Here is a 60948-nt window from a genome sequence, read left to right as displayed (position 1 = left end):
GGGCCTTTCCATTTTGTTTCCTCGTCTGCCACATTTAGTTTCGTCGGGACGTAATGACGTTTCCACGTAATGACGTCGGTGATCCGAATGAAGCCATCTCTCGAGCCTGCCCTGAATTGATTTTTTGTACCTAAATCTAGAGAAATTCTAGAATCGTGTCCGCCAGTTTCACTCCGATGACAGCTGCTTGTTGTTCGGAGTGGGCTAAAGATAGCAATTTCAGCGGTGCAACCCTAGTAGTTGCAGCAACTAGTGCGCATTCTACTGTGCTGCCTTCTTTGAAGTGTTGGTAGACAACGACCGCAAATCTTTTGTCGCTTCTGTCCATTGATTAAGTCAGTTGAGGAGTACCGAATTTAATGAAACTCCGCACCATGCGACATATTTATCCCTTGTAAGTGTAGGGTTTTATTTCTATTTTTTCCGTGGACGAGATGAAGAAAGTATCTCTTGATTTAACCCTAGAACGTTGCACTGGGATACAAATGTACCCCACGTCTTCTTTGGAGCCGTGTGAAAATGAGAATTCGGCATTTACCAACCTAGGACCCTAACCATAATTCAATTTAGAGTTCCTAGTAATAGTAGGAAAAGATGGTATAGTTTACTTATAGCCTTTGTGGAACAAAGTATCAAAGTTGGCGTGGGGTACATTTGTACCCCAGTGTACGGTTGCCGTTACCGTTTCATTAGGTTTCGTACTGTCAGTGGAAATATGATTCGTGACAATAACAGTTTAAATACTGGTTGTTTTACTACGTAAGTAACAATTAGTATCATATAATTGTTTTTAATCATTTATTTCATTAATTCAATTTGATTTTGAAGCGGAACAAAAAATCGTTTACATTTTTGCTGATTTTTATTGTTTTATTGTTTAATTTTATAGTTTTTCAAAGCAATGGCTCGCAAGTATAATTTGCGCACAATAACTGCTGTAACAGTAACATTGCGTGTTACCACCCGAGCAAAGTCCAACATCAAAATTACTGCAAATAGACAACATATTTTGATATCAAGCATCAAATTGAAATCTTGTTTTGATATCAGTTTAAACTTTTTCAGATATGACATCATATTTTGGTCTCATTTTGATGTTCTTACATTTTTAGAAAAAAATGTTTGTTTCTATTTCTTTGACAAACATCAAATTGATTACTTATTTTGTTTTCAATGAAATATTTCACCATCTCAATGAGTTTTCAATTTGCTTTCACTGATAGCATAAATAGTTTTCTGTTTGATGTCATAGTGCAATTTTTCTGCTTTCGATTTTGATCTTTTAACCGTTAAAACGACCAAAATGATAATAACCTGAGAAATCATTCCATACTACATCACAACATCAAGTTTAGTTCTCAATTTGTTATCAGACTCTGCTCGGGCAATGTATTAATGGTCAGAAATATTTTTTTCATTTCAATTTCCACTCCATTTCGTGGTATTTTCCAAAACCCGATTTTTAAACTTTCGTTCTTCAAAATAATTGCACTTTTTCAAAAATATCGAAATTCCATTTTATACCCTTTCAAAACCATTCTTTCAACTTTTAGAATCATTTGATTTTTTTCAAATCGATTGAAAATTCGCAAAGTTATAGTAATTTTTGTAAGAAAAGTCAAAACCGCGATTTTTTCACTTTTTATTTTGTTCAAACCAATTTATGTATCATCGATTCAATAAATTCCGTACTTTCGCTTACACAGCTGCTTTCGCAATTAAGAAAACGAAGAAAATGATGTTTCATACATTTCTTTTGTTTGCATTTTTACCTGCGAAAATTGCGATCAAACGCGTGGGGTACATTTGTACCCCAATGCAACGCTTTAGGATGGAAAACGCAAGTGCAACCTTGTAGGGTTAAGTCGACAGTTTGGTACAAGCATGTTTCAAACCTATTGTATGCATTACCAATACAGTTGGATCCAAATATTTAACCAAAATGATGAAAAAACCTTAAGTTTTGGAGCCTATGGAAACTTGCAATGTTCTACAGATTTTACGTTTGTGACGATACCCTTTTCGTTTCGGTACCTCGTCACAGTACACAAATAAACTCTCCCTAGTATCAGACAGTTTCCGTAGTTCTATTTTGATAGCCTCTAGACTACAATAATTGATCTTAATAATATAGGAGATAATCAATATTGAAGCAGCAATATTCTTATATTCGTTGAATAAATAATGAAATGCATCATTCTTTCTTTCATGAGCTGTTCTTCAAGAGCACATATTTTCTTCTTGGACAATTGCACCATACATGTATGTAAGAGCTAATCAAATTTGATGTGCGTTATTCTTACATTAAGGGGTTATATACAAAGTTGTGGCGATAAAATGAGCTAAGTTCGTGATTTTTTTAGAGGGTTTTCTGCAAATTTAGTTGAAAATACAAAAGACAGTTCGTTACGAGTACTATCAAAGATAGAAAAAACAAGATGAATTACAACTTTTTTACAAAATTCAAAACTTTTTGAGCAACTTGGCGGAATGGTACAATTAATTTTCTTAACACAGATGTCTTCCGTTTAATTCCACTATACTAATAATAATGAAAATCAATTGCTTTTCAACATCAATCAGTTACTAGTTTTTCAAGTATTACTCTTCTTCAGTGTTCATATCAGTCTAAAGAAAATTTCTATTTTAGTCATTTGCAAACCATAGGTTTTACGTAGAGAAATTAACGCAAGCTGAATTCCCGCATACCACGCAATCAGTTTGCTTCTTTTATTTGAGTTCAGATTTATTCAAGTATATACAGTAGAAATGTTGATCGAGTTTGATAAGCTTCCAGAGTAATTCTACCATATCTAAAAAGAACACAAATTTACGCTCTTTTCATTCTAGACCATCACCGCTAAAAATTTATTTTCTTGAAGTGATAATTTATGCCTAACGTCCATTATGCCAATCGTCCATTATGCCTAACGTCCATTATGCCTATTGTACGTATGCCAAACGTCCGTATGCCTAACGTATTTATGTCTAATGGGGTACACCCGCATGAGATAAGTTGTGATACGTGACCATTCGTTGATCGAGACATTCCAAACGCCTTAGTGCCATCTGATTTCGGCCTGAAAGCCTAACGTTGTCGTATCGCCATAAAAGGCTAGATTCGTATCGACCGCTCGTGCGTTTGGTCAAGCACCGCAGAAGCTCATTCGCTCTTTGATTGACGTTGGATAGAAGCAGTTTGTTCGGCTTACTAATTCCAAGACATTCCAATGAGAAGTACTGCTTTATGGCCTCGTGTTGACTTCGCTGGTCACTATGATGATTTAATTGGCTGTATCAATTCACCTCCCTGGAACAACATCCATACACCATTCATCCAATTCGAGTTTTAACTCACTCGCTCAGCTTACCTTCGCGACATTCCATTACGTTGCCCAGAGTAGCATAATTCAACCCGATCAGAAGACGCGGGCTTACTTCTTCGTATGACTCCAGCGGGAGGCCTGCCAGGTAACGATATTTTTCCTGCATCTAGAGAACTAGAGTTTTTTAGAGGGATTACACCGAAGACCCGTTTTCATCAACCCCATTGGTGCATTTTTGGTTGACAAAATGGGGACAACGACAACACATATTTACTTATTTCCTCTAATAAACCGATGCTGTTAAAATATGCAACATTCTTCCGTAGACATAGCCTCATAACCCTGGGTGGCTGACGAAATCGCGTTGAAAATCCGACAAAATTGTGGGCCGATAAAAACGGGTTTTCACTGTAGTTAGGGATTAGAGGGATTAGGATTAGACTACGCTTGAAATTTGAAAGCTAACTTTTTGAGAAAGATCCTGAACTCTTGTAATACACCCTGTCCATCACAGGCATAGGGAATTGAAGGATTCTTGCACCCCTAACTCATCGGCCAAACTTAAATAAGTTCGAAGCGTCTTCGATGGACCGTGAAGAAAGACTGGAACTATTCCTAAGTGAAATTTCAAGCTGCCCCAGATGGACGTTGCAGCAAGTTTTATTACATTCAACCTTCGCAGACCCGTAACGTGCTGGTGGCCGTGTTCGCTCCCGCCAGTGACATATGCCGAAAGAGAGTTCTGAAATCTTAATTTAAATTATTGCTCGAAAGTCGAACAGAACAAGAAAGCCAAAGTACACACCAAAGGGGAGCAGAACTGTGTCCCCACCAAGGGTGCCAGAAGACGACGCTACGAGCCTGTGTATAGCAAACAGGGACAGAAACAAAAGAATAGTGAACAGGGGTCGCCATGGCACAGTTTCCCGTACCAGGAAATAACAGATTATTTGGGTATCTTTAACGTTAGGTTTGTCATCCGAGATAATAATTCGCAATCAATTCAGTACTCAGTTAATATTTTATTACGATCTTACATAGAATCTACACACAAAGCTTACGAGTATATTGGAGAATAATTCACATCTTACTGCCACAATGTTTTACACTACAAGAATAACGCTCCTAGTATAGAGCGAAGAGTTCAGCACTCAGATCAAACTTATAAATTGGATATGTACAAACCATTGTCGGGTCTTTGCACTGACATTTGCCATGCGAAAGTAATAATCATGAAAAGTTTATATTTTCACAATAGTTAATAAATAATTTACAACTAGAAATATTTGTGTGTGCGCTATTTTCCTTTATATACAAAAAAGTGCGTTCTTTAAAGTGTCCTATAACTAAATAATTAAAGCTTATACTTGCGCGTACTGTTCCCTTACTGCAACTTAACCAACTATATGTTCAGGACAAATAAATAAACTTTCTAATCCTAGACATGACACGGCTTAACAGTAATCTGCAACTTCACGATGTCATTATAAGCAACCTAATCCTAGCGAATCCTCACATCGAGGAAAAATCTAAGCGTTTTGTGTTTTCGTTTTTCCTTCAAACTTGGACAAACCTTCAAATTGACCTGTGTTTTTACTACAGCTTACAGGGAGATGCTATCAAGTCAGTTACCAGATGGGAGTTTAGCCGTAACATAGACCAACTCTATACCAGTTTATCGCACTTTAAGTACATTATATGATCAATCTTTTCCCTTTCAGATAACCTATACCTAACCACAATTTGCTCAGTGGAAAAATTTTATGTGTAATCCGGTTCTGATTAGGATAAAAATTGCGTAGGATTCTCAGGAACTCTAAACCTATTTATCGATCTGTTTGTAACTGTATGCTCTCCACTCAAACTGTACTCAGTCATTCTTTTTATCGTGCCGCGTAAAGTAATCTACAAGTAATACGAAATGCTTCGTTTAGTGTTTTGTGTTGGCAACCTTTACTGGGATTAGAGAATATCTAAGCTATCAATATTGTTAAAAATAAAAAAAAATACCGGGAAGAAATACATAACTGATGAAGGAACTCGAAATTATTTACTTTGTATACACCTGCCATTTCAGAAATATTCTTTTTTCAATTTATCGGTTTGATCATTTCTGCCCTTTTTTTGGCTGCTGTTGTGAATGACTGTCGAAGTCGTAATCAGTTAGGCCGCTCAAAATTTGTGCCATATGTTTGGCATTTTCATTTCAACGATCAACTCAGCTCTAGTTTATGGCATACCGAATTTACTAGACGATATTCTCGTGTGAGTTGATTGGAATATTTCCATCCGATGAACGTTCTGATAGCTCTGAATCATACCGGCTTCGATGATCACCCTCAGTAACAGCCATGACCTCAACGTGTCGCTCTCAACAAGCGAAATATAAAAAAAATCGAACAATAACCGTTTACCCAACTCCCTCGCACTACTACTACTGCTACTACTACTACTACTACTAACCGGCGCACCTCGATGGTGGGTGGTGGTGATCACTGCTTACAACCGCCCGCCGATTCAGAGCTTTCGTTCCTCCAGGGATGCCGACAGAGAGTAATCCTCCTCACTTTCCGCCGAATTGACGAGTGCGTGACGATGATGATTCAGGTGGCGTTTCTTGTGCGGCTTGGTCAACGAGTGTTGTGAGTGGACCGACGGGTGCTGCTTGATTTCGACTTCTTCCGTTTCGTACGAGTTGCCGGATGCGGTAGACGAAGAGGAGGAACCGGTAGGTGCACCATCCAACCGGTAGCGGACATTGTAGCTGGCTCCACCGTAGTGGTGTTTCGGGCGGAATAGACGATGGTGCGGGTGGTGGCTGCTGGTGAAGTAGTGGTGCTGTGTGTAGGTTTTGTGCATGGCGACGTCTATGCGGGGGACGCTGGTGGGTAGAAAACGAGAAAAATTAGCGAACATTCGGGAGTCACTTGATTAATGGTGCACTTACTGTGGCACATCGTCCATTTCATCAGAGGACCATGCGAGTGAGTTTCGGAAAAAGTTCCATGGAAGTACGGCTGCTGTTGCTGAAAAAGAGGAACACCAGAAAAAGCAAGTCAGTATCCAGTATGGGGCGGCTCGGAATTATTCTAAGATATACATTAATAATAGGCACAAAAAACGAATGCAGCAGATCTTGAAGCGAAATTTTCGTAATTGCATTCTTGTGTATCTGATGAAGGATGCAATTACGAGTTAAATAATGTATGGTGGCAAAATTCGCCTCAAGCAAACTATACTTTTCGTGCAATGCTTTTTAAAATCAGTTAGTTTTTTAGTTAGCCGAAAATAAAAACAAAGAACACATTTTAGCTTTGACTTAGATTGAATCAACGATTCACGAATAACACCAAACAACGCAACTAAAAAGTGAAATTTCTGATATTTTTGCTTTCTTTACCTCGTTGATCCCTTGGAATACCTTTCAATTTCATAGATAGAAATAATTATAATTCAACGATCAGTAAAAGATTCTACTAACCAACACGGCGTGACAACTGCAGCCGGTAACCATCCATGGTTATCCGCATTTCGAACATTTTAATGTTCACCTGTCCTCCCTTCGCCCAGTCAGCACTTTACGAGCCGACGAGAGCTTCATTGGCTGACTGGACCAGAGGTAAAGTGAATGAAAATTCCACACCGATAGCGTAAACAAAGTCGAAAATATCGTTTCCTGCCGAATGCGCTTGAATGTAAAATTGCACTAGGAGTAAAAAATTGCAGCGAATTGCAGTCGCAGCAATGCACTTGCTGCCTTCAGACATTGACAATTAAAAATAAGCACTTTTCTGTAGTAAATTTTCTGTTTGTTGCCGGTTGGCACTTCCCACTACGAGACTTTCGGTCTTCATGTTTTGGTTTGGATTATGGTTTTTGTTATGGGTCGGAAAAATTGCGTCTGTTATTGTTTGATACGCACAACACCTATTAACAATGTACATGTGAGCGAGGGAATTTTTCCACAAATTCCTTGAAATTGGAAATCCCACTGATGAATTGTTGTCCTATAATTCAGACCAACATCTCCATGTAGTGAAATTCTTATTAATCAAGATAAACATAATTGGTCTGTGTTAAGTCAAACCGGTCTAAGCACATTTGAATAATCATCATTATCATTTCAAATTAATTTAAGCTGTAACTCTTATAACGTTTTTTTTTAAATCTATCACAAGAGAAATATAGCTGAAGGAATTCTTTCAATGCCAACATTCAGGGCTGTAGAGAGAAACTACGGGGGGTCCGCATAAGGGCCCCCTCCATCATTGTAGATTTTACGAACACAGAAACGGTTGGACTAGAAATCTATTGGAAATAATAGTTCTCTGCTATTATGTACTAGCTAATACCCATCGCGCGTTGCTGCGATTTGCAACGAAATAGGAGAGAAACACAATTTGTTCCGTAGCGCCATCTGGCGGGCAGATAATCTCCAACCAATAGTACACAAACATGCTCCATAACAAATGCCTACTGTGTATATTTTTTTACGGAAATCGGTTAAGCCGTTTGGGAGTCTATAAATCATATACATACAAACTTTGACTTATATATATATATATATATATATATATATATATATATATATATATATATATATATATATATATATATATATATATATATATATATATATATATATATATATATATATATATATATATATATATATATATATATATATATATATATATATATATATATATATATATATATATATATATATATAGATATAGATAGTGCATAGACACTTTCGTGGAGAATTATAGTAGAAGCTGTTAATTCAAATGATTTTTCTATTTCAAAGAGTGCTACGGTCAATTCTTCTTTTCCACAATTTTCCGTCGGTCTCTGTCCGCACTGAGTAACAATGACTGGCGCCAAAGACCAGAGACAACCAGATATCGGTTTATCGATACATGTCCTTTTTTTCGTAAGGGTATTTTCATGCACTTTTTCACGTTAATTTCCTGGTTGACGGTCTCGGTTGCAATAAACCACATCTGGTTTGTTCAATAGTGTAGCTAACCTTCTTCGGTTTCGGGAATAACTGATGCAACTGATATTTGCGAGGTTTTCTTCTATATATTTGATGTAACATTATTTAAAAAATTATAATTAAAACTTCGTACAAATTACGAAAATAGCAGCAAAATAGAAGGTCATTAAAAAAAACAAAAAGAACATTCAATGGAGGTAGAATTTCAAGAGAAAAAAAAACAAAAAAAAATGAACAAACTAAGAAACAATAATAAATATAACAAAAAGACAAAGCTGAAAAAATATCATTTAAAATAATGGAAAAAGATTAATAATATACAAACAGTCAAAAACTCACCAATATAAAATAAAAATAGAAAACAAATCCAAAGCGAAGAAAAAATACAAAATTGACAAAACAAAGACAATGGAAAAGTTAAAATTTGAAAGTTTGTAAACAATTTGAAAATATGACAAAATGAAACAGATTGAATAATTGAAACAATCAAATTTAATGAAGAAAATGAAAAAGGAAAAATTAAAGAAATTTTATGTAAAATGTTTAAAATGGGTAAAACCTTGTAAAACTGAAAAACAACAAAAGGAAGAAATATGAATGCAACAAAAAATATAAAAACGAAGCTGCAAAAAAATAAACGAATATAGAAATAAACAAAATGGACCCAGTGAATTAGACGTAGAAATAACAATAATCCCCAATGTTTGACTTTTTGAAGTTTCTAACAAAATACAAAAATGAATGAATAAAAACTGGAAAATTCGAAATATCTTAAAACTGTTTCAAAATAAAGGAAAGACAAAGAATAGGAATGTAATAAATAGATAGAAATAAAATAACCATTAAAAATGAAAAAAATTCGGACCATTTTTTGAAATGAACTTATTAGGAGTTGAATTAAGTCAATTGAAAAAAAAAATGGAAATAAATTGACTCAATTGGACGCAAAATAAATTGACTCAATTGGACGCAAAACAAATGGTCCAAAAACGATTAAAAGTGAAATTATAGAAAACATGTAAAATCAAAATGGTTTAAATGGGTGAAAATTAATATACTAGATTAAATGGGAAAAATTAGGAATATTAAAAAAAGAAAAAATGAGAAATATGAAGAAAATATAAAGCTGCAAAAGCGCAAAAAAATAAAATTTTATGAAATGGAAAACAGAAAACATGCAAAAAATTCAAAACGATCAAAATAAAGTTTTGGAAAAATATTCAAATTAAAAATGAACAAAATAGAAAACATGAAATTCAAAATTGTTTAAATGGGTAGAAAAGTAAAATGTTTAAGGTAAGAAGAAAATAATAAAGAAAAGATGGGTAGGTAATGTCAGAGACATAACCGAAGTGAAATAGAATACACTTAGGCTGTTAATTCAAATGCTGCAATTTTTACTATTTTCTGCATGGTTGCATTAAAATCAGCTATTTCGATATTTGCGCTATCCCTTAAGGGGAAACTGAAACTAAATAATCAGAATAGGTTATGAGGCCATATCTAGACACTAAAGAAGAATCTTTTAAGAGCTGCGGTTTATTAAAAAGAAAGAAAAATACATGCCCCGATTTTGTCAATGTCCCTGTTTTATCATCCTAAAATTCACCAAGGGGCTGATAAAAACGGGTCTTTACTGTACCTCGAAAATTTCAAACGTGTACACCGAGACACATGCGTGGTAATATCCAAATGTTTGGTTTTTTTTTCAAAGTTTTAAGTGTATAATACCCAACTCGATTATTTTCAAGTGGATAGTACTACTTTACTACCCACATTACCCACCGGCCCTGATTATTGTATATTTCATTACACATATATCTAGTGGGATCAAAATGCATTCGTCTAGCTGTATAGTTTTAGAAATAGGGCACTTTAAAGTATGGCATGTAAAAATGAAGTAAATTAAGGCGAAATTCAATAGCAAATAGTTTTTGAACTTACTGTAAGTTGAACTCACTCTACAGTTACTAGCCAGCAGAAGGTCATTTAAGCGTGGAACATCAGCATTAGAGAGTTAAGGCGAATACCCTACAAATAATATGTTCAAACCTTCACCACGTAGGTTTCTTAGTGTGTAGTCTTCGCAATAACCCTGCAATTGCCACATGTGATAATAACCGATAACAATGAATGTAATACCAGGACATTACTTTTAACCCTCCGGTACTCGCGCCGTTGTACACCTTCAGAAACTCTAGCGAAATCTTCTTTCAGCAACAGCGGCTGCTCATTCGGGGAGCCATCCGCGCGAGTGCCGGAGGGTTAACGGAGCATTTCACTTGTAGAGTAGCGAAATTCGAAAACAAAATAAGTAAAATAAATATTGAGTCATTTAAGGGAACATAAAATAAACCGGTCTTAATGTGGATGTACAAATCTCGTCATGCATGCAGCAGTTATACAATTAATCTGGTTCTAAGGATCATTAAAAAACTGTGTTTGTAGCAGCATATACGATTATATGTAAAAACTTGTCCCAGTTTTCCCCGAGTATCAAATCATCAGCAGAAACATATTATATCAGTATCCAATAAGCCAACATCATCTCCTTCAGACAACACCACTCCAATGCTAATCAAATCGTTAATCGCACTATCGCTTGTCAGAAGAAATTTCTGCAGAAAATTTAGAATGGGACGTAAGTAACATTCAGAGCCTCTCTTTGTTTACTTTCTCTTTAGATTATTACAACGTCACTATAACACTTCGGACTAATTTTCCGGTATACATCGAAAACGGATGGTTTTTCCTACAATATTATGCAAAGAGTTGAGAGCTAAATGTCGAAACGACCGAGTAATGAACAGAAGAGAAAAACCCCAAAGAGAATCTCTCATTGTTACTTACGCCTTATCCGAAAATTTCTCCAGAATTAACCAAAGAGCACACTCCAGTGTATACACCCACCGCAGTGCACTCTGGAGCGCACGCCGTGATGAATTTATCTGAGCACGCCACACATCATTCCTCTCGCACCCAACCACCCCTTCACATGCGCACACTTGTAATCCGTTTATTGAACTCCGAAAAAAGAGCGTTCTGCTTTTTCTGTGATGTGTGCTGATCATTGTATGCATGAAACTGGCACGCCTGTACATCATTGGATGGAATGATGCCTGGCGGCAGTCATTCAATATATCCCAACCGAAGCGTTTGAGCTGACACTAAACGTAGCAGCTACTACGGGGTCAGAAATAGTGATGTATTTTTTGTTCCATCTGACCACAGATCTGACACATAATAATTTGTTCTTGATATTTGCAATAAGTGATGTGTGTAACGGAACGGCAATGTAATTTGCTTTACAGGATTAGGAAGAAGCGTGTCGGTTTAACCGCATTCTCGGCACAAACCACCATTAGTTGGAAGTAGTTTCTCCTAGTATCCTTCGTAACGGCTTCGACTTATCCAAATTGCGACATGCAATTTTCGAGGGCGCTATCGCAAATATGCGGTGCTAGAACGTGTAGTCGTTGTTTGATTTTTCTATCATCGATAAAAACAGGAATCCTAATTTTAACGCTGTCATACAGTAGGGGAGCCCGGGACTAGTTACGGTTGGAGTAAGTTGGCGGAGTTCCTATTTCTCCGTTTACAGTTTTATTGAAAAGACTTTCAACACATTTCATAAAAGTCCTTGAAGTAATTAAATTTCCATTTGATTGTTTAGTTTCTGGTGTACCGCCAACTGACATATCGCCAACTTACCCCAAGGCCGGTGTAAGTTGGCAATATTTCTGCGTCACATTTTTATGACTATAAAAATGAAATCAATGCATCAAACCATTGGAAAGAAATCAGAGTTTCCTGCATGATACCTTTTTATGCAACGTGTCCTATATGGGACAATCTACCAAAATCAATGTTTAAAATGAAAATTGAATACACCTTCAACTAGCCCCGGACTCCCTTACCACAGATTTTAGGTTATTTTTAACAATTTTTATCTGGGAAAATCATTAAGGTTACCATTAATGAAATTAAATGAAGGCGACTTCCGTAAGCCTGAGCTCCATTTTCTCCTTCACACCACCACATCGCGGATTGTCGAAAACAACGCATTTAGCAGAAGCATCACTTCTTACCACTATGACTCACTCCATAGAACACTCCGGCATGAATCAAAGTAACAATTTTCTTTATTTTTCCGCTACAACACCAAAGTGACTATTTCTTCTTTGTTTTGTGCTGTCAAAAGCAGAAAATATACTAACTAAGTATCGTAACCGCTTTCTCCAAAATGAAGTTGATTGGTGTGATTCCATTTGAGGGGTTAGTATGCTCATTAGGGTGGGACAAAAATAGATTCCAGCTCCGAGCAACTTTTTGGGTACCATTTGGGTCCTAGAACATCTGTGCAAATTCTTAGCTTGATCCCTGAAACTATATTTTCGCGCCTACTGTTTAAAGTTTACATGGGATTTTATATGGGAAAATTAACTTTCACAAAATAATTCCTCCAGGAGTCGCCCATTGCTTCCTAAAAATAAACCGTTATGTGGCTTTTGTAGGAAATTTAACAAAGAAACAAAGTCTCGAAAACTACGAAACGATCTGACGCTTGAGAAAAAAGTTATTAAGCTGAAACCAATTGATGCTCTGACGATTGATAAAATATTCATTTTTTCTAGCACCACTGTTGTTGGTTGTCCAATTATATGCAATTTTGTGTTGATCTTCTCTTAATGTGTCTAAATCATTTATCTATACGGTTTGGCCACTTCGCAAGAGTTTTGAGGGATAAATTGAGGCTTCTTTTGTACATAATAAGAGAAAGTTAAAGATTTTGTATATAATTCGACCGTCAGCAGCAATGATGCTATGAAAAGTGAAATTTTCATCAATCTTCACGGCATCGATCGGTTTTTGCTTAATAACTTTTTCCACAAGCATCAGATCGTTTCGTGGTCTTCTAGACTTTGTTTCCTTGACAAATTTCCTATAAAAATCAGAGATCTATTTATTTTTAGAAGGTAACGGGCGACTCATGGAAGAATTAATTTGCAAAAGACGTTTTCCCCATACGAAATCCCATGTAAACTTTAAACCGTGGGCGCAAAAATATAGTTTCACCGATCGAACTAAAAATTTGCAGAGTTGTTCTGGGAACTAAATGAGACCCAAAAAGTTACTCGGAGCGAAATTTTATTTTTTTCATATAACCATGTCCCACTCTAATGCTCATTTGTTCTCATCAGTTCACAACCGTATAGTACGAAAAAATAGGAATATTTCAAGAATTTTTATGGATAAGTATTTGCATTAAAATAAGATCGGAATAAATAGTTGCATAATCGAGGTGGTTCTTTTTCAAAAATGGCAATGCGATTAAAAATAGGTAACCAACGTCCCAAATTTAATTGGAAAATTATGTTGACGACTTTTCTATATGAGAAAGGCTAAAATATGCCAACTTAAAAGTTCAAAGTCCAAAAAATTAATTTCAAGCATCAAATCTCGCCACCATGCATTTTAAAAACATTTGGCATATACTCGATTTTAAATTTTCCTTCACTCCTCCACTTTGAACATTTTTAAGTTCCTGTTTATATGCGGAATCAAGAACCGTCGTAGGTGTCGCCAATACAACTTTTGTTAGTTATTATTGATCTAGACTGGCAAATCCAAGTAATGTTGCACTCATCTTAACAAGTTTTGCATCATTTTGAAATCGTGGCTGTACCAGTTTTTATGGAAAATTATTATATGATCGCGCTCTTGAATCCGTAACTCCGGAAGCGGAACTCCGATCGACAAAAAATTCAATAGTTGCGCTTTTGATTTGAGAATAACTTTGTATAAATCGAGCTAGCCATCTCTGAGAAACAGCCGTGAATTTTTTGCCACATACACACATTCATACACACACAAAAATTTTCCGATCTCGACGAACTGAATCAAATGGTATATGATACTCGGTAAAAGGTACAACTATTCTTGTTCGTATAAAACAACTGTTAACTGATCTTGCTGTGATCTCATCAGAATCACAACTTCTGCTCTAAAAGGACGTCATAAATTACAATTCATTAGATGTGAACACAAGAAGTGTTTCATTTTTTGACTTCGTGCCTATATATTGCTCGAATATGCTACCACATATTGAAGAAACCGATGAAGAGACTAAATAAGAATGAAATCCTACTTGTAGTCACGGCTCACATAAACAAGGTTTTCTACTCCGCGAATGTCAGTTTTCAGTGACGTCAAAGCAATCGTTCAGATAAACAAATTGATTCCTCGAATGTTGATAATTGACAATATTTTAGCTCTTTTTGTGAAAAAAATGTGCAAAGGATTCTTGACGTAAATTATGCCCTAATTACACTAGGCACAGTGAACAATCAGTACATATATGTGAATATTACCGAAAATTGAAAATTGGGAACGAAATTGGGAATAGAAAACGGATCTAACCGTAATTTCCTGCAAAGGTTTTGGACATCGGCATAACTTCCTTATGACCTATCAGGTGCGAATCATTCGTTAGCAGCAAACAATATATGAATTTCATCTAATTGTTTTCGCCAACGATTTCTATGATGTCCGCTAGTCAAATGTTGACACTCTAAGGAGCTATCCTAGTATATGCAAGCTGTGCTTATAGTCAAAGTCTGCCATATTTTCCAGTCCTAGTAGGCTAGGATTCACATGTTCGGTAATGTAAAATTGCTTGCCATTCCAATCTCAACCCGCAACTAATGATGGCCCTTACAAAGAAAGATGATCACATTTTCGTTTTCTGTCCCATCAGCAAACTACTCCTGGGTGTTCGAATATGGATGCACTGCCGCCCGTTCGAAAGGTCTCCTGATAGCGATAGGCAGTGGACGATAATCTAACCCGCGCGATAGCTCAATTTTCCACCAAAACGCACAGAAAATTGCATATTGGCTGTCGCAAGGGAAATCTAACACCCCACGCTTGGATGTACCTTCAGAGACGAGCCAAGAGTTTGATAAACAACTAACGTGGGAACAACGCGACTTTGGAATGTGTTTTCGTGTCCGGTTTCCTCTAGCAAACCCGACCAAAGACCTGAACAACGATCCTTCGCTTGCGCTCGAGTGGCGTTTGGTTACCTCCAAACAGCGCCATCCACTGTGTCAGGACAGACATTTCCGTCCACGGAAGACGCGATTTCCGTGATACCCGAAGCAAGGTTTAAGGTTGTCGTGTGCGGAAGAATCAATAGGTGGCCCTCACGGTGAATGTGATACTTATTATCAGAGAGTTCCGACGGCGACGTCAACGGAGACTATCTTTGTTCGTAGTTTCTAAGAATTCCTATTGAGGTAGAGTATGGTCACTCAAGAGGTTTGAAACATAAAACGTATGATGAACGGTTAGAAGGATAAAAAGCACAAAAACACACACTTACCGTTTGATTTACTTGCCTCGGAGCAGTCGGTCGGTTGGAAGAACCGAGAAGCTGACAAAGTATTGTCATCTTGATCCTGGACGTCGATGGCGATTCCGAAATTACGGTTTGGCTTATCCCACAGTTTAACCGCCAGCAGAGTGTCCAATGTGATCCATCCACGGAAGTTGCGGGTGATGGTGATGCTACTGCAGATTCGCTTCTTGCGCTCTGTGGACGAATTGTCTAAAGTGGAAGGAGTCTTAGCATTTCGAGCTCAACACCGGAACCAGCGGGGTGAGAATAACCTACCTTTGCTCTTCTTGCGCCAGTACACGGACGCGGTGACACGAATCATTTGCTCAGCCGGATCCTTGCAGTTATCGGATTCACGACGGTTCCATCCCTCCGTTGAATTGCTACCGCCATTCATATACAATCTAAACGTGTTCGCAGCGGATCAGGTTTTAGTAAACAAAGCGATTAAAGGAGCAGGAGTAAATTGACCTACCTTAAAACCGCCGAACTGACCGAAGTGTAAGGCTTGCTATGGGGAAGACGAAAGAAAAGATTCCAAGTGTAGTCGTCGTCCCAGAAGCTCTGGTTGGTGTGCTTCGGCAGGTCACACACGGCAGAAAACGCCATCTCGTGGGTTGCACCCATGTGACCGAAGGTGTCATTTCGCATCAAGTTCGATTCAATGTTGTGTTTGATGTTACCAATGATGTGCTCTTCGATGCTGTGGATAAAGAATGAAAAAAGTTTAAAAGTGCACTACAACAAGAATATATTTAATAATTGAACTACATCAGAACCAATAACAGCCTTTTCTTTAAATAACAAAAAGTTGACGTTATTCGGTAGATTACTTGAAATGCTTAATCTCGAGCAAATTTCTAATTTTCCCGCAGCCAGCTGGCCAGCGCAGCATTTTTCAAACGAGAAAAACCCACCTCATCGACATTTTTTTCTCCAACATATCAACATTCCCAGAGTGCCCCGCCGACGGAGACACTTGCCCTCCCAAGACCCCAAGACGGAACGTCCTTAACCGGTTCAAATTCGTCACATCGACACATCAATCTCATTCATGCTGCTCCCAGACAGTGGCTAGACGACTACGCGGTAAACCCAACCATCACCACCATCACCCCCCTTCCGGCCCATCACCCAGACTTCTCAAACGTTCCAGGCATTCGCAGACACCGAAGCCGTAGTAGCTATAAATAGTTGTTTATTCTGCGCGGCCTATGAACAACCTTCTACGACTGCTGGTGCTGCTGCTGATGATGATGCTGCTGCTGCAACTCTAGCTCCGGAGGTGCAGTTAAGCTATTTAGTTCTGCACTTTCAATTGCAAACTATCGCCTGACTTTGCCGACACCACATATGAAGTTAATCGGCTGCAGTCAGTTTCGGCTCAGGGGTGGAAAGCGAGTAGCGAGGGAGGCGGCACTGTAGGAGCTGGCCGGGCTTCTGGTGCAGACAGAAACATCATCACACACAGTGCCTCGCTATGACCACGCGGCCGGTTCCGCCAGGGATGCAGCCCCCGGGGGATATAATTAGCTAATTGGACCAACGACGAATGGCGACGACGACGACCGGCGTTACTGTTGAGTAGTAATGAGCAAGCTACGGCCCACTCCAGCCGCATCGCGAGGGCACGTTCCGTTTTGTTCTACGTATGTTACGAGGCTTGAACAGCATGCGGAACGATAAATATATATGTAGATACATACAGCATACAGCAAAAGGCCGCGGTGCAGGAAAATAACTAAAGTAAACAACTATGTTAGAGCCAGTTACTGTTCAGCAAGAGATTCCCAAACGGCTGGGAGAGAAGGATCCGGTCTGGCTGATGGGAGCTATGACTAGAAATTGTATCTAGACAAGCGAAGAAAAGGAATTGTCGCGGTTATCGTCTAGCCACTTGAAATTGCACAGCGAGGAGTGCCAGATTTGATTGAATTAGCGAGTGTCATTGGTCACGTTCTATGGTTGCCGTTTTTTGCAATTATCGTAGATTGAGAGTAGGAAAGTTACTTAGCTCTGGACGCGCGCGATTCAATTAGGTAAATGGAACGGTATGAAAGTAGTAGTTTTTTTTCTTACGTCAAATAGTAGCAAAACGAACTGGAGAAACTGATGATCATTTAATAACACTCAGCTAGCATAGTTTGGTTATAAGGCAATACTCGTTATAAGGTAATATTCGCTGTTCAAATGTGAAGATAGTTGATGCCATTCTTCAAAAAATGTGATCGATTTGTGTCCGCAGTTGCAGTTTTCTTGAAAAAATAAAAAGAATCATTTTCTAATTTGCAGATGAAGAATAAGTTATATCTATTCAAAAAAGGCTGTAGATCATACAGACGTACGTTCCTGCAACCAATAAAATAACTTCCTTCCATCAGCGCAGTCGAAAATTTGGTTAGAGAGTATTTTTGCATAATTGGTAGAATTTTTAAAACTTACTCAAATACAAACTGAGCCCTTACCTCTCTGAAGTAGGTTGAATGAGATTAGATTAGTATTTCTTATATGAAAATGTCCAGGGCATCGGTTGCAGATCGTTAGAAGGATCACACTACATGTGCGAACCATTTTTACTCTAAATCTTCCCATAACTCTAGTTTGAAATTTAACTTGACTCTACGTCTCGAAAGGAGGCTGATTGCGGTTTATCAAAAGTAGTCTTTTTTATGAAATTAAACTTCAGAACAAAGTCCTGTTTTATAAGTATAGTATTTTAGGGTCACCGCAACATATTTATTTCGCGGACTTGTTGAAAGTCTTGTTTTGCCTTAATTTTTCGTACAGCTACAAATATTTTCAATTGCACTCGAAAAATGAAAAATTACGGCTGTTCAAAAACAGTGTTCATTGCGTAACTTTTTGCATGTGTAAGTTTGCTAATATTATATACCTATGTATAATAAGCAATTTTTTGAGAACTTGGATTAAATTTTGCTAAGAAGAGATATAGCAAAAAATCGGAGCTTGCTTTTAAAACACATTTTATCTAGTCAAAAATACTGTCAAAATCCAGAACCAAATGAGCAAAGCGAAAAACATTATACGATTTATGAAAAGATGTATCCACAATAGAATTTAGTGTTCATGTCCTCATTTTTCTATCGGGTTCGAAAGGATAAAAATGTAAGGGAGATGGCCCAATGGTGGACGAACTTTGCCAGCGCCTAAGCAATTTTAAATGTAAACTAACTCAAGTTTACCTACATATGCTCTGGGGTTGTATTTATTTGAAAGAGTTTTCAATTCCACAACTAAAACAAATCCGTACATGTGAGTTAAACCTCTACTTTTTGCATAATGTAAATAAAGAAACGCTACATAAGACCCAATAGCTGCGGTAGTGATCTTATATCTTATCTTATGTTCCTATATTTTTTCTATCTGTTTTTCCACATAGGTTATTTCGTACCAGTTTAACAAATATAAGGATTCGTACATTAAACATTATCAAATTCTAGTAGTATAAGAACATTTATTAATTTATTTTCAGTTTTTTTGTTTAACAGTTATGTGTTCGACAGGGTACCTGGCTATCATTTCATATTTAAAAACAATGAAATCCCAGTATTCTTCCCCAAGCTGGGAATTGGTATTAGTGATATCGTAGAACATCACCAAGCTTAGCATTTGTGGGAATAAAATTGATGAAGTGGGAAACTAGGGCCTGAGGAAGGGCTTCTTATTCATTTCTACATAGTCTGAAAGATGATGAGGTAATCAATTGTAATTTTAATTTAATTTACGTAATTTTCGTAATCTGTTGTCACTTTGAAGTCAAACTATTCAAAAATGACGCCAATAGATTGGATGGAAAAAATATGTTGCATATTCCAAATCTGTGTATATAGAGAATAGAAAGAAACATAAGTTTCTAGTTAATTTATCTTTGATATCAGTGGTAGCTGGAGTAAAAGAGTAGGTGATTAAAAAGTGAGCCACAATGAGAATATGTGAGCAGCAGTGGAAACGAAAGAGAATACATCTATCCGTAGGGGAATTATGGTTAAAACTTACACCTTAAGCCTAACATTTTTTCTGGGTTACCACAAAACCAATAAAACTATAGTTTCTATTCAGAATTCTTCTTCAGAAAATTCTTAACAAGGCTTAGTATTGTCCCGCTTCAAAAAATTATTTCATTAAAAATTATTGGTTGAAAAACACGAAAAACAAAGTGTTTTTGTCTAGGCACTGTGGGTAAAACCGACACCCCATAGAGGTAAGATCGACACCCCCTTTAATTTATATTCAGTCCACTTTTTTATTGAAAATGTGTTATGCGTGAGTATTAAAATGTGAGTATGTGTGATGCAATCATGTGCTTTTTGTAGCTTCATCATATAGTAAGGGGAATAGAGTTCGAAACCGTAGTACGTGATTATTTCTTGATATGGATATTTCCAAAAAAAATCTTACGCACATCATTTCAACCGTCAGTGTCATTTTATTTCGTAAGAGAAGATTTGCAAGCGTTTTACATTCTGCTAATAGGATTCATTCACTTAAAGTGACACTTCTTGGTAAAACTACCTTGTTCAGACTTTGATTTTTCGGGAATCTGATCATCAACGATCTACTGGGGTATACAAAAGATCATTGTCTCACTGTGATAAAGTACATCTAAGACAAAACCAAGAGAACACTAGAAATTCGGTTTGATGAGATTTTTGCAGAAATAGCAAAAGTTTCGATAGAATCTGATAAGAAAAATTCCAATTATTGATTTTTAGAGAGACTTATAAGAAATAATCACAATACAAGTATTTCTGTATATTTCTTCTATTACTATGTATGCTAATAGTGTAAGTGAAGTGGCACAAAGATCCTCAGCCTTTTGTAATGAGTCGCGAGTAAACACAGCCATCTTAACAGCGTGTCGGTTTTACCCTAATCAAAGGGTGTCGGTTTTACCCCAACAGCGAGATTTTTTTAACCCTAGAACGTTGCACTGGGGTACAAATATACCCCACGCCTTCTTTGGAGCTGTGTGAAGACGAGAGTTCGACATTTACCGACCTAGGACCCTAACCATGATTCAATTTAGAGTTCCTAGTTAGAGTAGGAAAAGGTGGTAAAGCTAATTTGCTTTTGGCCTTCGTTGAAGCAGGAGTCAAAGTGGGGGTGGGATAGGGTAAACAGGTCTAATACGCCCCCCTCAAGCAAAAATAGCTATATTTCACCATTCGACACTATGATCTTCGCACCAACTGCTCTAATTTATTCCTATATTAGTTAGAAATTAGTAGTATTTTTTATTAAAAACATCCTGATACAAGTATTATTAAACATTTTTCAAAGATGCCTAAATTCTAGTTTTTTCTTTCAACCAGGGCAAAATGCCCCCGGTTACAGTGTAATATGCCCCACAACAATGTAATATATCCCACAGCAATCGGTGAGTATGCCCCACAACAATGCGTGGGGCGTTTTCGTCGGTGATGAGCTATTGTGAATGCATGAATAATTCTACACGCACATATAGTTTTAAGCCAAGCAAAAAACTAAGATAGTAGCTATAATATTCTAGTAAGCTACTTGAAATAGTTCCATCAAATCCGACTGTTTCTAATTGGTTGTAATGGTATTGGAAAAAGTAGGAGCTTACATCAAAATAGCTCATTTGAAACTTTTGTGTATATTGGTGTTTTGCAACATATTAAAAATACCAATCTAACTTAGTACGTTGATTTCATAAAACGATGCTGTTATCAGTCATTTTTACTTTTTAGATAATTCAGAAATCATTGGAATTGAAGAGGAGCATTCTGCCCCGGTGGGGCGTATTATACCCTTTTACCCTACATTTGTACACCAGTGTGCGGTTGCAGTTAGCGTGTCGTCAGGTTTCGTGCTGTCAGGAAAAATGTGACTCGTGGAAATTGCATTTTATATACTGGTTATTTTACAACCTAAATAACAATTAGTTTTATATAAACGATTTTAATCATTGATTAATTTAATTTAGTTTTGAAGTAGAAAAAAATCGTTCTCATTTTGGCTGATTTTTATAGTTTTATTGTTTATATTTTATAGTTTTTCAAAACAATGGCTCGCAAGTATAATTTACACACAGTAACTGCTGTAACAGTAAACCCATTTCGTGGTATTTTCCAAAACCCGATTTTTAAATTTTCACTCTTTCAAATAATTGCACTTTTTCAAAAATATCGAAATTCCATTTTATACCATTTCTAGACTATTCTTTCGACTTTTAGAAGAATTTTTTTCAAATCGGTTGAAAAATCGCAAATTTATAGTACACTCCAAAAAATAATGAAATTCGAACAACATTGAATCAAAAATTTGAAAGTTGCGTTAAAATCAATTGGAGCATCAAACAGCATAAAATTTTACACTTTCATTCGTGTAATATTACATGTCATTGATTTTACAGCAGTATTCGATTAAAAATACTTTAAAGTGCATTGATTTTCCATTTAAAGAAACTGTAATTTTCAATCCACGTGTAAAATTATAATAAAATTCGTTGAAGAAAGCACGACAATTCGTGTGTATTTGTGGTGGAACTTAATTTTACCTTTATATTCATGAAAATAAACTAAAAATTACAAAATATTTTTTGCTGTGTAATTTTTGTGAAAAAAGACAAAATCGCGATTTTTTACTTCTTTTTTGTTCAAATCAATTTATGTATCATTCATTCAATAAATTCCGTTCTTTGACTTAAACAGCTGTTTTCGCAATTAAAAAACGAAGAAAATTATGTATTATACATTTCGTTTATTTGCATTTTTACCTGTGTAAATTGCGATCAATCGCGTGGGGTACATTTGTACCAGTGCAACGTTCTAGGGTGGAAAACGCAAGTGCAACGCATATTGCTAATTTTCTTAATGAGAATGTCGCCATTTTGAATATGGGTCCCCCATCTTAGATTTAAACATCATGCTCACGGTATGCTTCAAGAATGTCATGAAAAATTCGCCATTTTGAATTTTGGGTCATCATCTTGTATTTATAAATGGCAGCAAACCCTGATTTTAGACCTCTAGACATCTTCACCGTTACGAATATATCCAAATTGCAAGGTTTCATATGATAAAGGGTGAGTGGATAATTATTGTGACAAACTTGCGTAATATTTTTCATGCTTGACGGGAATTAACCAAACTTGGCTAGTTTCTCTTTAGATACAATTGTTTTCATCTACTCAGCTGAGTAGCTTGGAGTGAGATTCCGGTCGAGATGGAGAAAAATCACCAAATCATTCGCGAAAGGATTTTGTTCTGCCACACACAAAGTTCCAGGTTGTCGCATCGTACCTTGAGAAAAGTAATGAATGTAAATCCTTCGACCGCCTCAAAGGTTGCCGAAAGGTTCTAGGGACGGATAACAGTGGGCCATAAGCCAGGAGCTGGATGAAAACCTGGATCAACGTGTAAAATATCGAGAATGTACTGATTGCTCACTTCAAGCAGAATCCACAGAAGATAACCTGAATAGTGGCCGAAGTGGCACAGTTTCTTCAACCGGAAAAAATCAGAATCCGAACATTTCGACGTCAAAAAAATTATGTTTCGCAATGTTTCGTCCAATGGGCACAGAAACGATTCTGTTTGAAAACGCACAAGGTTCAGGACTTCCCCAATCGGAGCGAACACCAGCAGAGTTTTTTCCAATACGCGTGCTCGGAAACATTACACAATGCTGAAAACGAAAAATCGGTGCTACGTCATTGATGATGAAACCTACATCAAAGCGGATTGCAAGCAGTTGCCCGGACAGGAAATTTCACAGGTAATAACAAATGTTCTGTGGATGAAATTAAACGGAAAAAGCTATCGAAATTCGCTTCGAAATATTTGATTTGGAAGGCCATATGCAGTTAAGGCAATCGCAGTCAACCATTCGCGACCAAGGCACTATAAATGGAATGATTTAAAAAACCGAAGGCATCGATATCCAAGTAACAATTGCAGTTTTATAGCACGGCATAAGTGCAATCTAAGTTTCATGCGTAGTTATAAACTTCACCATGCTAAAAATAATTACATTGAGTGGTTGTTTAAGACGAATTGTTAGGGAGAGGCAGCTATTAAATTTAGTTCTTCCATTTTTTACCTCTAGACATTTCTCCGTACAAAAAATACACTTATTGCTTATTAGAGAATGTCGCCATTTTGAATGTAGGTCTTCCATTTTAGATTTAAACATCCGCATAATATAAGTTATGAACGTCCAGAAACGTACTCCATTCAAACCACGTTATGACCGTCATGAAATATTCGCCATTTTGAATCTTGAGTCGTCATACTGTATTTATAAATGGCAGCAAACCTCGATGTTACACCTCTAGATATCTTCATCATATATCAAATATATCAAAATTGCAGAGTTTCCTATGATAAAGAGTGAGTGGATAAATTATTGTGACACTTTCAAACTTGCATATCCAAATTTGCCTAATTTTTCTTTAGATATAATTGTTTACATCTGCTTGGCTATGTAGCTCTGAGTCAGATTCTAGTCGAGATGGAAGAAAATCAGCAAATCTTTCGCGGAAGGATTCTGTTCACTCATATACAAAGTCCCAGGTTGCCGCATCGCACCTTGGGAAAACTGATGGATGTACATCAAACGACCGCCTCAAAGGTCCTCGAACGGTTCCAGGAACGGTTAAAAGTTGGCCATAAGCAAAAGGGATCGGGAAAAAGCAAGAATCCGCACAATACGACGTGGGACTTGGCCAAAAAACTTGATGTTTCACAATGTTTCATCCAGAGAACAAAGAAACGATCCTGATTCGAAATGCACAAGGTCCAAAACTTCTCAAATCGGAAGAAACACGAGCAGAGTTCTGCCAAAATGCACGCTCGGAGACTCTACACGATTTTGCATTTGATTCGGCAGGCCATATGCAGTTAAGGCAATCGTAGTGAACTATTCGTGAGCAAAGATACCATAAATGGTGAGATTAAAAAAAGAGCACGGCACAAGTGCAATCAAAGTTTCATGCGTGGTTATAGAACTGTTATAAAACCACAATTGTAATTAAGGGTACACAGCTTTTGCCATGCACAATCGAATATCGTTGTTTTAGATCGATTAGCCTTTATACTACCACTCTAAACCCGTGCAGGAGTCGAATGTGCTTAATACTATAGATTTTCTACCGAAAGACATCAATCTACCAAACTGTCCTGAACTCGGTCGTAGGGGAAAGGCTATTAGGCTACGGTAAAGCACGAATTACGAAAGACTAAAGGGTAGGGCATTGCAAAATAAATTTTTTTTTGAATTCTCAAAGACCCCCCCCTCTCATATTGTGACAAATGTCAAAGTAAGCTCAGATGCCAAATTTCACATCATTTGGACAATTTTAGACCCCCGCCCACTTCGATTAAAATTTTTTGAAATTGGTAGTATGGGAACATATGGAGGAAAAATACAATAAATGCTATAACTCTTGAAGTAGCAATCAGAAAATTGCAATTTATACCTCTTTTGAAAGGAAGTAATCTTAGTATTTGAACGTAGATATTTTTGTTTCTAGGAAAATATGGGAAAGTTTGGTACTGGGTCATTTTGGCCCCAAAATCCCATATGTTTCAAGATTTTTCTGCTCCGTGACGCAAATTATACATATTTTGTAGTTTTTCTAATGTGAAAAAATCTAAGAAATCGAATGGAACCCTTTTGACCTTAGTCCGAATACGAGAAGTTGGGGTTATAGGGCTTTTTGTCATTCATATTAAATTTTATCATTTTCTCATACATATATCTCTATTATTCTTCAATCAATTTTCCTAAATGTAACTTGTTGAACGTGTAAAATTCTGAGGAATAAAACAAAAATAAAAACGTTAGAGTTAAAATTCAGAAACATCAAACTTTTGGATATTTGCTCTACAAATCTCTTTTTTTCATGATTTGTCCTAATACCTCAACTTTCCATATTTTTCCAGGAATGAAACTTTTCTCATGTGATCCCTAAGCATATTTTAAACTAAAAGTAGTAAATCAAATAAGAATTTTGTTGTTAAATGGAGTTAATATATGCGATTTCATGATAAAAATGTGAAATCGACACTATATGTCAGATAATTTGATGTTCCTAAATTTTACGGGTAACGAATCTATTTTTGGTATAATCCTAAGGATTTTTCACGTTCAACAAGGTATAGTTTATGAAAATTGAGTGAAGAATAATAGAGATATATGCACGAGAAAACGATGAAGTTTAATATGAATGACAAAAGGCCATTTAACCCCAACTTCTCGTATTTGGACAAAAGTCAAAAAGGCTCCGATCGATTTTTGAGATTTTTTTTACATTAGAAAAACTATAAAATATGTATGATTTGCATCACGGAGTAGAAAAATCATTTAAAATATGGGATTTTGGGGCCAAAATGACCCAGTACCCTACTTTCCCGTATTTTTCTAGAAACAGAAATATCTTCATTCAAATACTAAGATTATTTCCTTTCAAAAGAGGTATTAATTGTAATTTTCTGATTGCTACTTCAAAAGTTATAGCATTTATTGCATTTTTCCTCCATATTTTCCCATACTACCAATTTCAAAAAATTTCAAGCGAAGTGGGCGGGGGTCTAAAATTGTCCAAATGATGTGAAATTTGGCATCTGAGCTTACTTTGACATTTGTCACAATATGAGAGGGGGGGCCTTTGAGAATTAAAAAAAAAAAATTTTTTTGCAATGCCCTACTAAAGGGAGTATGACAAGGAAATGATGAAGAAGTGGGGAAAAACTGAGAAAAACGACTGTACAAGATCTGATGGAGAGCGGCAATCGCAAATGAAGAGTATTTTACTCAAAATCATTCTAAAGTTTAACCGACATATGTAAGCTGAAATAATTGCATATTTACTAACCAATCTAAATCATGGCGATAATCGCTGACTGACCCTTTAAATCTGTTTATCTTGTTTGCTTTTGTAAAAGAATAGTGAATAAAGTTATGAAGAAACTAATTTTAAGCCTCTTCCTTATAAAATGGTCTATAACTTTAGAACTATTAAGCTAGAATACGATGTCTTTATAAATTATGCTATAATAGCTGTAATTTTATTATCTTTATCTAAATTACTATGGAATATAAATTTTGTATGTCACTTGTAGGTGAATTATTCACTGAACAGCGTATTCCTGTAGAAGCACATTTATAACAACTTTTCTAACAACACAAAGGAAACAACTTTTCCGAACAAACTATACACAATTAATTTTAAGCGCGGAAATGATGTTTTATAGCACTGTGCAACGCTATTACGACACATTTCAGTTATTTTCCAGGACAGATCAAATGATGATTAATTTGAATAGAGTATCATGCAAATAGTTAAGGGGCAAACGTAAAAATGATGATATATGTAATTGAAGAGAAAAAATCATGTTCGGAGTTCTAATGAAACACTAAGACATAGTTATACTTAAGCTGACCAACTATGAAGAAAAAATCCGTACACCATACCGCAACGAAGCGAAATCGCTCACCACGCTCAGCCAAACAGTCTGCAGAGTGTACGGATTTTTTCGTCAGAGTTGGTCAGCTTAGTTATACTTATATTTATACTAGATGTTGATTGCTCCAAGAGCTGGCGAGGAAAGAGAATGAATCAATTACTATTTATATCGTACATAATTACCTATCTGAGGGATTGTCCTTACGACCAATGCCAATCCTATCGATCATTTATTTGTACCACAGTTTATTGATAGAACTGATCTTGATATACTACAAGTCTCTCATTATTAGGCACGTCTATTTTTTTAAAAAAAGGCCTCAATATTTATAATATTTTTACACCTTTCCAAAAAAAATCAGGTAATATCGAATAGGAATGAGCAGGATATTAAATTGGGTCAACTGCATTTGATTGAAACTGTGTCGAAAAAAATTTAATAACAAAAATGGCGAATTTATTATGAAAGCACCTTGTTTGGCAAGCTACTTGCAGCTGCGGATTAAAAATTGAAGGGTAAAGCGGGTATCTGAGAAACGACTAGTCGCATATTCGAGCACTAGCTGTGTAATTTTCAATAACATTAAGAACTTGCTACGAAGTATGTTCAAACAAAAGGTCAAGTTTTGTACCAGACTTAGTTGCAAAACTTTGCCTTATAACAGTGACTGATTTTGGATCAGGGGTGAGATACGTCCTCATCAAAGAATAAAAATGTGCGGAACAAGTAGCTCTCTCTCCACTCAATCTCGCACTCTTTTCCCAGGGCAAAGCAACCATTATATGTCACGCTTGTGAGCTTGTTGGCGTTTCAAATGTACGCTTCTGTCACAATACATCTCATACAAACTATATGGCGACCCTGATTACAAACACATTTAAGTGTCCAGCGTTTGAGAATCGGAAACAAATAACAGTTATGCTGTTGCGAATTGTGTTTACTTTTATGTGTAATTCGACTGAAGAATTTGATTCTCATTGGACTCCTAGTGTAATCAGAAAGAATTTTGGAGACGCTGACATTTTGATTTTCGTAAAGTTCTTGTGACCTGACCGACAAATTTCAATTCTGCTTTGGATCATTCTTACTTGCCAAAAAATAAACAAATACCAAATTTACAGAAACACCTTCTTTATTTTGCAGAATTAAATGAAAAATTGCTTTCAGTTTTAAATCAACACATAAATATTAAATATTTAGGCAATACCTGCATTATCTCCTAATGAAAATATGCCCAGGTATGTATCGCTCCGAACATATACATATACACCCAAGCTTTACTATTTTTCGCCCCTTTTCTGCGTCTATATTTACCGTGTATTAAAAACTGTCTTTACATATTCCAGCGTCTGAAACATTCTCACAAGATTGATTTTCTAGCTAATTATATAGTTCCACTAGTTAAGTTTGATCCGCAATTTCTATCTGTGTATATGAGACATACGCAATTTAGGAGGAGAAAGAGTTCTTGTTAAATGTCTTAAATCGCTTTGTAGTCGGCACTAGTTAATCATGTTCTGAATACTCATCAAAAAAGCGGCTCTATCAACCCTAACCAACGTACAGCCAGCACCAACGACTACAACCCAGTAAATAAAAAAAAATCCCGCATCCTCCTGTTATGAAACACTTTTCCCATCCTTTTCTAAACACTTCAGCGACCTTGACATTGAAACTGCATCCCGGCAGCCGAATCCACTTAATGCACGAGCGTTGTGACGATGACGATGTTTGATGCTGGTTTGGCTGCACCGCTCAGACGATAACGACAACCCAACCCCAGCCGGTGATGGCGGCATGCAGGGATGGCAGCGGCGGCTGAGATACCGGTAAACACAAAACACAGCCGCAATGTGTTCGGACTCCGCAGCGGCAGCTGCACCACCACCAGTAGTAGTCGTGCAGTGCACAGGAAAGCTCGTGTGGGACCCCAGACCCCATTGCTGCATCAGTAGCGTTGACGGAATACGCTGGGACGGGGAGGTGCGGCAGAAGACCGCTAAGTATGTTAATAAAAATCACGCTGTCTAGCCGCCGTCTGGCTCAGGGGGGCTTTCATATGCTTTCCGTCGCTCCTCCGGCGGCAATCACTTCGGCACGGTAGGCTTGCGTTGCAGTCGGCTGGCCTCCTTCGTCGAGAGGTGGACTGTATAGGAGGAAACCCAGAGAACCGGGCGAGAACCAAATTGAAAATAAATCACACTTGCCGCGGTCTGTTCTGTTGTGTGATAACTCGTCTCGGGAGTTCTCAGCATGGGGCTCGGCGGATGGACTGGAACCGAAACCAGGAAATATTATGCAAGCGAATGGTGTCGCGTTGGATGCCTGGACGCGGCTGGGACAAACATCAAGAATGCGCCAACTGAACAGATTGACAGTGAAATTCGCAGACTTGATAGTATGCAGCAAATGCGGGCACCTATCAGCCGCAAATATCTTGAGCCACAACTGGCAGACAGGATGTTTTGCAGCTATTGTCGCTGATTTGCAATCCAGAAATTAGAGCAAACGGGAATCGGCTTTTTTGCCACCGTTGTTGCGGTTATAGTTGCTATACATTTACGTTTTTATGGAGGCTGTCGGTGGCGGCGACGGCGTTGGGTATGGAAATTTAAATTCCGTTGTCAAGGTCAGTGCGATAATTTCGGGTTGTTATTGGATCGCAGCCAGATACCGTGGAGTGAGTGGAAAAGGGAGGGGAGTTCTGCATTCGTCGCAATTTGGCTACATGCTATAATTGTGGACCAGCCGTGTCCAGCTATTTTTATACGACTGATATTCTTCCAACAATCATTTTCAATGCACTCGATATTTTATTGTATTTACATTGTCATAAGTCATGATGCACACAAATTTATAATATTTGCTAAAATTCCACTGTGTTCATCAAAGTTTTAAATGATTCAGTTCGATCATACTCAAACATGATGACGAGAAAGAAAAATTGAAGAGGATACCCGTCTTCCTATCGCAAGTTGTCACTTAGATTGTCGTGTAAAAATCATTTAAGTGACTTTTTGATCAACAGTAAGTACCTAAAATTGAGAAATCTTTCACAATCGACCACGTATCATAACGATAGAAGCAATTTTTTATCTTACCCATGCCGACAGCGACTAAATATTGTAATCCAGTGTTCTGTATTTATTGCCGAAACCAACCAATTGGTGCTCGCTCTTAACTATTTATAATTTCCCGATAAAGTTCCCTGTCCTTAGAGAAAACACAATTTTAGGTCGAAGCTGTAAAATGTCGTAATGAATCCAAATTTAACCGTACGGCACTCCTCCTACCCATTCACAAGAAAGCGAAGTTAAATTCACCGATCGGGCCAAATTCTAGGTTCATTTGAGATATTGCGCACGTGTTTTAAACAATATGATTTTCAAAACAGGGGTAATAACCTAATAATAAGTTTATCGTTTTGTGAGCTTGTCGGAAGATCGTGTAGTTTACCGAATTAGCATTCTTTAATTTAATGATCGGTCAAGCAGAATGGGGATTCATTCAAGAAAGTACGCGAAATGCGTAATTTCCGCTCGAAGATTTATGTGACAGTAAATTGTTTGCAGCATTAACCGTGAAATACCCGTTAATTAGGATTCTGGCAAATAATCCTAGGAAATGGCCGGGGAAAGTTATCTTTGTTTTGTAGAAATCGGCGAATATGAATTGAGTTGTAAAAGACTGATTTCGAGAAATGTATGTTGATTATTGAATTGTGCTGTAATCCTGAAAAAGAGCATTTCTCAAAATTCATTTGAAATATGAAACACCGAAAACGTTTAATTTCACAGAAAAATCGTATTCAAATATTTATTATATTTATTGATTACTACCCAAATATATATTTTTCATTAAAATATGATAAATTATTTGAGACTGGGCTTTGAACACAACTTATATTTAATTTCATTTTCGATGTTTTTGGGTGCAAAATGATCTTTATGAGAAAATATTTTTAACAAATGGGTTTATGTACATTAGAGAGGCTCTTAAGATGCTTTTTCCAGCGCATCACTTTTTAAGTTCCTTCTATGGTCCCAATTGATTGTGCTTCCCGTATAACGTTTAAAATTTGAATGAAAAGTAGTAGGGAGTATACCTCTCTTTTACATCTGTTCTTATTAAGGGGAATACCGTTTTTACGGATGGGCACAGTAGGGCTGGGCCAGGGGGCTCGATTAATCTCTTCAGTGTGTTGGTAAAAATGGCAGAAATTTAAATTGAAAGTCGTTTATAGTTCAAAGTTTATATTGGATTTGTTTTATCAATATTCCAACGCCTCTTGTCGATGAAATGATAGCAAAGCAGTTCGGAAGCCCACATTGACTTATATCCTGTTCAGAGAGCACCAGACAACCAAACGGAATGATACTAGCGACAGGAAACGCGGTACTGCAAGGCCAGGATGACATTGAACGAATTCATGCGTCGCTCAAACATTTCGATAAAAGTTTCAATTTATTTTGAGCAAAAACAATATGTTTTGCTCTGTAGCGACAAACACAACCTGATGCAAAATAAATCTGTATCTGGCAAACGTTCTGCGGATGTGGGAAAATGATTGAAGTCTTCATCATATTTGGGACCGTCAAAGAACCTATCTACAAAAGCAAACTCCTACAAATACAGCTTTATTGAGGTCTCGCAAAGCCTTTATCCCTTTATAAGGCAGTGGCAACTATATTGCCACTTTTTCGTTTCGTTCATAACACAGAAATATGAAGTGAGAAATGTTCCAATCTTATTAAATCAACTTGTTAGCAGTCTGGCAACTCTTCTTATTACTTTTAATTGAGATACTGTGAAAAGTGTCAGATTGGTGAAGAGTTTTTTGAAAAAAATATGACGATTTTCTTTTGGATAATAAAATTAGCTCGATTTTGAAAAAAATACTCTAGACCCTATAAGTTGGTGATGCAAATTTGTAAAAACAACTACTTTTAATCATAAAATTTGGTTTATGAGTGGTAAAAATTGCAAAGAAAAAAATTAAATGAATAAAAGCACGTCTGTAATCTGTGGTCTCATTTTTCAACTTATCCTCAGAATCCAGGGGTTATTTACTGTTAATCAGGTGATAACCAGTAACTCACCTTAATTTCTTTCTAAATTTCCGATCCAGGTCGATTTATCTTTATATTTCCACCAATTTCGTTGGAAATACATCAAACATAGACTGAAGTTTTCTAACGGCGGTACGGGCGGTACCAAGTATATTTTCAAAACATTATTTTATTACGAAAGAAATTTTTTTATTACGAAATTAATGTAAATTATAAATAAATTGTAAATAAATATTCTAAACTAAGTGAAAAACCGGGTTTCTATTAATATAACATCCATTAATAGCCCCAAACGCAGGTCCTTACATTTTGCATACGAAAACCAGCAAAAATAATTTTTTTCATTTTTTTACCCCAATCTTTGAAATTCTTGGTTTGATATTCAATTACAAGTATTATTTTCACTTATGCCTGAATATTTCAGATTTTATAAACGTGGGAGCAAAAATTTTAAGTTTTTAATATCATTGGAGATCCCAAACTAATATATACTCAAATAGACATGTCATAATGACTGGAATGCTTACAACAGGATGTCATACCATTAATTACTATATTTTACGGAAAAAATCGAAAAAATTTTTTTGCTGATTTTTGTATGGAAAAAGTAAAAAAACATGATAAAGTAAGCTTACCCTATTCATAGGGTTCTAGAGTGCCACGCACCAAACCTTCTTAGCTTTATTGTGCATACATTAGACAGTGAAAAAAGTTCATGTTCGTACATTTTGGTTAGCACCTTTCTTTCTTATACGTAGTTGAAGTTGGTGAGCTTCATGTCGTCGGCACAGATAAGAACTTTTATGTTTTTGAGAATGAATGATATGTCGTTTACGAATAAAATGAACAAAAGAGGGCCTAGATGGGAGCCTTGAGGAACTCCTGATGTGACTTGAATGGGATTCGATTTCTTCCCTTTAAATCTAACTATTTGTTGACGGTTAGTTAAATATGATTCCAGCCATTTGAGAAGACCTGGTTCAATTCCTAAATTTCCAGTTTGAATAATAGCAAGGGTACGTCGATACGATCAAATGCCTTGCTAAAGTCTGTGTAAAGAGCTTCAAGGTAGTTTCCATTCTCCATTACAATCAATGAGTAGTTGACGAATTCTAGTAAATTTGTATTAATTGAACGTCCTTTGAAGAACCCATGCTGCATGTTAATAATTCCTTTTTTTGATTTGATTGAATAGTTTTTCGTTAACGATTGCTTCAAAGAGTTTAGGCATACATGACATAATGGCAATTCCACGGTAGTTGCATATGTCAGATTTTTTGCCTCTTTTAAAAATGGGTACCAGGTACGAGCTTTTCCATAAATTGGGGAAAATGCCAGATTCAAGCGACATGTTAAAAAGCCAAAACAGAGGAGCTGTGAGTTCCAACGCTAAGTTTTTCATAAATACGGGTGGAATCCCATCAGGTCCAGAACCTTTGGAGGCATCTAGTTTGTTTAGAGCCTCCGTAATATCTTGCACACTGACATGATTGACGTCAACGTCTGTGGTGAATTCTGGGAAGAAACCGAAATCAGGATGCTTCTGTCACCGATGCACAGTGGGGCCGAGCCGGTCAAAACCTCCAAAATGTATTGTCGATTTTCAACCTTTTATATATTTTTTAAATGTACATTACCTAAAGCTGTCTTCGCCAAATTTTTGAGTCAATCGATTGAAAAATATAAGTGCTACATTTTTTTGAACCGTGTAAGGTCGTCAAAATCTTCACGAATTTGAGTGACAAAAAGTTTTTTTTGTTCATTCCAATTCATCTCGCTTTAATAGGTACTACAACAATAATTTAACAACATATATAGGCATTTCTAATAGAAAATCATCTCAGGAATTCAATGGTGTATTCGATTTGAGAAATAATGAGTATTTAAAAAGTTACCAATAAAATCAATATAACTATGTTGTTTAACGCGGTCTTATTTACATTCAGAGTGTCATCTCCTTATCGGTAAAAGCGTGTTGAAGGATCTCATCTAGTACAACTGACGTAGAATTTTATCTAGTTTTCAAAAACCATAGTGTCATCTTGCGCCGTTTTGCACCGAAGGTCGATTTTTGGACATTTGTAAAATTAGTTTTTTTTTCTTGGAGACGCATGGTTTTTTTTTTGATTTCATGAAGTTTTGCATTATTATTCACCGGTGGATTTCCTTTTCTGAACGCTGCTTGTAAATTCTGGGTTTGGGGCGATTTCCTTGATACAAATATAAGTATGCCTTAACCGCCTTGCAACTATGACTCGTGTTTCTACATTTTCACAGTTATCTGCAGTATAGAAAAATTCAAATAAATTCAAGCCAACGAGGCAAACTAACTGCTACTATTATTATATCTTTCCATGAATCCTATTTTTTTGGTACGTATTGGTCGTTAGCTGTACTGGTGACCGATGTAAGGTATACACGTGAGTGTGGGAAGTATTCTTTTTACCTGATTTTTAGTTATTGGCCAGTAATGCAACATTTACTTTCAAGTGTAAATTCCCTATTGAATTTATCACAATCAACCATCAAATTCAAAATCTCCCTCAATAATTCACTTCCAAATTGATGAGAGTTTCATGCAAAAACGCTCACACCTCTATTTCAAATCATACACATACGGTGCAAAGTATGCTCAGGATATTTTCGTACGAAAAACCAAGTCAGTACCCACAAGGAGAGATATTCATATCATCATTGGAATTGAAAATGAATGGAAAAGTATTGAGCGGCTTAGCTGCAATATGCATCGTATGAGCAACTGTGAATAGAGCATAGTAGGGCATGATTTGAGATCTTCATCAAAATCAAATAAACCTGTCATCTTTTAATAGCTTTGGCGATAATTATAAATAAATAAAACAAAAATTTCAGGCTATCTATCAAACACCTTAAGATCTTTTATAACTATTCTAACTATTCTAAACTATTCTAAACGCATACGTTCATGCATTAGTACATGAATATTATCTCTTAAAGAGTTATGAAGGGAAGATTTTTCAAATGATGGTATTCAGATTAGACTGAAGATCTACAAACAAATATATAAAATTACATCATTTTTTTTCGCCATATTTCGATAAATTGGAACCACCCTAGTCATTACTAAGTCGTTACTAAGGACTACCCTAGGAAATCAAAATGTTTCTGTTCACATACGAGGTATCTGTTTTGAGAAGTTAATAAAATTCCCTTTAGCGAAATTAAAAAAAAACTTTTGGAACCACCCTAGGCTGTCGAATTTTCATTTTAGCGTCCTAATTTAATCAAAATCGAGTTCAGCGCACCAAAATTACCCTTAGATGATATTTTTATTCATTTTGAACTACTTTTGAGGTTTTGTCCAGCTTTTGTATGGAGTGGATCCACTGTGCGATGACGAGCTTAACATTCCGCCATAGGCAGCTATCATAGACATGCTCCAGCTGCGCATAAAATGCTTCTTTCTCGGCTTCGTGAGGTCAGTGCACATTGATAATGCTCTAGTCGAAGAAATGGCCATTGATCCACACTACACACATTCTTTCGCTGATCGCCTGCCACTTGATCACGCGTTGACGCATTTTGCCCAGCTCTTGTGCCGTAGCTTGATTCCCGCATTTCCACACCTTCTGTCCCGTCTAGCAAAGCTCCCCCAATGCTACGATTTCGAAGTTGTGAGTTTTCAGCTCATCCTTTGCTCCTTGATTGTTAGTAAAGTGGTGTTTTTGGACCACTCGTTGAACTTGACCGAACCTGTCTCGTAGTCCGCCACCCAACATAACTGACACCTGCGACAGGTATTTAGTTCTGCCTACGGTAGAGTTATAGCGCCCATGCCCACTCACACCATCCCATTTCGCTATTACTGCAGAACACGGTGGTACCTAGTCCATCGCGGCCTACAGATTAAATGTCAACAATAGACCCGGCAAAATTTTTCAAAAATCTATGATTTTCGTCAAAACCCCCTCCAAACCAAATTTCTGGCTAGGCCACTGCACGGTTCCCATCCAAATATTCATACAAACTTATGGTCAGCGAAAATAGCACACATATTAAGATCGCTTTTATTTTTATTTCCAAACAACCACTACTCACTCTAATGAACATACGACATATGGTTCATTAATATTTTCGTAACTTATATTGAAGAGAAAAGCATACTTGAACCACTAGGTGATCTAAAGCAGACGTTTCATGAAGTAAGTTACGTTCACTTTTATTTATCCCAATTTTTACAATGGTTGATACTGGAATAATCTAAAATTGTGTAATTTTCATGTATTATATTATATTTATAATTTCATATATGCGAATTTATAAATTGAAAATGCATTTTTACCATTACACTAAACACACGATTTCATCATGTCGTACAGTAACTTTGCAATGATTTCAATCTTCAACGTTTCTACTATACTAAAACTATTGAGTTATATAATTCTCTTTGATTGTAGATGTATATTTGAGAATACATTTTATCGTGATCAACAATGTTTAATAGACTCCATTGTAGAATATGGTTTCAGATCGGGTGGTCTTACCTCGATTTTGTTATCGTATATGTACACGGAGATCTTAATCCTAACAGTGTCATAAGCGACACGATCGGGATACAAATAGTTATGCTTTCTTGGCCATACTTTTAAACGATCTCAGTACTAATTTTTGTGAGGGAATAGATAAAAGTTCCATTATCACCTTCAACGAAGATTCCACCTTATATATGAGCAGACATGGTAATAATTTTAATTAGCCGCGACGACCTTGCTTCGAAGTGCGACCAGACCGTTTGAGCTTCACTCACTCTAGTACATACGATTTCGGAAGCAAGAACAGAGTAGAACTATTTGCAATTTTTTTACTCTGAAAAATTATAGCAACTATAATCAGATCGACCTAGAGCAGACAGAAAAACTAAATTTGAAGATTGAATTGTTTATTGTATTTAGACGTGTGGTTCAATATATTCTAGGTAGTGAAAAATTATCAATTTTTGTACTCAAATACGTTGTCGGACAATTCAATACCAATTTAACTTTCACACATATACAATACAAAATTGAAAAGATTAAAAACCTCTCTTATATGGTGTAACCCGTCAGGGTAACAATTTAGCACTGGGTGGAAATATACCTATTTGTGCGTACTCTCTCCGTAGAGTGTATTGATATGGCAACATAGCTCACCGCTGCTCATTATGCTCGTTCATGTTTTTGATGTAAATTTCATTTAAATAATAGTCCATGAACGTTGTTATTAGTCCAGATAGGTGTAGTAATTTTTGTTGTGTATTTGTAAATAAATAGCATAGGGTTTAGTTAGGTTACCGCTCTCCTTTCGCTGCAAAAGTGGTCTGACTATGCTGTGCTATAGCGATGACAGCTATGCGGCGGTGCGTTTTTTTGGTGTTGGTTGTGGTGGAGTGCGGAAGGCGGCCATCGTAATGTTAGAAAGTGACGGACCACGGCTTCAAACAGACGTCGAGATAAGTGTTCTCTTTTTTTCGGGACAGTTCCCCGCCACTAGAAGAAAGAATTCAGTGCGACGGCGATATAAAACCGTCGAATAGTGCCGGCCCGTGGTTCGGGCACTAGTGAAGTGAGTGGTGTTGGTTCGCCGAAGTGGGTCAGCTAACCGTAAAGGAGCATTCTCGCGTCCCCGGCTAAAATCCAAGGAACCGTACACCGACCGTTCTCGCTGTAGAGGATAAGTCGAACGAGCCAAGCTCTCCTCTATAGCTAATAGCCAAGGAGAACGAAGCAGGGTGGACAAAGGTTCCCCCTGGGAAGTGCACTGCAGTGACTTCCGGGATCACTTGCGGCGAGCAAGATAGTTCGCCAACGTCGCTAGGGAGGTTCCAACAAAGGAGCCAAGCTCACCTCCCTAGCTAACCGCCAAGGACCGCTGCCGGAGCAGCCAACGACAATCCGGGAGAACTCGGCCGTTGTAGTCCCGGCCGGTCGGACAAAACCGTCGCCTTCCCGTCGTCAGCAGCAGCGGACTGCAAGGAACGATCAGCAGAGGAGAGTTTCGGAAGAATAAACGGTAAAGTTAGAATTTGATTTATTTGTTTACCTTTCTTTTGTTGTGAAACGAAATCCGAAATTCTGTAGAAGCACCTAGGCCGCCCTAAAAGGAAGGGTCCGCCGGGCAATTAAGAACCCGAGTAGTGGGCAAACCCCTACTTACAATGGTCGGTGTTAAATCAGACCGTACCAAGTAGCAAACTTTTGATTTCGATAAAAACGGGTTTAAAGTTTGAATCGCTGCATCCTCTACGTTATAATTGGAAATTATTTTTTGCCATAATTCTTGTTTATGGTTACATATTCCACATGTGGCAAATGTCGAATGTAGCAGAAGAAATTCTTTATTCAGTGTTATCATTATCTCATTTTTTGATGTTTTGCGACTTAGTCCGGTCTGACTTAACACCGACCATATGACATTCAAAGTTTTTGGTCGAAAAGTACTCATATATCAAGAATAAATTCTATTCATTATAATGCAGTACTGATCATATGGTCGGTGTTAAGTCAGACCGGACTAAGTGACAAAAAAATGATATCGAGAAAAACGAGTTTAAAGTTTGAATCGCAGCATCCTTTACATTATGATTGGAAATTAATTTTTGCCATAATTCTTGTTTATTGTTACATATTTCAAATCTGGCAACAGTCGATTGTAGCTGACGATTTTCTTTATCCAGTGCTATCATTATCTCATTTTTTTGTGTTTTGCGACTTAGTCCGGTCTGACTTAACACCGACCATATTATTTTCAATCTTCCCAAACTCTGCATTTCATTTAAAAACAAAGTATATTATTGACGATAACATCAGATCCGAGGTGTTCCGCAATCAAACTAAATTTTCCAGGCGTAATGTGGTAACAGAAATCGCTGATGAATAAATAAAAGCACAGTTGTCCTAAGTGGCTTCTTTCAGTGAAACATATAGGTATTTCAAGTAGAATTGAGTTGTTGTACGTGGCACCAGTTCTAATGAAGACAATAGTTGGTGAACAATATTATGGATATACGGGGTTATTTGCTATTTTTCAGAAATTTGCAAACTTTAAAATGTTAATGTTAAAATGAAAATCATTGGTGTTGATCGCAAAACAGCGGAGTTCAGTTAATATTGCACAAAAGCAAGACTACTTATTTTCCAAAGCAAATTTAATCAGAATATCCAAAAGCTCTTAATCATCGACACATAGAAAATTTATTTTTGCATCAAGTCAAAAATATAATACCGGCTACATAAAAATAGAGATAGGACCGTTATTTTCACAGCCACAAGTTTAACGTCCTACTTAATTGTCGTGACAGCTTCATTTCTAACAAACGCACGACATCGACTGCCATTCCGCTTGAATTGTGATGAACTGGTGTCGCACTCGAACAGCTGTCCCATACGTCGATATCTATCGAACACACCCATCGGATGCTATTTTGAGAATATGTGTACGTTTGTTCATGTAGGGAAATGCGCTTTCGTTGGTAAAAATTGAATCTATATTTACTATCTAACTGTTGAATCTATACATACGTCATCATTCGTTTCCTATGAAATCAGCTGACGTGTGTTTTCAAATATAGATAAAAACCCGTGTTAATAGGTGCTCCATCCAGCATCCCAACTATATACTGGTATTACGAATCGGAAAGTGTGATCGACAGTTCCGCTATGACAAGCTGTTGACAAAACAGCTTCGCAGTTAATTTATACTCTCACCCACAGAAATGGGCCGCGGGAAGTCATGCGAGCGGGCGGTTCAATGCTCAAGCATGCAGTAAGTGGGACCGGCTTTTCGTTTCTTTTCTCGTCGATTCGTACACGGTCACAGCTGATGAGGAGAAAAGAAGGAGTCGTAAACTAGTGCGTATCCATCTCCTATTCGTACGTTCCTCGCCTTTCCGTCGTCGCGAGAGACCTGTGGCTAGGGGTTTGGGCACATGTTTTTTGCTCAAGGCACTAACATAATACGAGCTCGCGCCGACCGGCCAATTTTCCTCCCTGGCTGGTGGGTGTGTGATTTATTTTTTCTCGTATCCATGTAGATATTTGTATGTATACACTAGCGAGTTAGAAGATGTTGCCGGCTAAACCGGCACTCGCGGAAACGAGCGCGCGTCAAAGTGTCTGGGATTACAATTAAAACGAAAATTCAGTATTTGGTCAGGGTTTAGACGCGAACACAAACTGCACGTGTTGACACTAACGTTGGCGTCGACGGCGCAGTCAGCTGTCGGTTGAGGGAAGAATTTATCCCAATCAGATGGCATTGAAAGTGGAAGTCGCTACTTTGAGATGCAATGTATTTCTAATCGAACGATCGGAATTCCGGTCTGGTTTGCTCTGGTTTATTTTCTAAATTTACAGCTTTCATTAGGTTCGGTTTTAATGGCTTTTTGAATTGAAACTCAATTGCTAAATGAAACAAATTGAAATGGAAGATAGATGGAAATAATCTACCGGTGGCTATTTTCAGAGCTCACGGGGTCGTTCTTAATTATAATAGATTGACGTAAATGAAAGCATAAATATTTATTTTTGGCCAAGAAAATTAGAAAGATGTACCAAACAATCTTTGACACCTAAACGAGGATCACCAAATCACGTGCAGAGTATTTTTCTCAACGAAACTCTCAAAGGTGTCGTCAGAAGCGAAAGTTTGATTGACAACATACGCATAATTTTTTAAAAGATTATCATCAGGGCTGGTAGAAAATATAAATACTGTGGGTAGTACTACCCACTCGTAAAATGTTTTTCTTAATGAACCCTACCTTATTCTCTCACCTACGCGCCAAAACAATATAACTCACTATCCATTCAGATGAAAGTGGATCCACCAACTTATTGAGCGTCTCGTCTCGTTACTCGAAGTTTACAACATTCTAACTAATAAGTGCGATTCTAATAACTGAGTTCATAACATAACATATAATCAAACTGTTAGCTCAGAACCATAGGCTCGCCGTTAAATTGAATACTCGATTGGGTTAGAGCCTGGGAAATGCTTTTGCCACCATGTGTTTGATGAGTACGAGTTCCACTAAAGCAAGCGGGAATTAATCACTGAGTACTTAATTGGTTGCTTTCAAACGTTGTACGATTTATCCTTCTGTTTGCAATTTGGTGTATATGTTTCTTAATGATATAGTGATCAAAATCACTAAAATAGAAATAATTTCATTCCGTGAATTCCTGACGAATGAAAATTAAATTTATATGAGCAATTCCGTGCTAAATCAATTTACGAGTAGGCATATAGTCATATTTAATTTTGAGAATAATTGGCATACGTCTTTGGTAAGAAAGAACATTCACCGGTCTAAAGATCATCTTTATAGAAGAACGAAAAATAATTCTTGAAAAGGGTACATGTATTTTTTAAAAATATGTTGCTCTTAACTCAGAATCCGTTGTTTACACTGAAATAATGTCCGACGATAAGTTGTAGAGAAATAATAAAACTTTAAACCGAAATACACACTGAAGAAAATTTTACAAGTCTTGCAGAAAATCACAATTTCAATAATTATGCGAATTACCAATCCCTTCGCAAATTTTAGAAAAATAATTGGAGAATGCTTGAGCAATAAGAAAACAAATTAGGGCTCGTCGAGGAAGGAACCACATTGGAAAATGCAAATGTTCAAGTTATTTATGATCAGTATGGTCATAGTAAGCAACTTACAACCACTTTAGAAATATTTAAAACAAATTCGGGAAAATCGATCAATTTTAAAGAAAAAATAAAAGTTGAAATGAATATATGGCCCATGGAAATGATAGATGATTCTTCAACTTATCTGTGAAATTATCCATAAAATGTTTGATATATTCCATAAAAAATGTATACAACTCATAAATAAAAGAAAACGTGCAATATATGTTTGACATAATAATCAATGGGGGGTTGGGCGTAGCGTAGATGGTAAATCAATTGCCTTGTACGCAGCGCACCTGGGTTCGAGTCCCGACCTCGCACATAGGGTTAGAAATTTCTCATAAGAGATTTTTCTAACCCGAAGAGGCGAATGACCTTAAGGTTAAAACCTCTATTATCGAAATAAAAATAATAATCAATGGGAAAGTTTTAATGCATTAAATGAAAAATTATCCATCAAACTGATCACATGAACGATAGTTGGACACGTCTCGTAAATTGATCCATAAAAAAGTTAAAATGATCTATGAAAAATGTGAAACATTCTATATTTCTTCGCGGAACTTTTTTAAATTTTTTGGACCATTTATAAAATATTTTGTGTTTAATATTGTTGAATGAATGAATGTTTTCCTATTCTTATAGAACTTTTAACTTTTTTTAATGGATCACTTGATCAATTTAATGAGATGTTCCGTTTTTCCTGATCATTACTTTATCTTTTATAAAGATCATTTTATTAGTTTAACTGTTGATACCCGTTAGTTCAGATTTTTGGAACCTCTTTGTGGTTGTGGGTCGTTATTTCTTGGAATTTTTAAATTTTTGTATGGACCATTTCATCACTTTATAAACCATTTAGTCATTCACAAATTCATACTACAAAAAACTGGAAATTGCTAATATGTGTGAAGAACGTAAAATCTAGCGCGTTGATCTAGTCTCATTATTATTTCAAATTCTTTATATTGATGAATATTGCATCTTATGATGCCAACATGTTTGTATGTGATAGAGAATCTTCAAGAACACTGTTTATAGTTTTTCATTCAATGAACTACAATATCTTCACAAAATTGTGTATGGTACAGAAAATTTCTTTATTTTCTATTGTAACTTGAAATTTATACAATAACTACCGCAGGTTATGATACCAAAATGTTCGTGTTTGTATGATAGACAAGTTGCTAGTAAATTGTTTATTATTTTTAATTCAATGAACTGTAATATCTTGACAAAATCGTGTAATTAATGAATTTTGCATTGTAAATTGAAATTCACACAATGAATATTGCATGTTGTGATACCAAAATGTAAATATTAATGTGATAGACAAGTTTCTAGAAGATCCTTTATAGTTTTTTTTATTTATTGAATTACAACATCTTCATAACATTATGTATTATAAAGAACATTTATTTATTTTCCATTGTAATGTGAAATATACATACACAATGAATATCGCATGTTGTAATACCAAAATATTCGTATATATGTGATAGACAAGTTTTTAGAGCAATACTTATAGCTTTTAATTCAATAAACTACAATATCTTCACAAATTAAATAGAACATTTACTTATTTTTTATTGTAACTTGAAATTTACGCAACGAATATTTTATGTTATGGTACTAATATTTTTGGATTCATGTGGTAGACATGTTCCTAGACCAATGTTTATAGCTTTTTATTCAATGAACTACAATATCTTCACCAAATTGCATATTATGCCTAATACTTCTATATTTCCCATTTCAACTTGAAATTTACGGACTTCTAGAACATTGTTCGTAGGTTATCATTCATCGCTCTACAATATATTCACAAAATTGCGTATTCAACATAACATTTCTTTATTTTAAGTTGTAACTGTAGTTTATTGAATTAACAACCATCAATAATGTTCTAAAAACTTGAACAATTTGGTATCATAGCATGCAATATTTATTGTTTGAATTTCAAGTTACAATGTAAAATATAAAAATTTCCGGTATAATACACAATTTCGTGAAGATATTCTAGTTTGTTGCATTAAGAACTATGAACAATGTTCCTGAAGCTTCTCTATCACATAAATACGAACATTTTGGTATTATAACATGCGATATTCATTGCGTAAATTTGAAGTTATAACGGAAAATAAAGAAATGTTCTGTATAATACACAATTTTGTGTAGATATTGTAGTTGTATTCATAGTCATCGCTATGAAATTCGAAATATTTTCGAAAATTGTAATTTTCTGTATTATCTTATCTATATGCAGTTTTGTAAACACATTGTGGTTCCTTCCATTGCAAATTATCTAAAATGTTGCGCACATCAATAAAAATAATATGTTTGCAATTTGCAGTTTTTTGTAATACTTGCTCAGACTTTTTTGGAAATCTTTTCCATTACATATTCTAATCATTTTGTAGTAATCTAAAAAGTTCAAATAATCCGATGGTTCGAAAATTGTCCAATTTTCTCAAGGTAATGCTGAGACATACTGATTTGAAAATATCTTAGTGACCATTCATAAATGACGTAGCATTATATGGGGGAGGGGGGAGTGTTGTATTTTGTGATGATGTGTGACGACACGGGGGTAGGGAGTCATGTCATGCTACGTAGCTTTTTTGAAGGGGAATAGGGGTTAACCTGATGTCACGACAATCTTACCCGTTTCATTTAACTAACATCGTTTTTTATTTTTTTAAATTTTTTTGCTGTGACAAGGGGGGGGGGAAGTTTACCACCAAGCTACGTAATTACCAGGGGGGTATTTAGAGTTTTGTGACGAAATGCTACGATGGGGGAGGGAGGTGTTAAAGCTCACTAAAAATGTTACGTCATTTATGGATGATCCCTTATCGACTTTTTTGAGGCATGGTTATTCGTCTAAGTAAAACTGGCATGGTTGTAGAAGTATTAATAAGCCTAAGTAAAATATTTGGCGAACATTTCAACAAAAATTATCGAATATTTTTCTAAGACATATTTCTAAGTTCTGTAACACCTTGAGTTTTTTACGTGGTTTTTTGCGCGATATTTTTCAGAGATTTTTGAATTTACGCGGTTTTTATTTACTCGGATTTTTGATTTTATGCGGTATCCATTAACGAAGTTTCCATCAACGCGGATTTTTATATTTACGCGGCCTGTATCTCTCACGTAAAAAAACCTGAGTGTACAATAGACCATATTTGTCAACATTATGAATTACATAAATATTTCTTTGTAAGGGATGGGTATAGCGTAGTTGGTAAGACGATAACCTCGTTCGTAGCTCATCTGGGTTCGATTCCCAACTGCTGCATAACATTTTGTAAACATGACATTATTTTTTAAGATTCAAAATAGAATCAAAATTTAAAAATAATAATCTGAATATGTGTCATTACGCACGAAGTAATCAAGACACGTGTAATATCGACCCTCGAGGATTTGAACCAATTTTGGAGTAATTGTTCATCTAGGGCCAATAAAGGAAAATTTAATTTTTTGTGTCAATCGAACCACCCCTCGGCTATGGAAGCACCCCACGTTCTGAGGCATTGCATAAACCTGTTATTTTCTCTTGGACTATATCCCCGGTTCCATTTACTCTAGTGTGAAACCACAAAATATTTTTTCAAGGAAATTTTTCAAGCAGTCTAAAAAAAATATTAGTTTTTAGCAGCAGTGCTGCAAATTATGCGATAATTTTAATTAAACATTAAAAGTAAAAATTTCCTCGTGCTTTGCATATTTTAATTTTGAAAATTGCAACGCAGTCGAGTTCCTCAGACATTTTTACATAAAAACACTTATAACCTCAATATAATATGAGCGTAGTCTGAGATGCATCGTTTTGAAGCAAAAATACCCCGATTTCTCATATAAAATCGTAAGCGCGCAACGACAAAAATGATGATGAGCATACTTAGTTCACACATAATTTATCGTAAAGTAGACGAAGAGAAATGATGAAAAACTACGTTTTTGGTTTGCCTCTAGCAGATCGCGGTCGGTTTTTATGATCACTTGAGGATTTTCTCAATATTAACTAATAAGAGTGGAATTTTGCATGGGAAAATACGAGTTTTTCCCTTCAAAACGGTGTATCTCGGGATTGGCTCCAATTATATTGAGATTATAGGTATTTTTATGTAAAAATATCGGAGGAATACGATGGAATTAGAATATTTAAAATTAAAACATACGTATTGGCGGCCATGCATAAATGACATAGCATTTTAGGGGATAGGGGGTATACTAAATTTCAATGAAGTGTGACGCGGGGGAGGGTAGGAAGTTCTTAAGTTCAATTTTTTTAAGGGCATCAAAACCCATTGATTAGAGAAAGCAATTTAATGTTCCTTCGTTTCCAAGAGAAATAAATTTAAATTCACACAAGGTACTTTTCATGTGGTTTTTGATGTGGTAAATTTAACGATTCGCAGAATTGAAAACGCGCAAAAAAAACGAAAAGATTTTGTATGCGGATTTAACTTGCTACATTACTTAGCTTATGGTGCTAACTAGTAGACTTAGTTTGTATCATAGCTGAATAAAATTTTCTCTTCGGATTCAACCAAACAAAATTAAATAATTTAGATGAACGTATGCTTCTTAGAATCATTGACAGCTGCAGGATTGTTAACTGAGAGAACTTCTCTTCATGCTCCATAAAATTCAAAACAAAACTATCAACACTATATTTTTTTAATGAAATGGGCATATTTTGCACGCTATTCGCTGTTATAGTGAAAATGTTGATAAAAGTCGTCAAACACGTTGTAAGGACAAGTATTTAAAAGATTTTTTTTAATCCCTCCACTATCCCCCATACCAAAAAACTTGCACAGAGAGTCCCCTGGTAATGGATACAACAATAATAAAGACAACAACAAAATAAAAACGCGGAGAATATAAACTACAACAAAAAATGAACAAAGTGAAATCCCAGTGAAATCGAGTTCCTTTAATGGGATTCACAAAGCTAATTTGAATTCTAAATCTAAATACTTGAATTATAACTAAGTGATAACGTTTGTGGTTACGAACAAAGACGAAAATTAGAATAGGCTAAATACCAGAAAGCCAGAAAAGCCTACACGATTTGATGGTTGACGCACTTACAATAGGGTGGATGTACCAATAGTCGTATGCTTAAGGAAAACTTTTGCTAAAAAATCGATGAATAAACCTATGGGCAATGTTAATACATTAAACGAAAGCTTTCAATCCCTACTTTATAGGAAAAATATAAAGATGGTTTATTAACCAATTCATGTATTCAAAACCGCTTGTACCACTATAGGAACACATGTACCAATAGTGGTGCAATCGCTAATTTCGGTTCCTATTGTTGCAAATCCCATTGATTTCTTATGGGACTTGCAACTATGGGTACATTAGATCAACTATAGGTGCAAGGGAGCTCAAAATTCAAAGAAAATCAATTTTTTCAATAGTTATTTGAGCAAATTTCAAAGATAACAGTTTTATTCTCGCATAATTTTAGTGTGATGAATCTAAAAGAAATATGCGTTGATGGTTGGTACCTCAGTTAGGCGTATAACCCACTACTGCAACTATTGGTACACCTCAACTATAGGAGCACCCACCCTATATATTCATTTACGTTTCGTATGATATGCTGCTTAAGCTTTAAAGAGGATTGTTACTGCTTTCAAGACAATAGGAAGTGCGTTGAATTCGGATGGTCCGTGGATTGAGACGCGTTAAACCTAAGTTTGTGCATGCACTGCTTCTCAGTAGCTCGTTTGCGCTTGTGATATTATGAAGGTTTACTCTAGCTGCCCGGCCGCTTTGCGCAAGGTGGGGGGAGGTAGGGAAATGCTACGTTTTTTACAAGGGGGAGGTTAGAATTTTGTGACCAAATACTACGAGGAGGAGGGAGTGATCAAAAATCGCCGAAAAAAGCTACGTTATTTGTGCACGGTCCCTTGCGAGAAAAATACATTTTAAATATTTAATTAGAAAAATCATATAATTGGCAACACTGCCTTTGAACATCAATATCTTGCAGCTTGATACTGGAGTAAATAGAACTGGAAATATAATCTAAAGAAAATCACAGGTTATGGCAATTTGTCAAAGCGGTGGGGAGGGGGGTGCTTCCATGGTCCGAAGGGCTGTTCAATTAACTCAAAAAATTAGATATTTTTATATAGGCACCAGATAAACAATTCCTCGAAGACTGCTTCAAATCCATAATGGTAGATTTAAGGTTCGCATTTTTTATTACATGATTAATAAATGACCCATTTATTTTTGGTTTTTCATTTTATTGATCATTTACAATATTTCCATGGATTACAAGGTACTTCAGTAATTTTGTACTTTCAAGTGGTCGAGTATATGTTGTAGATCTCATCAAATTCAACACAAAACAATGTATGAATAATATAGTATATCCTCAAAATTTTAATTTATTGAAAAAAAAAAAACTGTTATTCGGGACTTTCGGCACCAACAAATTAACTACGCTTTCATTTTTCAACCGATTTTCATTTTAATGTGTATTCTGGAAAGAAGAAGAAATTGCTTTTCCAGCAGTATGCTATTCGGTTATGGGACAACAATATGAAGACAACTATTATTTTGCCATTTTTTCTTGAAAATTACGCTACATTCTTAAAAAGAAACGGCTTGGTTTTATTAAAAATACAAATCGGTTGAAAAATGGAAAAGCTAATAATTTTTTTTCCGAAATAGGAGCTTTCTTACATGAACTCTTAACAAGTTAACTAGTGGGGCATTGTCGCGCACTGGGGAATTCTAAAATTCTATCTTCCGTTATTATTACCAATTTTCACTTCAAAGTTTACACACATACTTTTGAGTGCATACGTAATAAGGCAAATAGTCCATTTTTTAAATTTTATATGAGACCGCCCCTTAAAAATTTATGGAGCATGTTACTAATTTGGAAAAAAATCATAACTCTGCCATTTTCGAACCGATTTGTATGATAAACAGTTCGTTAGATACGAAATCTTTAAATTATTATTAGAATAAAGAAACTTCCTTATAAAAATGTTGTTCAATTTGTGTACCAACACCACAGAGTATTTTCAACAAAAGAACATAACGTAGCATACCGTTAAAAAGGTTATTCAAAAAATTGAAAATAGTTTGTATGCGATAAATCAAGATTCTGAGGGTATGTTAAATTGAGCAAACGTGGTTTTGTGTTGTATTCGACCAGACCTACAACATTTACTAGATCACTTGAAAAACGCATTCATTTTTTTATTATGTGGCACCTTGTAATTTGGCGAATAGGCGCTTGTTATTACTAAATTATACAATGATCATCTATCCATATTATGTGGATCAAAACACATTTTTTTCAGTTTCGTTCCACGAAATTTAAAATTGGATTCTTGGATTGTTTTTGTTGAAACAACCGAGAAAACTGTCATATTTGGGGAGATTTTCTCGATTAGATATGTGTGTGTGTTTGCTGTCGGTTTTGGCAACTGTTACGCAATATTATAGTTGCGATAACCCGCACCAAAGAAATTTAAATTTAAAGATCTCGACCAGAAAAATCAAATCAAATAATAAAAACTCCAAGTCCAGTATCTATAAAATATATATGATCTATTAGAAATAAACCTTTATAAATGATGGCTGATCTAAGTTGTTTAAACATGTTATAATGTCTCTGTTGTTCAGGATTTTTACGATATTCGTGAAGTATGTTTTCAATTTAAATTTAATATTTAAATCAAGGCATAATTTTCATATTTTTCCACTTCATTTTAAAACGGTCTGTGATTGGTAATATTGCATCATTATTTTCAGGCTTGGTGCCTAATATCAGCTTTGTGTGGGGATTAATTGCTCATGACCGCCAATGTGTCAAATTATAATGGTTTTTTCTCCAAGCTCTCAAATTTTGGCCAAAGTCAATCTATTCTACATCATTTTCCAAATTGTTAATCACAAACAATCTAAATTATCCAATGTAATTTAAACTATGACTGCAAATTTGTAAAAATCGAATCAATCGCCTCGGAAAAATCCAGCTTTGCAATTCTAAAGCGTCAAACACGCGATCATCTTGTCCGCCGGGTGCAGTCGCCCTCTGAAATTGGCGCATCAAACCAGCAGTCAAATTTCACTTTGCCGGTTGTATTTTCTTCCTCACGCCATTTAAATGATGTACTCTCAGCTTGTCTTGTGCCACATGGAAAACGACGGCGACTCGAATCTTCGCACCGGGAAACGCATCTACCCCCCTCTGAACGCTACAGCGACACCGCAAAAGTCCGATGCCGCAAGGAATTAATATTCTCCGATTTATCACCTCCCGCCCGAAGAGATGCACGCTTCAAGTGTGCATTTTTCTTGTATCAAATCGAGCGCAGCGGTTCTAAAAATACCGGAAAATGCGAACAATTTCCTATTGAGCCAGTATTGCTGGCTCATTTATTAAAATTTTGAGGCACATGGAAAACAAAAAAAAAACAATCGTCACCCAAACGCCGCGACACCGGCGCCGGAAAGTATCGCGCAAAATAATACCATATCTGATATCTACTTACACCTTGCGGTTCTGCACGTGGCTGGAAATGTTCGGCTCGGTCGCACTCTGCTTGATGGCCATCGGTGCCCCGCCGCGTTGCATGTTCTTCTGGGCGGCCGCCGCACGCAGCAGCTGCTGCTGCAGTTTGACCGCCGTTATGTTGATCTGATCACGGATCAGATCGACCCGTTCGCTCTCGGTCAGATTGTCGAAATCGATCACCTTCGACTCGGGGACCAACATCTCGTCCATGCTGTCGTACGAGCTGAACGGGGCACCGGTGACTGCGAAAATGTGCCACGGACTCGTCACCACAAATAGTAGTAATATCTTCATTTTGTCACTCACTAGCTAGTGTTCGCTCTAATGTCACAGAATTAATGCAGTTCAATGAAAAGTTTTAGGGAAAATTTCACTTTGATTGTCTAACGGCAAAATATGCCTTCACTTTGCTTAAAACACTTTCGCACCTCACTTGCGGTCAACGTAACAATTTAAACTAACGTTCTTGATCGTCGGAGGAAATCAGTTCTAGAACTTGGAAAAGCTTTCCCCGCCAAAGGAAGAATTTGAGAGAGTTCTACTGTTACTGCTGCTGGACACTTGCGTTGTCAAGAGCTATGTACGAAATGATTTCTGGTAAAGGAGGTATTATATTTATACGGGAGCCAGAGCAGAGCCGTTCAACACACACTCCCAGAGGGCTGAAACACAGGCAAAAGACTCTGTGTCCGCCTGTTCGCGGTGCGCGGCTTATGAATATGGTATTTCTTATGATACGATACAAAGGTGTGTTTCAAACGGCAAAAATATGTATGAAAAACGGTGTACCGAGCTTTTACGCCACTACCGGAGAAAGAGAGAAAATGCTAAGTGTGTTCAGTACACATGTGCCGGTTGGGAATTTTCAAATACCGTCAGGACCACCGGTACCGGAGGGTGGCACGATTTTTCCGTCAATTATCGCTGATTTCGGTGTAAGCGCGGAATAAGAGTAATGGAGCCATTGTTATTTTTATTAGTCTTTCCATATTTGTTTGTAATGTAGCTGTATTGACCAGCCTAAAAGAAAAATTTCTTACTAGAAATGATCGATCGTTTGCAATATGTCTTCATTTTTTTCGAGACATAATATAAACAACTCATTTAACATATAAAACTCAAAAATAAATATTTCCTCCCACCACGGCACAATTTTTCACAAACATTTGTATCCCTCCTCTAGTACGCAACGAATTCATAGAAGAGTGGATGACCTTAAAGGTTAAAGCCCTAAATAAACAAATAATAAATAATGATACATCACGTTCTAGGTTACTGCCCGCCAGAGTTTACATAATGTCACATGTTTTGATTCTGGGTTTCTCTCTAGTAGAAAACTAATTGAAACCAAACGTAATTGCGGATCCCCATAAAAATAAAAAACACAAAAATTGGAATCCTTGAGACGTTGTTGCAAATATTACTAACAAATATTGTTATTTACTATATTTCATAAGTAAGTAAGATAAGTCTTTTTTTCGAGAGTTTTCTTACCGGTGTTTTAGAGCTAGGACCTCGGAAGAGCTCCCCATGAGAATCACTCACCACAATTGCAGACGAGGCGCAAAATGTCACCGACTAAAACACTGCTTAAGCACAATTGCAGCGGGCCTTGATTCTGAATGTGATATCCATTGTATGGCTCAGTAATGTGCGGACGTAGGGACTTGACGATCGCGTGTATCATCGCAACAGGCTCGAGCCTAAAAGCCGTATAGCATCCGTCGGGTTGAGGTATCTCAGTCAAGAATCCACTGGCTTCTTTCTCCCTCGTCATCAGAGGCACCTGAAAACAGGAATCCTCAAGTCGAAGTGTTTCTCCGTGCCGAGGACTGAATGGCTAGCATACTACTAAAATATACCAGTCGCGTACGGAGTATCGTGGGTCTTTCCCTTGCTATGTTAAGCAAATCTTTCACCCCATGGACGTTTGTTTCTTCTCAAATCGTGGGATTCAAATGATGGTCATTTTTCTAATACCCATTTCGTGGTTCGCTATAGGGGATCACTAACTATTTTTTTTTTTGTATCTTCTAGTTGCTGTACAATAAGTGCTGAAATGTGTAGTGCTGTGACCAAGTATGGTTAGGGTACCCGATCAGAATGTAATAACAGGATTATAACAGAATGCAATTTTCGTAGTAAGCTGTGTAATAAATCTGGTCTCGTTAGTAGTTAAAATAACAGAAAATTCTAACAAGTAACAGCGCGAGATATAGCTTTAAAATGTTTTGTTATGTGTTTCAGATCGGGTAGCGTCAATTAATCTTCAGCATAAACGTACTGGAACTATGTATCTATCCCACCTGGTGCAGGAAAGAAAAGCTTTGGTTCAAGCAGGCCCGATGAGAGGGGGGGGGGGGGGGGTCGGCCGGGGCAATTGCCATGGGGCCCGGGTCCTATCTAGGGGCTTGCATTTTGGCCTACAAGTATAACTGGAAGGACGGAAGACGGGTGAAAAATTTCAGTGGTCATAGAAGAGTACTATAAACAGTAATGGTAATTACTTTGTATTCTTTCGCCTTGTCAAATTGTTATGTAACGGTAGCGGGAAAAATTTGAAACATTTAATAGCTTGATAATTTGAACTCTTATTGTGGATACTACAACTTTATTTGATATTTGGCGTTTTTTAAAAAAACATTCTTAACCTTCTTTAGGTGTTGGGGGGTCAATATGACCCAAAATTAACTTTCGAAATAAGATAACTTTTTGAATTTTGAACCTAAAAGTTTGGAATTTCAATCGAGTTTTAAATTTTCAGACATTCCTGAAGGGCAGTACAAAAATAAAGTTACGAAAAAGGTGTTAACGGGTCATATTAACCCAGATTTCGAGCTCAATTTCAAGACACATTTTCAGTCAAATCTATTGTACCCAAATTGTGTGTTACAGTTTCAATTTTCAGTTTCTGGTAAATATTACCGTTTTTAACAAGCTTGGCCAGCGAGAATCGGTGCCGAATAGGGTCATGTTTGGCATGCATAGATGTATGCAGAACCGTCATCATAAATCATAATTGTATTGACAGAATACTAATAATAAATAATAAGAATGTACCTATTAGTTTTGAACATTATTGGACAGATCTTGGATGTTCTGCATTACGCCTCCGATGCTGATTTCGACAGTACAATGATATTTCACATAATACTGAACAAGTAACAATGTGATCAATCAATGAAACTGACGCCAAATATGTTTGTCAATAAAGCCGTTAAAAATCTACAATTTTTGGTGTTTCGTGGTTAATTTAGACTATTTTCCTTGAACAGATCGATAGAAGTCATACACTACATATCTTTCCCATGCACTTGTTTTTCTTTTTGAATTGTGGAAAAATGAAGAAAATTTACAACATTGAAACATCAAAAATGCTCGAGAAACTCCACAAAAAGCAAAAAATGTTTCCCTGTTTTATAGTAAGGGAATGTAGTCTAGGTTGGGACGGGTTTGTTTAGAGGCTGATATCTTGTTTCCATGACAATATTTTTTAGCTTGTAGTACACTATTTTGTAGATATATTGTGTGGCTTAATGTCTGCGAATGGAAGATGTTTACTTACAATTTTAAATTGGACTCAGGATCAATTATCTACATGATGGCAAAATGGCCAAAAAAATGTGTCGTATAGATTGGGACACTTCAAACAATTTAAATAATTAAACGCAGTTTACACTTTAATGCATTATATTTATTTTTTGATTAACATTTATTTGTTAATTGGTATTTTAGAATAAGAATAAGTAACTGAAAGATTCAATTTAAGATGGCGCAAAAATCAACACAACAAAAGATTTTTCGCTCGTTTTTTGACACTGCTTAGTGCAGCTGTGACAATAATGAACTATAACTTCAACTTGGTATAAAAAGTGAGCTACGATCGAGTCTAGTATGTGCTAAAAATAACAGATGGCAACACTGCATAAGAACGAGAATATTGAGCTGTCCCAACCTATACAACGTTCCAACCTATACGACAATCCCTTACAGCTAAATTTTTCAAACGAAACTTTCTAAATGATGAACTTCCAGTTCACAATCTATGGATAGCCCCGTTCACTCGATACACGCTCACCTATAGGACGAATGTATGTCAAAATGGAAAATTATGCTTGCTTTAAAAAATTTCTACGAGGATAAGTTATCATTTTTTGATTTTTACGGAAAAGGTCATCCAAACACTCAAAAACGGGTAAGTGCGCAATTTTTCGAAAAAAAACCCGACCCGACCCGACCCGTACCCGGAATAAATATTTTTAATGCGCCCGGCCTGACCCGTACCCCGTGATAACAAAACCCGAACCCGCCCCGATTCCTACGGGCACGGGTTCGGGTCGGGTATCGGGTAAAAATAGCCGAACCCGCCCATCTCTAATGAACAACAAACCAGGTCGAATCGTGGCATAGCCAGTTGTCGAAATTTGTTGGAGCACCATATGCCGGAACACAGAAGACGATTGACGAACTTCGTTTGGAACAGAAAGCTGGTAGTGTGTGGGCGAATGTGTTCCTTGTTGGAGGAGGAGCCGCACAGAGGAATGAATACGCTCAGAAGAATAGAGGACTCCGCAAAGTCGTTAAAAATTTTAATACCATGCAATTAATGATATTATTGCTTTTGTAGCAATCATTCTCGAAATAAAATCTAAATACCCACTAGTTCTTTATACGATGTTAACTGCAATCAGATGGAGTCTGGTTCTATAAGTTTTAGCTAAATATTCCCTAGAAAATATAATGTCAAAGAGTTTTCCCCAGAAAATTCAATTACCAAACAAAACCATTCTGATTATAATATCAATATCCGTAAATAATTTCTCAGAATGCACCGTTCACCAGAAAATCAACCCCAAAGTATATTGCCAATGATTGATATTTCAAAATAAAATCCCATTTATAAAAAGCATAGGTAATAAAAGAAAATCAAAATAAAAAAGTCAGTTTGGCTTAATATAACCGCTAGCCACAACCACTGCTCTAGCGCATGCGGCCTAGCCGCAAAACCGAGGCCAAGGATCCGAAGCGGCGTAAAGCCGCTAAGGATCCGCCGAACGAGGTGGCCGCCGACCCGCCGTCGGAAGCGGCGGCCTCTCGCAAGCAAACCTGTGATCCACTCGTTTGCCCGGATTAGTCAAACATAGGGGCTTAAATTAGTTTAAGTCCGACGGAGCAGAGCGATGTCGGACAGCACTTGTCATAAAGCGATGTGGCGTATTTATTTGTTCCATTACAACAACGAGAAAGGTGTTGTAAATATTCTAAACATTATTATTGTAAGTTTAAAAAAATTGTAAAAAATCATTGAAAGTTTTCAGTTACAACCGCTATACATATTTATCATTCTTTTTGGTTCATTCGGACTAATGGCCCATTCGCCCCAATGACCCATTCGGCCTAATGACCCATTCGGCCCAATGACTCATTCGGCCTAATTACCCATTCAGCCTAATGACCCGTTCGGCCAAATGGCCTTTGGCCTAATGACCCTTTCGGACTAATGGCAGTCGGCCTACCGTCATTCGGTCGAACGACATTCGGCCTACCGGCTTTCGGCCTAATGACCCAGCACCATTATACCGCCGGAATCGGCATCGGAATCGAAATCCGGAATGTCCAAGATCGGTCGTATCAGGTACAACTTTTGTATATACATTATTATTTTTATTTTGTTTGTGTTTATTATTAGTATTTTGGCACTAGACCTTGCTTTATGATGACTGCATACATCTATGTACGCCAAACACGATCCCATTCGGCACCGATTCCCACTAGCTAATGGTGTAAGTAGCTAACGAGCGCACTTATTTGTTCTCTTTTGTGTTCGCTTTTTTTTGCTGGTTGTGCCGGTTGTTGGCTTGGAGATACTGGGCAAAATTGATGTTAAGTGAATATTTGTGTTTGTCATATTCGTAGATATTGGTTTTAAAGCCTTTGTGGTTTGGTATAAGACAACGGTGTGCTGTTGATGGTAATAGTAGGTGCACTTTTCTTAGCTGCTTCTGCACAAGGCATTTTTCTTAGCTGCTTCTGCACAAGCTGCTTCTGCACAAGGTTCTTGTACAAAAAATTGTTCTTCAACAGGAAATGAACCAGCATGCAATCTAGTACTTGCACAAGATAAATTGTATACGTGCTCATCTTCCTCTTTTTCTTCGGAGTTTTTTCCGATAAAAATCTTTTATGTGCGCGGTCACTATTGTCTTCAGGTGATCGATATCGAGTGGCGTAGCACTAATTGGAAAGCTATCCGGAAAACTAAACATTACCGCACTGTTATCATCTGCAGACACCAGTAACTCGTTCGATTAGCAAACGACCAATGACACTGCAGCTTCCCGATGCCAGATTGTCGCAGCCTGAAATCCGTAGATTTGTCCTGCAAAAAAAACTAACCACAAATAAAGTTTTTCAAATCATTTCGTCGATGTCGTGTTATCAAATTCCATTTTGGGTAAACTGAGTTAGATATGCTATTAACTTGTTCTCTACAAAGTGCCGTTACAGAATTGAAGCTCTGCTTGGTTACTGAGATATAGCGAGAAACGCGTGATTCGCGAAATGGCACACTTTTTAATAGAAAATGTCATAAAATCGACACAAAATGGCCAATTAAAAATTAAACCTTTAAACCTTTTGACATCATCGATATATGCATGATTATATTAAATAACACTCGGCTGTGTACGAATAAATATCTTGTATATGTACCCTCCCGGGAAGTAGAGATTGATGGTGTAATCTCCGTCAGGGGCCTTAATTGCGAAGTATGGGGTTGGCTCCTTCAAGAACCGTATGCTTCAGTCAGTGAAAATTCTGGTTTTGTTCAGTGAAACTCGAGGATTATAAGAGAACAACTTATTTTCCAGTAGCCTTATTTCGAGCCTTTCACCGGAACTGCTCTACCAAACTTAATCCTTTTGAACGAAGCTCGTTTACTTATTCTCCTTTGTGTTGACATATATTTTTAAGACCCTACTGCACATTTTAAGCCGATGAAAATCCATTTGTTTAAAATCCTACACTAGTGTAACCCTTTAAAGCAGTGTTTTTTAGCCGAGAGTGAACTCACCCCAAGGGTGAAATAGACTACTGCAGATAATGAATTATGCCAGATTTTCAACTTGTTATCCTAATATTTACATCGAATTATTGTCTCTATATTATAGAGTCAATAATTCGATGGAAAAATTGGGGTAACAATTTGAAATTTACGCGGTATGGTGCGGTAGTCTAATTCACCTCTGGGTGTGAATTTACCTCCAGTTGCAAAACACTGAAACTTTTAGTAAGAGGAGAAGCTATAATTATGTTCAATAGAATATGAATGGCTATTTCCTAATTGATGGAAATTTAGAAATAAAACAATCAATTGCTGATAAGTGATGCACTGTTATGTTGTGCAAGTTTATTCAAACTGATACAAGTAATATTGCTTGAAGATGTTTGCAGTACCTAGCGCAGGGGAAGTGTGACAGGTATTACAACATATTGGTCATAAAATGCCTACCTGACGGTATAGTGTACATGTTTGATTGACGGCAGGTTGGAAGGTAGATCACAAACTCTGCATAAATTGTAAATCAACTTAGTCCGAGGATAGAGTAGGCGTCTTTTTAGTTTTGCGTCGAACTCCACGATAAGTATCAAATGCCACCAAATTTTCCCGTATTCATCCTTTCGACTACATCCAAAAGCCGAGTATACTCACTGCACATATACTACCCACGATGGCATAGTTGTCCCGTTTTCTATGGGATTTCCTATCTTTATGGGTCTGATATACGATCATTGGCAGTATACTTTCGGGGAGGTAAACAGAGATATATCACTACGAAAAACCTAATCATTTACCAAACCCGGCAGTAGCTTTTGAACCTTCTTTCTGATTATGCTCATTCTTGCATATTCCACCTAGTAGTTGGTGTTTTCGAAAAATCGTTGCTCGATTAGGTTACGATGTGATAATGCATAACATGAGAGTCTTTGATTCTAGCAGTCTTTTGGTTTTTAATGGGCTATCATCATTAAAAATTATTTAATTCATGTCTATCATAGAACTTTAGACCACTTTTCTAGTTATCCTACTCTAATTGGTTTTATATGTTTGCTAGAAATCTAGCTTTCCTACTCGAAGTACATCCAAATCGGTTCTCGTTCTTCAATGAGCCAGTAAAGGTAATATTCGGCTATGTTCAGTGCAATCATTCTAATATGCTTCCAGAATCACTTATGGTGAATGTTAAAGACGCCAAACCAAAACACAGCGACTAGAAAAGTCACACGCAGCTTAAATCTTGGCTATAGCGTCTCCGACAAAGATTAACGTAATTGGAACCAAATAGTCAAATTTTACTATTCCAGGCATCGTCTAGACCCGTCCAAACATTAAACAATCAAATGCGGCTAGACTAGACTAGACCGCCGGGGTTTACGAAAAACAGGAAACAGCAAATATCTCATAGTTAGTCTAGCCAATTGGACCAATTCTGGCGCGCAATAGCAGTAGTGTTCATTGCTGCTCGAACACGTAGATGGTACCATTCCGTTGTACTACAGGCTACCGACTGAGACTGTCTAGTCCAAGTTGACACCTTATTTTCAGTAATGTGATAGTGGCGCGGTTTATTGGATTGTGCGTGGTTCACACGATGTTTTAACGGTTTCCACCAATGAGAAATCACTTTGTCCAAGGACATCGTGTTTGCTTGATGTTAAAATTTGAAATATTTTCTGCGCAAGTATAATTTTTACAATAATATGAAATTTAATTCGACGGTTTAATAAGACAGATTAAATTAGTTTTTTTCGAAATGGGAAAATGAGATTCATGAAATCAAAATACGAAGAATGTCTAATATTTCCTCTCAAAATATATTTTGACAGCTGGATTTTAGGACCTGATTACGTTTTTACTCGAGAACTGCCACAACTCCAACTAATTTTCCTGCTGCACTTCTTGGAGTTAAGCATTTTCCTCTCCTGTCCTCGTTTATCACTCTTATTTTCCAAAGTTCTTTTAAATGGTTGAAGATGGTTGAATGACTAACGTTCAATCTCTAAAACTCTAACATTACGAACCGAATTTGAAACAACGAGTTTAAATTATTTGTAACCTGATATTTAACTCCTTTCGAAAACATTGAGCCTCCCGATTTTCAGAATAATACAAATGCAGTATTAAAATTCTGAGTGAGTTCAGAAACACAAAGATAAATGAGATAAGCAATGCATAGTGTTACAAAAACATTTTTACGCACTGAAATTTCGATTTTAAAATGTCCATTGTATAATACGTAATAATTAATTTAAAATCATTTTTGGTGGTCGAATCTGGTTTGGAATGATAAACTCAATTTCAACGAATTGAACTAGATACTATTTTTAAATTTCTCAACTAGTTATAAAATTTCGGGAGTGGTCCGGACCCCCAGGACCCTTCCCCTGAGTCCGGCAGTGGCACAACATAAGAAATATAGTAAAACTAATATTTGCATTTTTTGGCGCGTTTAAATATTATATTTGTTATGGTACATACAAATTATATGTAACTGAAAAATGAATAAATAAATTTTTAATAGTTAAAAAGATTTTCAAAAGATTTTTTGCTCAGTAGTTCATCAAGCATACCAACAGAAAGATCTAAAAAATGAAAGTAAAACTATTTTTGGTTCAGTAACCAACAATACAAGTCGTCAACACAATAACTAAACAGGAAATTATACTTAACGTTCAAATTTCGCCTAAACGCTTGGCACGCATTATCCGCACTATGACGGTGTGACGTGCGTAGACGCACAAATAGAATGTCACCAATTTAGCACTCAAGATTTCAGTTGTGATGATAGCATGTAATCAAAATTGAATTCTACAAGCGCAGTAGATTGCAGATTGATTGAATTAAATGTTAATCAATTCAAACTAACCGAATGAGTCAGCCGTTTGTGGTTCATCATCAATTGATATCTAACTTTGCCTGATTAATTTGTTGTCACCAATATATCAAAAAGTGGTCAACCAAGCAGAACATAGAAAAGATCGTCTAGCCATCCAATTATAGCAGCGTTTGTAGATCCTCGTAGTTGAAGGGGGGAAAAAGAAATCGCCTGACTCAGCGTGACCGTGTCTATTCGAATGTGCGCGGGCTCAAAACATTATCTAGTTTCGTCTAGCATCGACACCGCCTAGTCTGGAATGTTGTCTAGAGCAGGCGTGTAGTAATTTAGCTGACACTTACTGATGGCTCAATCCCAGCATCCTGCATACGCTATGCTATGATCTTGAACGTTGCAGTGCGCTAGAGTTTCGTAACCTACGTCATTCAGACAACTTCCGTTCTAAGCATATATGTACGTGTCTGTCTAGTTTAGGCGCAACTATTTATCCCCATTCACATAGAATTTTTGTTGGTCATCTAAATCATTCTCCCTGTCTATTCGGTTCATTAGATCAAGTGTGAAAAAGTGG

At 36.6% G+C, this 60948-nt stretch overlaps 1 protein-coding gene across 1 annotated transcript; it reads right to left on the bottom strand.

Moving 5' to 3' along the window:
* Positions 1-4328: 4328 nt before the first annotated feature.
* On the bottom strand, positions 4329-51052 carry LOC131691624 (protein anachronism). The gene is made up of 6 exons (XM_058978159.1): positions 50459-51052; positions 16203-16430; positions 16004-16131; positions 15713-15937; positions 6274-6352; positions 4329-6207 (listed from the first exon to the last, which is right to left on the bottom strand). Exons 1-6 carry the CDS (start codon positions 50773-50775, stop codon positions 5844-5846), a joined length of 1341 nt encoding a protein of 446 aa, XP_058834142.1. The 5' UTR covers positions 50776-51052; the 3' UTR covers positions 4329-5843.
* Positions 51053-60948: the final 9896 nt, after the last annotated feature.

Source organism: Topomyia yanbarensis, chromosome 3 (genome assembly GCF_030247195.1).
Source record: "Topomyia yanbarensis strain Yona2022 chromosome 3, ASM3024719v1, whole genome shotgun sequence".
Lineage (NCBI taxonomy): Eukaryota > Metazoa > Arthropoda > Insecta > Diptera > Culicidae > Topomyia > Topomyia yanbarensis.
Note: the sequence above shows the minus strand (reverse complement) of the source record. Positions and strands in the feature narration are given on the sequence as shown.

What these genes read in the sequence shown, in the direction of transcription:
- LOC131691624 (XM_058978159.1), bottom strand. Translation starts at nt 50,775, where the DNA reads ATGAAGATATTACTACTATTTGTGGTGACGAGTCCGTGGCACATTTTC. An exon ending in GTCAGTTCGGCGGTTTTAAG is followed by an intron (nt 16,132 to 16,202) that starts GTAGGTCAATTT and finishes GAACACGTTTAG; the next exon opens with ATTGTATATGAATGGCGGTA. An exon ending in CGAGGCAAGTAAATCAAACG is followed by an intron (nt 6,353 to 15,712) that starts GTAAGTGTGTGT and finishes CCTCTTTTTCAG; the next exon opens with CAACAGCAGCCGTACTTCCA.